The sequence below is a fragment of the Nymphaea colorata genome, chromosome 11 (assembly GCF_008831285.2).
Source record: "Nymphaea colorata isolate Beijing-Zhang1983 chromosome 11, ASM883128v2, whole genome shotgun sequence".
Taxonomy (NCBI): domain Eukaryota; kingdom Viridiplantae; phylum Streptophyta; class Magnoliopsida; order Nymphaeales; family Nymphaeaceae; genus Nymphaea; species Nymphaea colorata.
In genome coordinates, this window is record NC_045148.1 from 9,222,922 (window position 1) to 9,292,930 (window position 70,009).

General features: G+C 38.8%; 8 protein-coding genes across 18 annotated transcripts in view; 4 read left to right on the top strand and 4 right to left on the bottom strand.

The window, feature by feature from the left end:
* The window catches only part of LOC116264829 (isocitrate dehydrogenase [NADP]-like), a 6,547-nt gene extending 5,664 nt beyond the window's left edge, over positions 1–883 (top strand). The window contains exons 14-15 of the mRNA XM_031645242.2: positions 374–496; positions 569–883. Of these exons, the coding sequence (XP_031501102.1) occupies positions 374–496; positions 569–647 (202 nt within the window). The 3' untranslated portion in view covers positions 648–883. The remainder of the gene's footprint in view (positions 1–373; positions 497–568) is intronic.
* Positions 884–9,849: 8,966 nt separating this feature from the next.
* LOC116264164 (uncharacterized) lies at positions 9,850–19,364 on the top strand. Of its 9 annotated transcripts, none has more exons than XM_031644220.2 (14): positions 9,850–10,211; positions 10,332–10,553; positions 11,135–11,270; positions 11,905–12,041; positions 12,832–13,033; positions 13,419–13,657; positions 14,252–14,363; positions 15,044–15,188; positions 15,280–15,422; positions 15,741–15,910; positions 16,000–16,284; positions 16,367–16,422; positions 16,689–16,906; positions 17,598–19,364. In XM_031644220.2, the coding sequence occupies exons 2-14, from the start codon at positions 10,356–10,358 to the stop codon at positions 18,752–18,754; spliced, it is 3,198 nt and encodes a 1,065-aa protein (XP_031500080.1). In that variant the 5' UTR covers positions 9,850–10,211; positions 10,332–10,355; the 3' UTR covers positions 18,755–19,364. The 9 variants fall into 9 exon arrangements, with proteins under 9 accessions (XP_031500080.1, XP_031500079.1, XP_031500081.1 ...); XM_031644219.2 differs by having other exon boundaries at positions 9,850–10,165; XM_031644221.2 differs by having other exon boundaries at positions 9,850–10,138.
* Positions 19,365–21,615: 2,251 nt separating this feature from the next.
* LOC116264165 (anaphase-promoting complex subunit 11) lies at positions 21,616–24,792 on the top strand. Its single transcript, XM_050080355.1, has 3 exons — positions 21,616–21,620; positions 21,679–21,797; positions 23,068–24,792. The coding sequence occupies exons 1-3, from the start codon at positions 21,616–21,618 to the stop codon at positions 23,181–23,183; spliced, it is 240 nt and encodes a 79-aa protein (XP_049936312.1). The 3' UTR covers positions 23,184–24,792.
* A 2,728-nt stretch (positions 24,793–27,520) lies between these two features.
* LOC116263849 (F-box/kelch-repeat protein At1g23390) lies at positions 27,521–29,147 on the bottom strand. The gene has a single exon (XM_031643643.2). It carries the CDS (start codon positions 28,924–28,926, stop codon positions 27,808–27,810), a length of 1,119 nt encoding a protein of 372 aa, XP_031499503.1. The 5' UTR covers positions 28,927–29,147; the 3' UTR covers positions 27,521–27,807.
* Positions 29,148–38,873: 9,726 nt separating this feature from the next.
* On the bottom strand, positions 38,874–49,139 carry LOC116264532 (beclin-1-like protein). 2 transcript variants are annotated; one of them, XM_031644821.2, is made up of 10 exons: positions 48,749–49,139; positions 45,447–45,895; positions 44,746–44,916; positions 44,465–44,589; positions 43,096–43,144; positions 42,609–42,767; positions 41,854–41,939; positions 40,738–40,809; positions 39,844–39,993; positions 38,874–39,360 (listed from the first exon to the last, which is right to left on the bottom strand). In XM_031644821.2, the coding sequence occupies exons 1-10, from the start codon at positions 48,912–48,914 to the stop codon at positions 39,111–39,113; spliced, it is 1,677 nt and encodes a 558-aa protein (XP_031500681.1). In that variant the 5' UTR covers positions 48,915–49,139; the 3' UTR covers positions 38,874–39,110. The 2 variants fall into 2 exon arrangements, with proteins under 2 accessions (XP_031500681.1, XP_031500682.1); XM_031644822.2 differs by having other exon boundaries at positions 45,447–45,915; positions 48,749–48,887.
* A 2,265-nt stretch (positions 49,140–51,404) lies between these two features.
* LOC116264662 (M phase phosphoprotein 10) lies at positions 51,405–59,703 on the bottom strand. Its single transcript, XM_031645002.2, has 13 exons — positions 58,899–59,703; positions 58,280–58,341; positions 56,329–56,512; positions 55,850–55,960; positions 55,247–55,384; positions 54,564–54,632; positions 54,428–54,469; positions 54,232–54,300; positions 52,493–52,564; positions 52,356–52,409; positions 52,130–52,271; positions 51,954–52,004; positions 51,405–51,689 (listed from the first exon to the last, which is right to left on the bottom strand). Exons 1-13 carry the CDS (start codon positions 59,574–59,576, stop codon positions 51,673–51,675), a joined length of 1,689 nt encoding a protein of 562 aa, XP_031500862.1. The 5' UTR covers positions 59,577–59,703; the 3' UTR covers positions 51,405–51,672.
* Positions 59,704–60,949: 1,246 nt separating this feature from the next.
* LOC116264189 (uncharacterized) lies at positions 60,950–68,015 on the top strand. The gene is made up of 6 exons (XM_031644270.2): positions 60,950–61,183; positions 61,759–63,642; positions 64,718–65,743; positions 66,272–66,497; positions 67,274–67,416; positions 67,506–68,015. Exons 1-6 carry the CDS (start codon positions 61,070–61,072, stop codon positions 67,815–67,817), a joined length of 3,705 nt encoding a protein of 1,234 aa, XP_031500130.1. The 5' UTR covers positions 60,950–61,069; the 3' UTR covers positions 67,818–68,015.
* Positions 68,016–69,381: 1,366 nt separating this feature from the next.
* Positions 69,382–70,009, bottom strand: part of LOC116264889 (uncharacterized) — a 4,906-nt gene continuing 4,278 nt past the window's right edge. The window contains exons 6-8 of one of the 2 annotated variants that reach the window (XM_031645334.2): positions 69,977–70,009; positions 69,781–69,828; positions 69,382–69,696 (exon numbers count right to left, since the gene is read on the bottom strand). The exon at positions 69,977–70,009 is cut by the window's right edge and continues 59 nt beyond it. In XM_031645334.2, the coding sequence (XP_031501194.1) occupies positions 69,579–69,696; positions 69,781–69,828; positions 69,977–70,009 (199 nt within the window). In that variant the 3' untranslated portion in view covers positions 69,382–69,578. Of the gene's footprint in view, positions 69,697–69,780 lie in introns of both variants that reach the window. The other variant, XR_004174937.2, reaches the window with a different exon arrangement.

The window sequence follows — 70,009 nt, forward strand, 5'->3', positions numbered from 1 at the left end:
ATATATATATATATATATATAGTATAGCTATATGCATTTATTTATTTATAGTCAATTGGACTGAGTCTGACCGACTAGTTCAAACTAGTCCAAACAGTCCTTTTAGGTTCTTGAGCGTCTTGTGTTCAGCTTCCGGTTCCAGTTTGCATCACTTTCATGTGTTTGCACTCTGGGAAAACTTAGAATATGTATTCATGATTTTTAAGGGCATCCAAACTCATCTTGTAGAATGATTTTGCATCAATGAGGCTGCATTGTTCTGGTGTGCTTACTCCCAAAAAATGCCGTGTCTTATTAGAATTTTCCCAGATTTATAAAGCTGAAAATCTTAGTCCCACTGGGCTTTTCATCTGACTGTCAAAACTTCTGGCAGGGCAAAGCTCGATGAGGATGGCAAGCTGTTGGACTTTGTCCACAAGCTGGAAGCAGCATGCGTTGACACAGTAGAATCTGGAAAGATGACAAAGGATCTTGCCATACTAATTCATGGCCCTAAGTCGGTATTCCTTTCCTATACGTCCTTGTTCCTTACCAGGTCTTCCTGATTATCTGATACCACTATATGCAGGGTATCGAGGGACTTGTATTTGAGCACGGAAGAATTCATTGATGCAGTTGCATCTAATCTTCAGTCAAGGATACGGTAGTCATTTTTGGTACCTCAAAATGCAACCAAGGTTAAATTCAGCAGCAGCATAGGCCTCAAGCCTTTCCAGTTTTGGGATATAATGTCAAGTGTATGATTTATTTCCGCAATCTAGGCACAGAATGATGTGTCTCTTTTGCTGCCGAAGGCATACTTCCAATAAGTTTTGTGGATATTTGGTTCAGTTGACTCTAATCTTTGTTTTGCTTCTGGGCTCAGTTATTTGGTATTGAAGAAGTTTGGGCTCTAATCTTTGTGGATTCGGTTTATGCCTGCACATTTTTTTACCCTCGCTGTCATTTCGATTAGTTTATATCTAAGTGTCTACTTCCCATTCCTGCTCTTTTGAAAATTACAGTTTTGTATTTATCTTGTCTGGTATCTGAAATAATTGTAACCTATGACTATGGTTGACTAGAAACGATTCATCTCCAGATACAAAAACTAACCTTTTGATCATGCTAAAGATTTTAAATTGTGCTTGGGGCTAGGATTTGCTCCACTATTTTTTCATGGGGACACATTTTCTGTTGTCTTTGGAAACATTGTGGACATGCGGTCAGAAATTTACGTGTACGGCCAATAACTTTTGAGTTTTAATAATTCTGATGGTTTTAATAGCACTGGTGAAAATAGTTTTTGAAATGGTAGAATGCAATTTCTGTTTTGCGATTAAAGAATCAGGTCATCGAGTCCCATTTTCGGAAACATGGTAGGTTAATCCCGAGTGCCACGATGAGCGCATATTCAATGGATTATTGTGGATTTGAGGGATCAAATTTTCGAGGGTTACGAGTGATGAAATTTTCCGTTGCAGGTCTTGACCATTACAATGGAAGGGAAACCTAAGGCAGTACTTCGTAACAGTATCGGTAGAACGGTGTTTCTGTCTCAAACATTAGTTTAGCAACACAGTGTTTAATGAATGTGTCTCAAACATTAAGGTAGGTCTATTTCGTAACAGTATCAGTAGCACGGTGTTTCATGAATCTGTTTCAAACATTAGTTTAGCAAACACAGTGTTTCATGAATGTGTCTCAAACATTAAGGTATGTCTATGAAATACTATAATGAAATACTATAACGTAGTGTTTGATTCTGCCCAATTTTTTTGTAGAGACTTATAGAAACACCATATTAGTGTTCTTGTTGCCAAACACCCACAGAGCAATCTATGTCTCGTGATAGATATCTGAGATTCTCCATCAGCGGTTCATGTTGTTGCATCCCTGATAAGAGGTGAATCCTTAACCTTCTTCTAATGTCAGCTGTAGCCAAGTGGATCATTTAGGGAGATTGGTGTTAAGCACTTAAGCAACGCAAAATCTGTTTTAGCTTCTTTTACAAGGGAATATCAGTCAGATGGCACTTGAAAATGGGGACTTTCAGCGCAACCAATCTGAGGTCCATATGGTATTGGTGGTTGTGTAAGTGAAAACAAGCGTACCACGTTGGTCTAACAGTCAAAAAACATCGTGCAAGAGAGAGAGAGAGAGAGAGAGAGGAGGTGGGATGGGGATGGTTGAGCAGGCCTAATGCTCATAGGAATAGAACTGATGACAGATCTTCTACCTGCCCACCACCAACTTAACCAGCTATGTTAATTGGAATCACAAAAACTAATGTGGGAAGCGAAAATGGGGAACTAAGGAAGTAAATGCTTCAAAGGTTTATATTATCAGTAGTTGGTGGTGGGCAAGGAAGCATTAGAATGCGGGAAATGAAGCAGATGCGAGAAGAGAACTTTAAAAAATGAGGTCTGAGTTTCCTATTAATATGAGATGCTCTCCCGCCCAGATCTGGCTCGCAACTTTGGGGGCATACATATTGGTGGGCCAACAGTCAGAACTGAACCTTATCTTCAGCACTCAGCAGCGTCTTTGTCAAACTATGCAATCCAATCACATCTCACTTGCAGTTAAGGCCAAAGAACATGTAATCAAGTGCCTTGGCCTGCTTTTCAGATCCCATTTTGAAACGTTGTCTTTGTTCCAGCAAACGTCTGTTAGACCTGCACGTTGGCACATTCAAGTGAGAGATCTTCAAGGTTTCAAATGAGATCCAGCTATTCTCATCAGCGACCAATCTTTACTGGAGCACCCTTTAGATGCAGCTGCAAAAGATTTTCATTTTTCTTACCAATAATTGATCCATACACCTAGCTAAGTTGGGTTCACTCAAGTCCTCAAACTAAAAGAGATCTATTGTTTAATACTCCAGTTCTGGATCATTTGCGATGAGTCCCAAGTAGTGGAGAAACTTTTCTACTAATAGTAATAGCAAGAGAGGAGTATTGAGGAGTTTTACACCAAGGAATAACCACAAGAGGCCATGACATGCGTGCACCTTTTGAGTATGGATTCAATGGTTCCAACCAGTTTTGATCCACTGTTTACGAGGTCCAATCTGAACCATACTTCCCTTAATCAGATTCAGGCCCTGACCGTGACTTGGATTTTAATTTCTAATCCAAATCCAGATCTGGCCGATACGAAGTTGAGCATGTATGCGCAATCAAGTCGGGTCCTCGTTGGATCTTGGATTCGGTTTCAAATGCAGTCACCTAAATTTCATGCTGAGTCCGAGTTCGGTTAGCATTCAAATCCAGTTCCATTTACTGGATTCCTTACACCTGAGCTAGACAACTCAGACCCATCTAAAGATTAATACCTTTCCTCAAGCATTGAAAGGTAAACAACTTTTGCTTTCTTCCTATCAACTCTAGTATTCAGCTTCAGTTAAATTTACCTAACTTTTTAGGTAGGAGTCTAAAAATTATGTCGATATATATGATTCGTTTGTTCTCTTGCTCATGGGTCAAAAAGGCTGACGCACCGAGTGTCATCTTAGACATGGGGTGCCTCTAGGCTGTATTACAATTGAAAGGACTTTGCTTTATTTTTCTGCAAGTCGCCCGTCATGATCTTTTCTGGTTGACCTCCATGATCATTGTGGGGTCTGTGTTTCCTGCATGATTTGCGTGCCAGAAAAAGGTGAAGGAGGAAACACTGGGAAAAGTATGCACCAGAGACATTAAACTTCTGAAAAGATTTTTACAGTTCTCATCACTTTTCAAAAGCTAGCCTCCAGGCTATGCTGTCTATTACTGCTAGAAAGAAGCAAGAATTGCTCTGGCTCCTAATTGAAGCACATTACAAAACCAAGAATTGAAATCAATCAGATGGAAAAAGTTATGGCAGAACTCATAAGCCATTAGTTCTGCTTTGTGCTTGATCGGCAGTGAGACTCTTTCCTTGGTAGAGGGAAGAAGAAATTGTCCCTCCCCTGTTATGTCTGTCTGCTTTTCTGGATGTGGGCACCCAAGCACCTGTCGTGCCATGTTCAGATGCATTATTACCCATAAAGGTGGCATAACGGGGGATCAATAAATCGTGCAGAAAGTCTGATGAATTGAACTTTCCTTGATGTTGCTGGGCAATAATGTGGTCTTTCATATAGCCTTCCTTTTTGAACAGACACTGGACAAGGGTAAAGACAAGCAAAAGAAAGGGCAGTCTGCCATGAATTTCGGAGTAAAGCAGCAAACCGAAGTGCTTCTTTATCAAAACTTTCTTGTGTGGCCATGAATTTGTCTGCCTTTTGCAGATAAAGTGATGCAGAGGCCGCAGGCTTGGGATTTGAACTCCTTACTCAACTGTACTTCTCATGATGATGACATCAAGTTAACCAAGAGAATTAAAAGTCCATGCGTAACCGTAAAGTTAAAATTAACCTACTTGGCTACTTCATTGAGCCTTAGGCATAAAAGCTGGAAGCTAAAAGAGACAATCCTGCCGGTTCCGGAGGGTTTTCGTGCTTCACTCATTCTGATAGGGAGCTGAATGTAGCTCCAAGCTCATGCCGTCGACATTCAAGTTAAATGAACCAGTCTCGAACTACCTCATAAGATATAGTTTTTTAGCTGATAACAGTAGAATTTGGAGTTCTGTAACTGCAAGATGAATCTCGTGTATCATTTTCAAATAAATTACCTCATACATATTCAGATTTGCATTGTTTAACTTATTCCTAGAATCCAAATGCTTCAAGCATCTGACTGTACAGTAAAAGCCTGCCCTTAGTTAACAAAGCCCATACGGCTTCTTCTTGAAGCCCCAGTTCCCTCAGCCCATGTCATGTGCTTGGATGACCTTTTCCCGCCAGGCCGAGCCACAAGATGCATCGACCTGTTTCTCATGCTCCACAGAACTTCAATAATGGAGAGCTTATCATGAATGATAGAGGTCAGGACAGATCACGCATTGATTACTAGCCTCCTATTTTTCTCATCCGCGTGCACACCATTAGCCACTAACTGCTGAAATCACTTATTGAGATCCCTGTTTCGTGATTCTTCATAATTTGCAGAGCTCATCTCATCACTCCCCACCAAGATTGTCACCATTTTGAAAAGAGAAAAAGACGAGGTCTTCTGGGTAGCAGTCCCAGGTGTGGGTCAGCCCACTCTTCTGTGCTACAATTTCTATTAAAAGTGTAAAACAGGCGTGCAAAAAGTTTCATTCTTTGGTGGAAAAAAGAGAAACTTCTTACTCCCCTGATCGACCCAATCGTATTCTTTATTTGCAAACTCTTCACGGTAGCTGGCTGCTGCCATGTCCAGCCAATCTTCGTATTATCCAAGAGCTCTCCACTTTGTGATCTTTATCAAGATTGCCGTTGTGTATCAGAGGCCTGACAAAACGGAATGAGAAGGGGCTCCGAACAGCTCCTCCCAAATATGGGCTGATAAAAATAATGTGAGATGACCAATCGTTTAGAAAAAATGCTGAGGTCGCGAAATCGATATCTAGAATGATGGTTTTTCTGGAAACCTCATATATAAAGTTGTCTAGCATAATCTTCAGGTTGGCTCAACAATTTAACCAAAATCTAAGATGAATTTGGTAAGAACATTGTGTTAAATTCTTTCAGTACTGTTTTTTTGTTAAACCCTATATAATAGCAGAAAGGTAATCGCAAATGATAAAAGATATCATCTTTGCAATTTTTAACTCATACTTGTCAGATTAAAAATTTATGCAGAGGGGCCAACATGAGCATCATTCACCTAGACAGGGTAAGACCATATAGAAGAAAGTTGAGAGTTTCATATATACTACTTGAGGTTGTCACTGTTGGCATAGTTTTACAACGGTATGCTGAGTCCAACTTATGAACCTGGAAATTGCATTCAGAATACAAGACTAAAGACAGCACCTTCAGCAACAAAAAACCCTGTGTCTGTACTACACTCATCTACAAGACTTGTTTCCACTTGAGCTTCTGCAAATTAAAGGATGGTAACTCATAAGAGTTGCTGTTTGTTGACGGCTAAAGCCCATAAGTAATAAGTTGAGACTATGCATTATCACCACAAGTTTACTGACGTTTTCTAGGGCCAGTGAAACATCAATTCTTTCTTTATAGACAGCTGAGGTTAGGCAGACTATTCTAACTAATGTAGAGAAAAACAGTCTCCGAGCTGGTATTCATCTTTTAGCTTTTCTTTGTTTGATGGTCCAGCCAATAGTTGTTCTTGTTTAGAATGAGATGTCCAAGGTGTAAAAGTTAGGTGAACTTAACACTCACAACGTGTATTTTTTGCCACAAGGCCAACGCAGACGTCCTCTACTGAGTGAAGGTAAATAATCAATGACTAGAACTTGAATATTGTAATTTGCAGCTTCCATGTTCACAAATTTGGACCCAAGACCTCAGTTATTTCCGTCATATATAATTGAATTGAAAATTTTAAAAATGAAACTTGTACAAAAACAAGCACAACTCTTAGTTGTATGAAAAACATATTTAACTTTGCCCTTTTTTCCTTTAACTGTCACAACAACCAAAAATCTTTGACACAAGACTGTTATCAAGTCCACACATTTGCATGTGTTGTTTCTTAGGTGCAAGTATTGAACTTGGTTATGGCACCAACTTGACTCAAATAATTGGCTTGAGTTAACGGATGCTGGAAGCAAAATTTTAACTAATTTAGATATTGAGTTGCATGACATAGACTCAAGATTTTTTGGAAAATGCTCAGTATAAAACTATTCTTGACTCCTTTCTCACATTTGGACTCTTACGATCTCTCCGTGTAGAAAATTATAGTAATTTTGGACCAAAATCTGCTCTGAAGATTAACGTCAGTATCGTGGAGCCTGCTATGTTTGTCATTCACACGGAAGCTAAATTTGTCATGTTGCCCACTTGCCGCCAACATGAAATAATAGTCAATTCTCTGTTTTATGTGCAAGGTGCCTAGGATGCAGCTAGGGATTTCAGAAAATTCAGTTTGTTTAAGATTTCCAAGAAATTCGCTTTCGTTGTGTCTAAGTTTCCTCAACTACAGGTACAAGGGAGCCATTGACCAATTTTCGGTCGTTTTCCTGATTTTCCAGTCATTATTTCCTACTGTCCAAGACTATCCTAGTTTTAGTAGCTTATAACATGTAGTTTCTCGATGACCGATCAGGCTAGATAAGTAGGCCTGTGTAATTACTACCATTGTTAAAAATCTTAGCAGACCTTTCAAAGAGTTTTGTTAAAATGATTGGTTGTCCTGATTTTTAACCCTTTTGAGCTATAATAGAAGCTGTCAGGAGGCAGGTTGAGACTATCAATTGGACTGTCACAATTGCATTAGAGTTATTTCAACACTCGAACCAGAAGCCCCACACATAGATGTGTGTGTCTTAAGGGGATCGATTGTAATACCTCGTTAAAAAAATTAGTCTCATATCTAAGGTTGTTAGAAATCTTTCAGGACTTATAAAAAGAAGTTGTTAAATGACTAGTTGTCTTGGTTCTTACTCTTGTTAAAACTGAAGCCGTTAAGAGGCAAGATGAGATCGCCAGTCCAGTTGTTACAGCATGTATGGACCTATAGAAACAAACACAATTTTGGCTAGTCAAATGAAAATCTTACCAACCATTTATTGAGAAATTCTCAAATAGAAAGTGCGCACTTGCGCATTCATTAGGTTGCTCATATTAAGCTTCCATTCAATTTCAAAACGATCTTTATCAAGTCTGAGACAGCCCACATTCTGATGAATTCAGACCCGAGTTCAGCTTTTTGGTATGCAGTTTATATCTCCTGAATTAATTACGATCTGATGGATCACCAAGTAAGTCTAGAAAACATTACCCATCTTTCTAGCAGCTATCTTAAAATTTCATATACACAATTTAGTTTATCCTTTCATACATAGCTTAACCTTTAATAGTCCTCAGATTTTGTACCACAAATGTCAGAAGAAAAAATAATTCCAACAACAGAAAAATATAAGGTTCTCTTTCTACCAAATAACACGTAGGCTGCTATGAACTGAAGATCAGTTTGTTAGTCATTTCCCATCAAAAAACACATAGTTCCAAATTACTTAGACTGAGATTATGACAAGTTACTCTCATGCAGCAGTCAGCTATTAGCCGTAAACTAGGTTGGGCTTTTTAGCTGCTAACCAGTGGTGGAGCTAGAAATTTCTGGTCAGAGTGCACTAATAATTTAAAGTTCAAACACTATATATATATATATATATATATATATATATATATATATATATATATATATATATATATATATAAAAGCTGGTGCGGGTAATTGCCCACATCAGCCTACACATAGCCTCCACTATTGCGGCTAACTCATTATGGAAATTTAGTTTTTTGAGACTTCAATTTTAAAGGTAGGGAGATCCAATGAATTAATTAAATGCATTAAGAACCTGCAAGTTTCCCATATGAAACTATCATTAATTCGTCACTATTGATGGTTTGATCATATATGCTCTTAGAATACCAAGATTGTTTGTCAACATGTGCAGCCACATTAACTACAAGAACAAGGATCTTGATTTGAAAGGTGGGTAGGTGCGACATATCTAAATGTCACCAACCCTCCTTCAAGTTGCATTACATGATAGCTTTAGCCAGGTCCCTTCACTTCCATAATGTCTCCACATGTCTTAGAAATTAGGGCATAGTCCTGAACTAGAAAACTTTAAGAGCTTTCCATTTCCTTTTTCCTGTTGTTGGGTAGCCTTTATTTTTCTTCTTGGTCGTTGGGTCATTGAAGTGCGAGAATGACCCATTAATGCCCTGATGCATGCAGTTTCTGGTACATGTTCCATCAATTATTAACATATTAACATCATGCTAGTACACTTTCATTCATAGTTTTGGCAATAAATAGTTCTACTGAATTTTTTATAACAATAATTAGTCTCTTCTATAGCTGGCTAGTTTGGAGAGTATAACATCATGGATGCATTTAGTGGCATAAATTGGAAGGACCTCCATAGCAACCAATACTAAAAGAGAAGTGAGTGTAAAATTATGTTCCAAACTTCGTTTTAGAATCAAACTTATTTTTGGGTGAACATGAGGTTAATTCACCTACCAAATGAGACCCAAAGCTCTGTCCCTTTCCCTCGCCTCCAAAGTCCAGAGTTGCGTCGGTACCAGGTGGTTGGACAACTACACGATTCAACTTTGCATTGTAAAACCCACCCTCCTATCAAATTTATTTTAACATTTTGTTTAAAAAACTGGGAAACTAACATAGTTTTTGCGTTATGCAGGGTAAAACCAAAACTTCTAAACCTCTATTATAGATTTGGCACATTTGCAACCCCACCATATCAGCAAAACATTTCGTTTGTTTTGTGGTTATTCTGATTCTGATTACAAGATCTGTTTAGAATCAGATTGGAGAAATTATATATTGGGAAGAAAATTCTTCACCAGAGCCGGTAAAAATTTATGGTTGCAACTGTTAACATTCAAACGGACTGTCTGCGCATCAATTGGCTTGCCAACGGGAATGCACTTTTATTGTAAGGTACATGTTCTCAACATGCTTCCTATGCATTTATACCGCAACTTAGATCATCGGATCCATTTAGACTTCCTGAACAACAACCAAATACTTACTATGATGCGGACTCAGAATGAGCCTTGTGACAAGAAGTAGATCTTCCACGTGCTGGGGTTGTCTCTGGTCTAAGAATTTGAGAGATTCGATCAGATAATTAATGACGTTGGTATTGAAACTCTTTCCATTGTACCTCCGGCCTCCGTGTGGCGTCGTCATCCACTGGCATTTCCTGTATAGCTTGGATTCCTTTACCGCGATCTTCTTTCTTTATTTATCACCCTTTTAAATGCTGGGACTTCACTATGCTGGGACTTCACTGACAGTTTCTCATGTGCTGCACCGAACCTGCTTACCCATCTGCTACTCGTTTCTTTCTAAACCCCTGGCTTTCCTTCATGCTACTCAAGAGCTCATTTTTTAATGACACTGACATCCTTACTACCATCCTCATATTAATGCCCCTTATAGTCCTTGGTCCTTGCCCTTCATCCTGTTCTTGGTTTTCAAAATTCAATTCACTGACGATTTTGTTTGCTAAAACACAAGCTTCTTTTCCTCTATAAAACGCCATGCTTCTGCTCTGCTTGTCTCATCAAATCTAAACATTGGTAGGCGGCATGCTTCATTTTTTTTTGGTGGGTGTCTTTTGTTCCATCTAATTTCTGTGCAATACTCTAAGCAGTTGCATTTCTTCGCCAATGTTACTTTCATTTTTTTGTCGCTGTAGTTTCTTTTACTGTAAATAGTCTTAGGTTTCTTCATTCTCCTAACTCCATGTCTTCTTCTTCTTCTCTTTATCAGTGACCTGAGGTCTGACGCTCACGTATGGATTCGAGCAGAGTCTTGTCGATTCTTGTTTGCTTGTACTTTTGTACAGGTTGCCATGGAAGCAGTTCGGATATACTGGTTACATTTCAGAAGGCTCCTTCGGCCCTAACTTCTTCAACTTCAGCTACATTTGCTTTTGATGTTTCATGGGGGAATGGTGCAGGGTCTTGCGCCAATTGTAGCATCAAATGCAAGGTAGTAAAACTTTTCTGTTAGAAAATTTCATATGCCATATATAACCAAACCGCTGTTTGAAGTACAGCAGGTGTCTGCTTTTTCTTAACGAAATGCTTCCTCCTTTATATGTAGTTGCTTCATTCTCATGATTTAATGAATGTTGAAGCTAGTAAAAGCTCAATCTTTTATCATTATATCCAAGTTCCGTCTCTTGTGAAATTACATTGACCTACTTTCAGGGAAAAAAGCGCCCCATGTGAAAAAGCATGGAAAAAATGTCTTGCTCTTGACCCTTCCTGGTTTTCTTTCTCTAGCTTTAATTGCAAATGTGAATACATCCATATTGAAGTGTAAAGTTAGCAGCTACTTGCTGATTTGTTATGTGTTTGAACTTTAAAGTTGACTTAATAGGTCAGACTAAAGAATTCATGATGCATGTCTTATTTCGTTTTCATTAATGCTATCCCCTGTTCAGTCTTCCCCTTCCAAAAATATATGCGACTTCAAATGGTAAATATTGTGCTGTCAGTTTGATGCTGCAGGCATTTAAAATTTTATAACTTGCCTTGGCTGACTTTAAATGTGTGAAACCTTCTCAGATTGATGATCAAAGTACTACAGACTGCAAAGAGAAGATTGTCTCTTATTCTAATTTGGGACATGGAGAGCATAAATTTGAGATCTGCATCAATAGATCGGAGCAAGGCTCCTGTTCAAGCTACACATGGAGTGTTGGTGAAGCAGCTACTCTCATATTTCTGGTTGAATCAGTTCTTGCATGAACTTCTGTAATTGTTTTTCATATCTTTACAGCTTCCTAAACGTCCATATGAGGAATGATTTGTTCACTAGTATCCATTTCATTTATCTAGTCGCCCTCGAATCTGCTCCAGCCCAGACTTGGCCTGGAGACTTTATGACTAGATCATGAATGACTAGAACTAGTTTAGTCGGTTGTTACTACCAACAAAGAAGAAGAAGAAGATAAGGTTATGTCAGCAAGATTGCATATGTGAAGAATTTTTCCATAATTTTGCTCAAGTTGAATACGCCTTAAGACTCGAACTAATTTGAGTCATTTAAATCATCAAGTCTGGCACCCGATTGTACTATGCAAAGGGACGGGTTTTTTTCTTTCACCTGGAACAACAGGCTTTAAGATCAAGGCAGACTATTTTCCAAAGTCTGACATGCTTTGTCCAAGTTTCTAATGTGGTTTAGTTGGATGCCTTTTATATGTTGGTTCAACATGGTTGTCATGTTGTTGCAGTTACGTGACCAAACAATGTTTTCATGGTACTGTGAACCAGATTATTTTGTTAATGTTTTTGGCCTTCCTTTCCTGATGATAATCACTTTCTGTCTGCAGATACGGTTCACCCTACTGCATCAATTTCAGCTTCAACCTCCTTTACTAGTGCATTAAATTTACCAGTCGTGGTCACCTTCAATAAGCCATGCCTGGGAGGAGGTGGATTTACTTGCTCTTCGATTAATGCTTGTGACGTGAGTAGGCTACTTCTCTGTTTGTTTTCGATTTTTTCCTTTAATCTTAAGCACGATATACTCTTGAAGATTAATTGGTAGGTCCTCCAAAAAGGTGCATCTTCGCAAACAGATTCTTTTGAATCTTGTTCATTACGTGGTGTTTAATTCTTTAAAAGACCAATTTTTCAAATGCTGAACTCTGTAAGTTTTAGTTAAATGCTGTGTGTGCAATAAACAGTGAAATTTAGAAATTATTGTTTTCTCGAATTATCACGTTCCCTGTGAAAACAAAGGAGTCTTCTCCGTTTTCGCATCGACCATAGATCCCGGTGAGGGGAATATACACCTCCATGGTTTCAAGTTTCAATCTGTTGCTACTCGTTTATGGTACAACAGATATTTTGACAGAGTTTCAGAAGTAGTAAATGCTTGAAGATTAGAAGGTACCTTATTACTGGAACCCATTCTCAGAAACACATCCGTAGCCCTTAAAGCTGATCTATCTTCATCTCTCGTTTGACAATGAGGCAAAAAGCTTTTGAGATCTAGGAATTAGTGGCGTTTCTGGCTAGTAAAAGAATGTAAACATTTTCCATTTCACCATGTATAGCTGGTCCACTGAATTGAGCATCATCAACTTTTGCCATTTTTGCATACGTTCCCCAATAAGGTTGTTAACTAATCTACCAACGTATTATAGGAAAAACCGCTGAATATATATTTACTCGCCCCCATTGTTATATAGATTTACTTCAGCCTTCAGGTTAGTTATGATATTTTCTAATTTTCAGTTTCATTCATTTAACAGCTTCTAGTTTATGGTCCTGCACAAGTTATACCGACCACACTTGAGGTTCTCCAGACAGATACGAAGTTCTCAATTCTTGTGAGTTTTTACCCAAATGTTCAATATGGAAGGGTAATATTAGCAATGCGAAGAGGTTTTTGCACGGATGTTGCTGGCAATAGGTTCCTCAGAACATCAAATTCAACGTATCATCTGCATTTTGGTACGTCGTATATTGACCTGCACCATGTATATGACAGGCAATGTTTGTACTCATCAAAGAAAAGCTCATGTTTCAATGTTTTCAAATGTTTAAGCTTCATCTTCGATCACAGACTATCTTTGTTTCAATAGGTAATGTAAGTACGTCTTGTTTGAGATTTTTTGCAACTTGGGTGCGCATATAGGTTGTTGCAGTATGTTGGTTTTCTTCTATATCTTCTATACAGTAAATTGTCTATTTCACAAAAATTGGACACCGTTTAGTCTCAAAATGATTAGGGTTAGTTGTCCTCTTATGTGCTAGTGGAGAAACTAATGAACAATAAATAAACCCTTACAATTGTCTATCATTCGCTTATGGTTAACTAATAGTTGGGATTTGACAGACCGGAGAAAAGTATATGCTAATTTGACTGCACACGTCACTACAAAGCTGTTTCAATTGAACGCAAAGACGAGGATGGTAGATGTCTCCAACAATAGTAGCAACTTGAAGATCTATTTGAATTTCTCTGCGCCTGTTCTAAATTCATCTGCTGAAATTTTAAGTGCTCTACATATTAGTACCGGCGTCCTCGTCCCCATTTCGGGAAAATCCCATGGCGGCCGTCGTTTTCGTTTTAAGGTGAGTTCTTTGAAATCGTAGATAGTAATTTAGCAGCACTTCACGAGCAGATATATATATTCAATATTTTATCCCGAAGTTCTGAGAACTTCGTTTGTTAGTTATTTATATAGGTATTGTTTTATATCCAGCGTACTATTTCATCTAGATGGTCCTTAGGCTTGCACAGAAAGAATCTCTCTCTCTCTCTCTCTCTCTCTCTCTCTCTCTCTCTCTCTCTCTCGCACGCGTCGTTCTGCCATTAGTCAGAGATTGCTCTTATGTGAAACTTATTGGTCCAACAAATAATTCTCTTGCCGATTTTTACAACTTTGGTATAATTGATGAGCCCGATGACAACGCTTAGTCGCGTACCGCCCGGTACTAAAAAAAACCATTATGCAGCATCCACATGTTCTACCTGGCCAGTTGCTCCGTTCTTTGCTCAGCTTAACAGCCATGCAAAATTGGCAGCTGTGAGGTGTTGCATGGTCATACAGGATTCAAGGCAATTGGTTCTTGTCATGTATCATGCATGTTCTTTAAGTGCAGCAAGTTTCATACACATTCATGCAAGTTCTTATTGTTTCTTTTTGGGTTTTCTTGTCTCTGCAGGTCAATAATATATCAGCCATTGCTGTTGTTACCATAACTCTGCAAAGACATGCTATAGTTAGTCGACAGGGGACTTCGGTTTCTCCAACTGAGCCCTTCACATTTTTGTGTGGTATTTCCTGTGCTTTGGGTAAAAGGTCAAATGCTGTTAAGGGTGCTTTCCTGATAGAATAAGAACTATATGAAATCTTCACTATCACAATTATTTGATACCAAAATAAAAAGCATTTTTATAGGTGCTCCTTTGAGCAAATTTTCTCAATTTCTTTCCATCAACCAAATATTTAACTGTCCTGAATTCTCTTTTCTACTGCATGAAATAATTAAATTTGCAGTATCCAGAGATCCATGGACAGCCCAAAATTCTCCAATCACATGGATAATATCTCTTCCTAGGCTTAGCGTCCTTATAGTTCCTAATACAAAGCCCTGCTAACTAAAGCATGTGTGTGTTTGTGATCGTGTGTGTGCATGTGTTCATGCACATCTGCCAGTGACTTTTTTGCTCGGAAATGAAAACAGTCCGTGTAGTGCACATACGCACAGTTTTCTGTGTAGATGTATGCATGTAGAAATTTTACAGTATCAGACATTTTTTATTCCCTTGAAGGTGTCAGAGATTAATTGGAAGGCAATGATTTATCAAATCTGAACAGCTCCAACACTAGCAATTTTTCAAAAGATATTAAATATGCCTGTACCTTCTTCTGCTGGAGACTGTCATTTCTTTCTGCTTATAGTCAACGTTGGAATGATGAATCAGATAATAATCTGCAATTACCCAATTGACAGATTCTCAAAGGCCAACAGTGAGATTAACCACTGCATCCAATGCAAGAACCAAAGACAAACGTTTGCCAGTTTTGATAAAATTCTCGGAGCCAGTTTTTGACTTTAATGCTTCTGCTGTTTCAGTTTCAGGAGGGCATTTGCTAAGGCAAGTAATAGTGATCCTGAATGAAGCTTTCAAAAATTTTCCTGCATTTTAAGCCTTGCTCCTTGCTCTAACTTTTTCACATTTCTTATAGATTTAATATAATCAGCTGGAGCTTGTACAGTATAGACATACATGCAGATGCATCCATCATGAGAGTGGAGATTCCTGAAAGTATAACTGGGGATGTAGCAGGAAACAAGAATCTAGCATCAAATCTTCTGCAGGTCATGCATTGTAAGGAGTTTCAACCTTACTAAGCTGTTCTCGCTAGGGTAGATTGCAGAATAAATTGATATATATGCTATTTTTTGTTTATGTATCTTTCAAGTTCAGAATGTTGCGTGGAGAAAATTTCTGTCAACTTGCTCTCAGAGACTTGTTCAACATGACTTGGTACTTCATGAAACTTAAGATGAACAAAGTAGGGAAACTAACACCAATAGTTCTTTCAGTGTATGTTTGATAGATCTGGTTTTGTTTGTCCTCTTATAATCAGGTGGGCAGCCATTATAGTATGATTGGCTGACCATGAGTGTGGCATACTCGTTGCAGATTCAGTTCCTAGGGCATCAGTGGCGTTGAGTACAATCACCACTGCTGCTTTTGCTTTGACATCTTTAGCTGCTGGGTTGCTTACAGCTTCAACTGCAGGCCTTTATTCTTTTGGAGCATTTTCAAAACCTTTGCCACCACATATTTCAGATCCATCAAGAAATTTAATAGTATGTCTTATGTAAAATTTTGTCATGCTTATGGTTCAGAATACAAAACTCTACGTCTTGAAAGTTCTCCTGTTATGTGTTTCCTGCAGAGAACTGCTTGCCACATTCAGGTGTTTGCACTATCAAAATTTCTACCAGTTAGCTTACCTGTCGAATATTATGAATTAGTTAGAGGTTTACAATGGAGTATTCCATACCTTATTCTACCCTGGGAAACAGAACACAACAACAGTGAGCTAACCTCTGTTGTTATGCCACTTACAAAACTTTGTGAAAGAAGACTACAGAGTTTGCCCAACATAAAAAGTAATTCAATGAAAGCAGGAGCATTGGCAAAGAGACTTTCACCAATGGAATATGCATCACTTTTTGAGGTTTGAGGCCTTTATAGTTGTCCACATTTGTCCATAAGTTTTGCTTTCATTTCTATGGTACCTTATTTTTGCATATTTTCAGAGGCAGAACATGATACCTGAAGCAGAGTATTTCATGGGTGGAAGGACTTCCTTAGGGTAAGATGGCTTAAATTTGCATGCATTTCAAGTTTTCAAACAAAACAAAATTAACTGAACCCTTTTTTTGAAGGTATTTTTATCTCTAAAAGTAATTATCTATGTGTTCAATCGAAAAAGTTACTTCTCAGTTTGTAAACTTATAAATTTGTTTATTTTCAAAAGTCATGGTTTTTTTCCAAGGAAATGCCCTAAAATTTTGAGATCTGGAAGTAATTCTAGCTCCTATAACAACATGCATTCCTTGAAAAATTTGCATCTCTCAGGTGGAAGGAATTCAGGAGGAATATGTTCTGGTTGGCTGTAATAGGAGGCTGCTTAATGTTACTCCATGCGTCAATGCTTTTTATTCTTAAGTTGAAGAGGAGAAACTTAAAGGTTAAGTTTAAGAGTTACGGAGCAGTTGTGCCACCGAGGTTTGAGTTCTTCTTGATAATTCTCTCATTGCCTTGTATCTGTCAGGCTGCTGTCTCCCTTATAAAAGGTAACTGCCTTCAAATGATAAAGCTAGTATCTATAAAAATTTGGGCTGGGAACAACGTGCCTATCATACTTTTGTTGAGGCTTTCGCTTCTGGAGGATGAATATCATGTGATCCTTCAGTCGATTCTTTACCATTAAGTTTATAAGATTATGTTATCTTCTCTTTAACATCATTCACATATGCACACAAATATTTATCTTAACAGATTTAAACCCGCAAATTAACTTCGTTGGCCGGTCTGAACAATTTGTCCATTCTCCAAACAGTGTGGATGGAACCTTCAAGCCTACGTTATATAAGGTGGCCCATTATGTGAAAATTCAAATTGACTAGTTACTTTTGGATGTGGTCTTCCTGTCCTATACTGGAAGGTTGAGACTCATAGGTTTAGAGCCTGCTGAATGTAAGACTCTAAGAAAATTGATGCGTAGAGCATTAACTAGGAGTTGAATCAGTAGACTGCAATCAAACTTAGCCCAGATTTTCTTGGCTCATGATAGAGCAGCAGCTACACTGACTATCGCCAGAAAGCTTGTGACAATCACAAAACCATGGGACAAGTTGTTTTCCTTTTTCTTTCTTTCCTTGTAAAAGTCTAAATTTTTCCTTGTCACTATTTCCTACTGTTAATTGTTTTACGTTCATTATTTGCTCATGCAAACTCCCTGTGACATGCTTATGTGGGTTGCAGGGGGATCAGCTCTGGGTACCATTGTTAGCGCTCTGCTGCTTGGTTTCTCATCACTTTGTGCACTATCCATGCTATTATTCGTCACAGTAGGAATTACCATGGGTAAGCTACTTCAATATAAGGAAATCCATCAAGAAGATGAAAATCTCCATTGGCTTCAAAAACCTTTAAGGGCTGTCCTGGGCCCTTCTAAACATGGACAATGGACGTGGAAGAACAAACCAGACTCGGTGCAACTAGCAATGCTTGGTCCTTTCTTTGAAGATATGAGGGGCCCACCCAGATACATGATTTCTCAGATTGGAAGAGAAACCTCAAGTCAGGGAGAGCAGATTATTGCTTCTGATGATGAGACTGAAGAAGTAGAAGCGCCTTTTACACAAAAACTCTTTGGAATCCTCAGAACGTACTACCTTTTGCTTGAATCAATTCGACGGATTTCGTTTGGCATAATTGCTGGTGCTTATTCTAGTCATACTGCATGTAAATTTCCTGTTTTCTTCATCTTCTGCATTACAATCTTTCAGCTTCTTTTCATAGTTCTGAAGAAGCCTTTTATCCAAAAAATGGTGCAGTTTGTAGAGGTTGTCACTGTCACCACTGAAGCAGGAGTTTTTGCAGCATGCATTATTCTCTTAGACAGAAATTCTACTGTTGCAAATGACGGGCTTCTTGGTACCTTTATGATAGTCACGTTTGCAATTGGTTTCATCTCACAGATGATCAACGAGTGGCATGCTTTGAGAAAGCAGGTCTTAGGGTTGAGCGTTGATGGTCGCTCTTTCTCGAATGGACTAAAGGCAGTTTACACTGGGTGGCTGCTGATTCTCATTCCATGGAAGCTGTTAGCAAAATGGGATAGTACATTATTTACCAATCACAGGAATGGTGAAAATGAAGGTGCTGGTTCTTGTCATCAGATGAAGATTCCCGAAATCGCTGTCTCTGGAGGGACCCCAGTGAGAGAATCAGGAAGCCCAAGTTCATTGGAGCAGCCATGGATGAAGCAACTGAGGGAGATGGCAAGAGCCAGCTTTAGTAGAGAAGGAAATGCACAAGCTAGTCCTTCTACCAGTGGATATCGGAGAAACTTGAGAAGTCATTGTAGCACAGAAGCATACAGGGACCTTGAAGCTGTTTTCTCTACGTCTAGGTGATGAGCAGTCTAAGAGTGCTTTGCAAGCCAAGCTGTGGGAATCTGAGAGACTTCATAAGTCAACTCTAACACAGGATTATACATGCTGTTTTCTCTTCTACATTTAGGTGACATACAGTCCATGTACGCTATCATGGATATATGCAATCCTGACCGATTCAACCTTCAATTCAGCATATAGGGATGCACTGCAAGCTAGTTCTATGAGTGGGAATCAGAGAAACTTGAGAAGCCACTGTAACACAGGATTATACAGGGACGTAACTTGAGAAGTCACTGTAACACAGGATTATTTTGGGACATTGCTTTTTTGTCTTTGACATCTAGGTGTTGCACGGTCTTACTCAAAGATGTCATGCAATCCTGACAGATTGAACGTTTGTCTCAGCATCTTGGAGTTAGAATCTGAAAGAGTTTTGCTGGAATTCTGATATGAATGGAAAGGATAGCAACTGTTTTGGATGATTAGGTGCCTGTATACTGCTTCATGTTGTGGTTCATATCGACAAAATGAAGCCTTCCTCAAGAAAAATGGAACGATTGTTTTTCTTTGATGCATTCATAATGGAAAATGCCATTTTTAATGACAAGGACGGTTGAGTTTATGTTGATGGTGTTTGCTTATTTTCTTCTTTCTTGATAATTGTCAAGGCAATGTGTACTGCACATGTCTTGGGCAAGGAAAAATGTAGTTGAGGTTTAGGTTGGGAAATCTGACAGAATCACAAGTACCAATCCAAAACAAGCGCTAATAAGCCAGTGCTATGACATCAAAAATCCACTAATTCAAATCTATGCAGCCACTATGTCAAAAGCGATACAGTTACCATATCAATTATTTTGAAACTCATAGCTTGTCCCTTCAATTTATTTTCCCTGATTCTAAAGATTTATCATGTTCTTGTCATTATATTTTTTGGATTTTTAAAAATTTAAACATTAAAGTTTCACACCAAAACCAATTAGAATCGATTCGGCCAATTTTTAAATCTTTTTGAAAATCTATGAAGAAACTGAATAGATAAGATTGGTTTAAATTGATCCCATCCGCTTCTTGTTTAAGCGTTCGTCGGTTCTGAATGCATGGGGCTTCAGAGGACCAATGCATACGCGACGTAGTCCTGAGCATCAGGTCGGGCCACAGCTTGTAACTGCAACCCAAGCCCGACCCGACACCCAAACCCAAACCCAAACCTGAGCGTGGGTTCGGCCTGGTTAAAATAAAAAACATATTTTTAAATATAAAATAATACATAAATATAATTAATCATAATAAAATATATATCATTATAAAATAAATAATATTTAAAACATAGCTGGTTGAATTGGGTCTTGACGGGTCAACTCGGACCGGCTCGAGAAGTTATCGGACCGGCTCGAGAAGTTATCGGACCGGCTCGGTTTGAATCCAAGAAAATATGGGAAGGGAAGTGGGAAAGTTCGTGGACGCTTCCCTCCCAAACTCAAACTCCTCCATTCACGCCACCAGGCAGAAACAGCTGCTAGTGGAGCCGAACGGCCGGCTTTTCTCCGGCGGCAACCCTCTCTTCCCGATCTATCAACGCCAACCCCCCCTTTTTTCCGTGCATAAAACGAGTAACAGCTCTCTCTCTCTCTCGTTCGTTCTCTCTCGGTGTGCTGCAAACGAGGGCCGGTTCGCTCTCTCGCACCTCCTTTCTCCGTGTATTTTTCTTTTCTGCGCTGGGGTTTTTTTTATGACATCTTATCGCCCATCTTCGTTATATATTTTCCATTTTAACGGCTGTCTCTGTCTATGTTTCTCTTTCCCCGTCGAGAAAGAGCAGTTTTTGCCCCTCTGCTGCAAATGAGGGCCGCCGGAGATTTATGTAGATAATGGACTAGTAGAAAATCGATCTTGTCCATGACTCCATTTTTAGTTAAACATTGATAGATTATCGAGATGGGATGAACATATTTTTGCAAGAAACTTATTCAATTGGTTGCATGAAACTCTTCATTCCCATTAGCATTTCTGTTCACGATGTACCAGACAATGCCGCATTGGCTAAAAACTGAAATTCCACGGCGTTGCTTGAGTATGTTTCTGTTGTGTATGCTTATGGCGTGCATTATTTCTGAAGGCGTCAGGAGTTTAATTTGAGTTCCTTATAGGAATTCGTTTCATTCAAGTCAATGCTCCTTTGTTTTTTTACCACAGCATTGGTCAGTTCAATAATGCCATTATTCTATTAAGCTGTATTTTATCTTTGCTGCTGTTTGGTGATTCTTCAATTTTCATTTCTGGACGTTAAAGTGTTCTACGTTCTGTTAATAGTTTTCTGTTTTCTCCTTTACTTTTTCTTGTTTATGGTTGATTTTTGATTTAATTGGATGATACTAATAGTGGACATGTATCTGCGGTGCTATGTTTGGTGCAGGTCCGAGAATGAAAGTCAAAATCCTCCGTATCCTTGTCACTGATTATCTTGTTGTTAAGGCTTAGAGTTAGATTCGATTTGAACCTCCTACCCAGTTGATGCTCTTTCCTCTTTCTTCGTTTTTTTGGTTCCCGATGTATTACGTATCTTATATGGTTACCGCGGAACGTGACAAAGTTGTGCCTGTCCATGAGTCCATCTCTATATGTGCAATAGTTACAGAACAGGGCGTTCTATTTTTTTTTTCCCATAATCTTTCTTTATGTTCATTCTCTTTGTTTTGTGTGTGCCTGCCTCTTAACTCAACTCCTTCATGGCGGATGGATATGCATCTTGAATAGAGTATGCTTTCTTTCCCTTAAAGCCTTCCATTTTAATTTCTTGTGGTGGAAAAAAGGGGAAGGACTGGATTTTCTTCTGAATTTTTTTAAATTTGAAGTACGTAGCTAGGCTGAGTAAGAAAATGGGGTTCTGCCAATTATGGTTTCTCATAATATTAATATGATGTTATTTTTTTTAAATTTAGGTGGCATGCTGTAGCATCATGGACTTGGGATGCCCAAGATGAAACATGTGGGATATGTAGGATGGCCTTTGATGGCTGTTGCCCAGATTGTAAATTTCCTGGCGATGATTGTCCCTTAAGTAAGCCTATTTTAGTACTTCTCTCAGTTTTTGTTTTCCATGTAGGTGTGGCTCCCATTATTTCTCTTCTTGCTTGATATGATGTTGAAAGTTAAAATTGAGACCGGTATTTTCTTAGTCTTAGACAATATATTTTACATGGCTAAGGGAATATTCTACATCATGGGATTTTTGCGATCTTTCAAAGGGACTGCTAGAAACCCGAAAAGAGAAAAGAAAAAAAAAAGGAAAAGAAGAAAGAAAACTGAAATCCATGAAGAGTGCTAGACCTAGAAAGCTAGTATGTGAATATAAAGGCTAACGGAAACCCTCAGAATGAAGATAGAGAAGCTTCCTCAATATGCATTAGCTTGAAAGAAGAACCTAATGTTGTTACTCCTGTCCTCTGGTCAGTTGATCTGTGTAATACGTATGTCTCTTTTGTCTTCCTTGGTGATATAATCTCAGTTTTTTTGTTCTACATTTGCCTATGCTTGTGCAGAACTAGGGTGTAAATGAGCAGTGAATAGCTACTTTTATTTTTCTTTTCAGCCTTAGTTTGTCATGGAATGTGAAGCCCATTATGATGTTTGAGCTTGAGCCAAGTTGTCCCTGTTCAAGTTTGGTGTAACATAATTGATGAGTTCTATATGAATCTCAATTTCCAGTACAACATGGGGTGCTGTACAACTTCCGTAACCTTAGTTTCAAGAGATGGCTAGGCAAAAACCAGAGCTTTGGGAGAAGGAAAAAATTGTCAAACCAAGATTAAAAAAAGGCATGTTTGATTCTCATGAATGTATCCGGTTTTTATAGCTTAGCCTACATAATAAGCAGAGAAATGACAATCAAATGCCACTAACAATTTAAAAGTTGTATCGGTTTTATGTTTTTCCCAAATTGTAAATAAGATAGCCGTTCAAGTCCATAAAAAAGAAAAAAAAATAATGTGTTGATTATGTCTGTAACTTCATAAGACCCACAGGCAATCTGGTGCTGCAGAATATATCAAAGGGACTCATAGAAGATGCCAAATATGTGTGTGACCTGAAATGGGATGGTAGATGCATTTAAGAATGTTCATATGGTCGTTTCAACTTTTTAAGGCATGTAATGTTGGGCCACTTCCACGAAGGCCTGTTTTGCAAAACTTGGAAAATTAAAGTTCTCCAATTGTTTATCAGTGCTGTTTATTTGCATGGCATGGTTTAGATGGCAAGAATCTATTTCATGCACCATGATCCATGTGATTTTATAAATTTGACTTGCTTTTCTGTTTTTGGATTCACAGTGTGGGGTGCTTGTAACCATGTGTTTCACCTACATTGCATCTTGAAATGGGTGCATTCACAGACTTCTCAGCCGCATTGCCCCATGTGTCGTAGAGAGTGGCAGTTCAAGGCATAAATGATTGTCGACCTCTCTTTTCCTGGATTTTGGATGTAATTTTGCACACTGGGCATAGAATTCCTTTTCTTGCAAAACTATGATATTGTCTCCAGTTGCATCTCTGACTATGAGTGACTAGTCCTTTGCTTTGCTTCTCTATAATCGAGTCTTTATCAGTTTGCAGATGCTTCTTGTCTCCATTTTGTTTAAATTGGGTTTGTGTAAAGTATAAACTACGTATTTCTCAGTTCTAAACAGAATTACGCTGTTGTATTTGACATAGATTCATTTAAATTGGGTTAGTAAAAGAATGTATTGCTCAGTTCTAAACAGGATTGCACTGTTGTATTTGTCCCAGATTGTGTTTGATATCAATCAATGAGGCTTCCTTTCATGAAACAAGTGTAGCAAATTAAGACCATCTGAAATGTTTGATCTTGTGCCCTAAGGTGATAAATCACAACAATCATATAATAAATCACAACAATCAGATACCAGTTGTAAACGCTTATTCTACTTTGATTCTTTCCAAAATTAGTTGCCAAGTTGTAAACTCATTCATTTTGTTGATTAGTCCCGTGGTCCTTCCTGGTGGCATGAATAATGTGTTGGGCCCCGATGTATCCACTTTGGGGGAGGGGTTGGTAGGGGACAATGATCTTGACGACTGTGATTAAATGGTGTTATCTCACCTTGCTTCTCCTGCACCTGAACCAATAAGAATCCATTCTTCTTAAGCTGAAAAAAAGAATTTCTTCATTCACTGGTTAAGGAAAGCAACATCTAGGAACAAGGGCTGGGTATTTTACCTATTTCTTCCATCTTTCAGGCAGAAATGAGATAACAGAAAACCGAATGGTTGTGTTTGAGAATGGATAATGTATCACATCTAGGATGAATTTCAAGCCTTTACCATATTAAATCTGATTATCCCGGTGTGTTTATCTGATCTCGATGCAGCATGTTGGCACCCCATTTGCGTTCAGAAGGAACGACTTTAATGAAGTGAATCCACAAATAGCACTTTAAGTGTTACTTCCCTCTAACAGGTAAACAACATCTGAGTCTCTGTCTTAAACATGACACTCTAAACTGAAGGTTTCATGTTTTAGTTATATTTTTTCTTTTACACTTGATATAGAAGATAACTAACATTCCATGTAGGCAGATCTATTAGTGCTCAACCTTCTAACAAGTAAACCCTGTGGTTGAGTTGCCAACACCCAAGCCCTTCTTGAGGTGACCTAAAAATGCACCAGAACTGCCATTTGGACGTTTGGCAGCAACGTCTGTGACTAGTGGAAATTGTGATGTCACTGCCCTCCACCTGCCACTTGAGTTGATTTAAGCATTGCAGGAAGGACTATAAAACAAGTGCTGTTGTGAATCACTCTCTTGCTTGCTACCAACGTCGGGCTACCAACGCTTGTGAATCACTTTCTTTTCACAAGCCAATGCCAGCGTAGGCCCTGGGGTGATGGTCCCAGAGTTTTAAAATTGTTGATTTACGATCTGTTTGTTGTTCTCTTTTTGTTGCTAAATTTAGAAGAGACTTGCGATACTGCTTATTATAAGATGCCTTGTTCTATGAGGTTCAGTTCACTGTTTGGTTGACCTATTCCATGAACTTAACTTTCTTGTTTTTTAGCAGTATGGGGTTACGCAGATATCCACAAAGATATTTATCCTGAGTATTGTACTTCTGAACAGTTCTTTCAACTTCAACAGCATCCAACCCTGTATCCAGGAAGGGAAAGCCTTAGTGACAGTAAGCTTGTCTTGGTAACCGTAGACTTGAATTCAATTAGTTGTGGTCAGCGATTTTTGCACCTCAATCTTTTTTTAAGAAAAAGTGGAAAACTTTTGCTTGTTTGTGCAATGTAGGTGCAATGAAGATAGCACAGTTTTTTATATCTGACAAACTTTACTTATGAAAATTGGTAAGTATCAACCTCATTTCTTCTGTTGTCAAACAAAGACATACCCCTTTTCTTTTCAAGCTCATGTCTCATCTGTGGCGTTATCCACCAATATGACGTGCTTACATATTCGGTTGGTATGTTTATAATTATATCTCACTTATTTATGTCATTCTACATGATTGAATTTTTCCTTTAAACTATCCTTTTATGTTTCTGATATATATAATTATATGTCATGCCGTTTGACTTTTCCTTTTTTTTTTTGGGGTCTAACATTAATAGACCACAATCATTAGATTGGATTTTGTTGCATCTCTGGCAGTTTAAAACCCTTTGATCAATACTAGTCTCTGTAAGAGCATATATTGTATAGGGTTGTTTCGAGATCTAAGTGGATTCATAGTACACCCGACGACTAAAATGTTGCATTAGTGTTTTTTGAATGACTTGTGCAGTGCAAAGAGCTTTGGCAACCCATCGGTATGTCTAAATCTTCTCCCTTGTATTCAAATTTTATTCAAGTTTCATTGTAGAATCTTATTTTGTTTCATCACACTAAAAAATAATGTGACATGATTCATATAGGGGTTGGTGGCTCTCATTTTAAAATAGTCGTAAAAGCCATCATCTGCAGATCAACAGTAACAAGAAAGGATTACAAAATACATTAAACGTTGAATTAAAATTGGATCTGATACCTTGAAAATGACGGTTCTCAAACCATATCCTGACCTCTTGCAATCCTTAACGGGAATGAGCTGGCGGATTGTTCTTAGCAAGGTCGGACTTCAAACTTCCAAGGCACAACCGAGACGTCCATTATGGTAAATCCTATCAACTTTATATTCATTTTATAGGTTGTCATATGAACGGTAAATCCAGCAGCTTTTTTTATTCATTTTATAACGCTATGTTCGAAATCCTGTGGTGTAGAGACCACCATAACTTGTAAAAACTATACATCTTAAAGCCATGGTCAAACGACTCAAACCCATCTCCCCTCAATTACAAATCCATGGGTTTTTTTTAAGGTACCGCAGATTTGAAATCTCCGGTTGAGAAATCTATTGTTTGTTTGAGTTGTGGATTTAACCTAACATGAATTTTAAAATCAGATATCCGTGGCAATCAAACATAGGTTAAGAGGCCTTTTGATGGCCTTACATTTGATATCCTTAGTATTTAAGAACCATAAATTTAAAATCAGACATTCCCTCATATGTTATTAAATCCGACTTTTTCTTAATAAAAATAAAATAAAATAAGAATTGTAACTGTGGATCTTAGGTTTGATTTAAGATTCTTAGTTTGATAAACCATGATTTTATCATGGACCTTTTACTACATCAGTAAAAGTATGTCACATCAAATCCACATAAGACCCTTCAGGTATTTAGCACACACACACATGTATATAGAGAAAAACTAAATAATAACTCTATTTAAAAAAAAAAAACATCTGGACATCAAATCCAGACCCTAAATCTTTCCTCTCCCCCTTCTTTCCTTTCTCTCCTCATGAACTATTTCTCACTCTCTCTCTCTCCATTTCTCATGTTCTTAGAGGGGAGCCTCGTGGCTACCCCTGCCATAGCCGGCGAGGCAGGTGTCTAAGATCTTCCCATCACCGTCCGGCAGGCATGCAGGGGATGGTAGGGGTAGAGCTGCCGGTGGTCCCTTTGCAAGAAGAGGGAGTGGGGAAGAGATTAATGGAGAGAGGGAGAAGGAGAAAGGGGAGAACTTGGCTCGGATTTGATGTCCCTTAATAAAAAAATAGAGTCATCATTTAGGGACTTTCATATATATATATATATATATATATATATTATATAAGGGAGAGAGGGGTCCCACCATATACTCTTTGACTCAAAAAGTCTCAATTGCCAAAGACTTTTAGTAGTTGAGAATAATGGTTTTTGTTACCCAAGTTTTTTAATATATGCACATGCTTTTGCATAATGTAAAAGTGTGCATGACACCTTTAAGAGTGGGTTGAAGACAAAAGAAGTGGGTGAGGAAGTGGGCGAAGGTGACAGATGTTGTACAGTAAGACAAGGCACACCCATGCATATAACCATGTACCTTTTGGCACCAAGTCCAATACTTATTTATCTCTTTCTTACAATATCCGTTTAATTTTTATAAGCTTACATACATTCTAAACGGGCAATTTTTATATAGTATATAGAAAGCATCGATAGTAATGATTTGGACGAAGGAACACGTTTATTGGGGCTTTTCAATTTCCTACATTTAAAGTCATTTTTGTTGCATTTTCTTTTAATTTACTGTTTCTTTAAAATTAAAACACTTGCTTTCTCACTACCTATATTAACAAGCATTTGCACATTGACTTTTAGAAATTGAAGCAGCAATTGGCTAATTCTCTGTAGTGATTACGTTCTAGCAATAAAGAGAGAGAGAGAGAAGCACTTAAAAAACATTTAATATAAAGTACATTGAACGTCTTTTTGTAAAATCGATAAGGATATCCATTCCACAATATGACTCACTTGATTCTCTTGCCAACAACACGAGTGGCCGCATTCCTCGCGGAAGAAGCAAATGGCCACCATCCATTTCGAGATGGACGGCCACAGTGCTCACGCTTACCGGTAAACCACGATTCTCCAGCGGGAAACCGCCAACCACCTCTTTCACGGCCCTTTGTAGATGTCTAGTCTTCCTGGCAAACCGCCCTTGGTCATCGAAGCCTTCAACTATGCGCGGAATGCAGTTAACTCTGGCCGGAAAACCCTCCTAACATCGTCGAGCTTCACCTGGGAGCATGTGAGCGCAACCCTACTCATCCTTTCCACGTCGCCTGTTGCTGGATTCTTTATGATCTCCCAGTCGCACCGGCCGGCAGAGATATCGACGGCGTAGATATTCTCCGGCCTGTTGCTGTTGTACATATAAATGAAGTCCCTCTGGCCCAGGCACGAGACCGTCGGAAACTGGTCTCCGATAAACCCTTCGGCCATCTCCGCCGGCATCTGGCCTATCAACTCGCACTTCGAGCTCTCGTAATCGGCCTCCCAGAGCCTCACGCCCTCAGTGGACACGCCAACGAGCACGATCCGGTCACCGGAAACCACCACCGACGAGTGGAAAACCGCACGGTCCTGGCGGAGCTCCACCGCAGGGCCCCACTTCCCGGCATCCACGTCGAAGCGGCAGAGGCCCCCAGAACCGCGCTCTACCACGTAGACGTATCGCCCGCTGACGGCCGTCTGCCACGTGGTGCCGGAAACGCCCTTGAGGCGCTCCGGGAGGCTCTCGCACCTCTCCCACCGCCCGGCGGTGACGTCGTAGACCTCCACCGCGAGGGCGTCTTCCTCAAACTCCCAAGTGCCACCCATGACGACGACGCGCGGGGAGGGGCCCTCCGGCGCGACGACCGCGACTGCCGGATCCCGGCGCCAGACCTGGAGGCCGGCCTCCTCGGACGTGCGAACCCACCGGGCCTTGACCGGGTCCGAGGAGAAGCAGAGGGAGGTGGGGGTGAGGGTGTAGAGGAGACTCGGCTGGGAGGCGCAGATGGTCTCGTCGGCGGCGAGGGGACCGGACGGCACGTGAGGGAGGAGGACCCAAGTGCCGGAGTTCGGGTCGTAGGCGTGGGTGGAGAGTCGGGAAGGTCCAAGGACGCGCTGGTGGTGGAGGAAGAGCCAGGGCCTTGGGCGGGCGGAGGGGCGGGCGAGGGCCGAGGCGACTCCGTCCCGCCACGCCCTGTTGACGACCGATGCTGGAACCAAGTCCAGCATCGGCACCTTCGACAGCACGGCCTCTAGCACGTCGCCCTCCAACTGCGATTCGTAGCTCACCATTCCTTCCGCCATCTCTCTCTCTCTCTCTCTTGCTAATGTTTGGTGATGCTTCGATTGATAAGAGTTGAGGTCTGTGGGAGGCGGAGGTGCTCTGCCTTTTTAATGGTGGGAAACCAGGGGAAGGAGCCGTGAAGTCCAGACGTTTTCAGGTGGGTCCATGAAAAGGACTCCATCGATCGACACGCTACACGTGGTGCTTCTCCTCCCTCTGCAAGATCGAGTAAGAATTTGAATCCTCACTTTCATCTCATCTTACGCAAAAGCCGAGTTTCTAGCGGGGTTTTTTAATTGCAGATGGAGACCAAGCCTCTACCACTATTTCAAAGTCAGCCAACCAAGCTGTTAATGGTTGATCGCAGACCTGTTCTGTTAACTTACAAAGATCAACAGGTTTCACATTAACTAACACGTTATCTACTCGAGAGGAGAAGAGACAAGATCAGGTGATCCGAAAATGAGTAATTTAAAAGAGAAAGAGACGGAACTGCACAATCCATCTACCGTATGCCACAGTAGGTGGGGGGCCGAGCATCCGAATCTTAAAAAAATCTGAAGAAGCTTGTTGATCATTTGGTCTCCAATTCAAAATAATTGAGAATCTATCCGAGTATGTTTGGGCCTTCTAGAAGTAGGTGCTGTTGCAGCCTGCTGTTTCGCTCCTGCGCTGGTTTTGGTATGTTTTTTCCTGGTTGCGTCCCCTGATAAACCGCCTGAACCCACCAAGAGTTCGTGGGATCAGTAAACCAGAATCGAGAAATTGAAAAGAACAAAACTGATTAATGAAACCGACTCTGCCCCACCATGGTTTCATGATCTCTCCCTCTCTCAATGAATCCGAATGAAGCTTTTACAAAAGCATGCTGATTGGTAAAACATTTCTTTTCATTTAATTGCTTCAACTACTTACTAAACAAATGGTTAAATGTAAGAAATCCCAAAAGTTGCGATTTTTATTATTTCTCTATTTCCTTACAGCAACAGAGAAACTGCTCTTATGGTGAACTAAAGGAGTTGGTTGGCCTGATTTAACCTGCGCCTCAAACAGTGTAAAATTTGGAGGTAAAGGCCTCGTGAGCTCATTGAACTTTCATCCAGGCAAGATTTACTGATGAAGGTTCTTTAGTATTATTTCTTTCTAGTTCTTCCTCTCGTCTGCACTTTCTCACAAGCCTCCATTTGACTTGTGTTAGATAGAAAATCTTATAGCCAAAAGAAAACCAGTTAGTAATGAAATTTACTGATGAAGTGAGATGCCCACCTCTTGACATCCGTAACCAAGTGGGGCAGGTGATGTTAACTCTTTAGGGATTCTACTTTCACTGAAGCTCTCATCCAGCCCTTCATTTTTTATACAAGGTTTGTTTTTAGTGGCTCAGAGGTGCTACCACCAACATGGTTCAACTTGTGTATCAGGTGACCTGAAGTTTTAAAATTTCAAAACAAAAAGAGACCACCTACCAACCCTTGCTCTGATCCTTATGTCAACCCTCTCAAGGAGGATCCTTATGTCGACCCTCTCAAGGAGATCTGTTGTTCATAGTTACTGCGCCAATGAAGTAGCAAGTGTGAACTACTTATATTTTTTCAAATGAATATCATGCAAAATCTCCATAACCTGATCCCTCTTCGGAGCAGCAGTAAAACTTGCTGCATGTATAACTGCTAGCTCAATGAAATTTGGTGAAGAACCTCCCTAACGCTAGAAGGTAGAGAAACAGATTTTTGCAACAAGTGGCGCTCCACGAAAGTAAACCTGTAAGCGCCAAACCCGTGGGGGTTGCACTTACCTTTGATCAACCTTTTTTTTTTAAGATCTGATGAATTTGAGAACCACAGATTGAAGATCAGATCACCTTAGGTTAGGCTTTCTTTCTGAAGATATTTAGAAAGATATATTCTTTTTCATCTTTTAACTTTTTTTGGTTTTTTTTTTTCTTACAAAAAGTTTTTTTTTGTAACCAGGGGCATTTTATCATTAACTATACTAGCGCACGAAAATTCCATGGACCAATGTCTGAATTGCTACGGAAGCAATGTTTTTTTTTTTTTTTTCCATTGGCATCCTGTTATAATCTAAGTCTGTTGCTCTATTCTTTCGACTATTTCAAAAGTCATAAGCCAAAATTTTCTGTAGCTGTAAAGGTCACTGTTCTTGACCCAGGTAAGGGGCATCTGGAACAGAATTCTCTTGCAGGAGCATGATTTCTTAATTGCCTTCTCTCTTTGACGTCAAGGTCTAGGGCTACATTAATGTCTATGTTAAACCACAAATTTAGCAGACATATGATTCAAACCAATGACTGCCCACCTATCGACCACTAGCCCAAGCAGTGGCACCACCTGAAAGATTGAGAACATGCATCATTATTCTTCTTTCATTAAAAAACCCATGAAACTTTCCTATCATATAGATCTTAGTGCTCAACTCTAGACTTTATATCCAAGGGCCGGGGTTGGTGCAATAGATCGGTTGGGGGTTAGTAAGTGGCCAGTTTTTATTTCAAGCTCTCGTGGCAGCAACTTTCCGTAAAAAAAAGATGAAGACTTGGGTTATTAGTGGGCAATAAGATAAAATACTCATTCTCACTCGAAACTCTTTTAAGACTTTAACTTCATTATACTTGACCAGTCTTTGCCGACACCCAAAAGAGTGCGCTGCTTTCGCTTGTGTACAAAATTTCAAATTAGGGTGATGAAGCTGCTGCTCACGAAGATTCAGCTCTATTATTTCTACCTATTTGTCCGCCACATGCCTGACGTCTTCCTCATGACCCACACACTAAAATTTTTGGGTTTAAAAACCATGGCAGTTCATGTTACAAAACCTTGCTGTAAGCAAGGGGCGGAGCTCAGGGGCCCGTAGGAGCGCTGGCCCCCACTAAAAAAATAAAAAAACTTACATGCAAATTTTAAAAAATTTCAGTTGTCTTCATGAAAATTTTTGACTTCATTTCAACCGTTAAAATTTAAAAACTTTAATTCGGCCCCCTTCATAAAAAAAATTTTTACTCTGCCCCTAACTGGAAGTTCTTTTAAAAGAACTGGTGAACGAGTTTAAAACTTGAAAGACACCCGCGTGAACCCTTTTTGGAACAGTAATAATACCTCTTAGCTACACGGGCACCTAGGGATGTCAACGGATCGGATTCGGATCGGATACATCTTCAACCATATCCGTTTTTTCGGATAGTCATATATTCGGATTCGGATTCGAATTCGGACAAAACAAAGTCATATCCGAATCTGAATCCGAAATCCGATTTTACAATCCGAATCTGATCCGAATCCGATTTTTATATTTATATCCGAATCCGAATCCGAATTTTGAACCGAATTTTGCCATTTTTCAAGCATTAGATAGAGGATATTTGTCTAAAACTGAATCCGATCCGAATCCGATCCGATATTCATGTATATCCGAATCTGAATCTGAATCCGATCGGATGTCATTTATTAAATCCGAATCCGATCCGATTTCTTAATCGGATATTAAATTTTTATCCATATCCGTTTTTTCGGATCGGATCAGTCGGATATCCGATTCAAATCGAATATATTGACATCCCCTACGGGCACCTAATTGAAAAGTTACTTTTTAGATCTCAAGAACCCAAGAAAATTAAGAATACACAGGCGATAGTAAGGAAGATTATGAAGTTGGTAGTCATTCTTTTTTCTAATTGTCATATATAAACATTGATAAAAACCTTCAATAGTCATTAAAAGATCAAAATAAGCCTAAAACACCTTAAGATATGCTAAAGAATATTCCTTTTAGCGAAAATCAGAAACATTCCTTTTTTTTTTTTAAAACCATTTTCCCCCTTTTTCACTACCTTTTTCCTTTGATATTTTAACCACGAAAAACATCACCAACCATGAAAAGTTAGTGGGACCGTTTCATGTACACCATTACAAAATTAGGTGATACAGACCCGCTAGTTCCCGTGTTATATATATATACATATATATATATATATATATATATATCATCTCTCTGCAGGTTTGCCGGCTAAAGCTTAGTTTACAGATTGACAGAAGGGGACTCGTGGGTCCAAATGCACCACCTACCTCGGGCCCTACAAAGAAGGGAGGAAGAAGAGATGAAGAACATTTGTGAGCAGAGGGTACTCAGCTGTGCCTGTCACGTTATCGCCAAGCGATAAGAAGGGAACACCAACCATCACCAACCATAAAATGGGCTCCTCTTTCATCAAATAATTTAAGGCAAAATTACTTTTTTTTTGTTGTGGATAAAACATTTTTATAAGGTGAGAGTTGCTTCATGTTTACTGTGTGGGCAACAATTGACTTGCTTTTAAAGATAAACATGCAAAGTCGGCGATAAGCAAGAACCTTTTATAGGTCGGTCAGATCCGGGAAGAGGTTTAGCATGGCTGCTGAAACCAGGAGCTGGTAAAAGGTCCGTCATTGATTTTATTTCTGTGGGCATCAATCTCTTATATAAGCAGAAAGTGGTGTAGGCCCTGAGCGTGTGGGGACGACCCTCAAGATTTTAATTTTTGAGTGGCGATCCGGTTATGGCCAAAGAAGATATATAAGGAATTGCAGCAAGATGATTGTAACAACTGGTTGGTTGGCCGACGGAATGCAATCTTTTGTTATTTCTTTGATGAAATAAGATTAAAAATAAACATCCAATAGTGTTTATATATATATATATATATATATATATATATATAAGCTGCCTAAAGTTGACATAGCCGGGGAGACCAAGACAGAAGTTAAAGAGGGGGGCACTTCCAAACTTCAAACAGTTGTCTGTACTTATACGTATAAAGATGTTGGCAAGTCAAAGGGGGTTATCTTCTCTTCCTGCGGCTCCGCCGCTGTTTTGAAACCAGCGTACAACAGTTTAATACAGCGGTGATGCAACATGGCAAACGCCTGCCACACGGTTTCATATAATTTAGTTTAATGTCCCACAATATTGCACTATCTATATGTATTTGAAGTTTCCAATGATATAAAATTTCCTTACTATATGTTCAACGGTGCCAAGGGAGGGCGGGGACTATGTCTCCCCTTCCTGATTCTTGTGAAAAATTTTCAAAAATTTTACTCGTCCACAGAAAGATAAAACCCTGGCTCTGCCTCTGTATATATTAGTAACCCTCAGTAAAAAAAAAATGTTGGCTCTGCTACTCAATACAAAAAAACCAAGGATTCACCAACAACTGAAAAACGTCAGTAAAACATGGCGACGGGTGCAGTACTATTCGCCGACAACTGAAGAACGTCGATAAAACATGGCGACAGGTGCAGTACTGCTTCAATGATATATAACTTGACTTAATGAGGTTGCTTGATCTCATGTGTTTGGAGCTGCATCTACGTGCATGATCATGACGTGAGCTCGTGTCCCTTCCAAGTTTGTTCCATAATATGCTTTGGCCACCCTGCTTCTGTTCACGCCATCTTGCACATAGTGACAGACCCAGAAATCTTAATCAGGACCGTCGGAGTGTCGCCATTAAGGGAAAAATCACATCAGTGTATTGTTATTTAGGATGAAGTTGGTGAATAACGTGGGCCTACAGCCTACTGGAAGAATATATACAGTCTCTTCTTTAGTTTCTTTTGGAGAAGCTCTTCTAAAAGCGAGCATGCGATATTAATAACAAGGTGCACCTAATTTAGTTTCAATAATTGTTCATAATGCACTTAAGATTTTCTGTGGCTGATAAAAGGAGCCAAAGATGGATGGATCATAAGAAATACTCTTAGATTTGCTCTTGAATCACAAATATACAAAAATAATTAAAGGTTTTAATTCGTGAACAGAAGAAAGTGATGACAGAGAACGTGTGTGTGTGATTTGAACTATAAATGAGGTGAGGATGGCAAGAGATGTTTAATTATTAGTACAAGCCAAAATTTGAGAGACAGGAGCCGTGGAAATCTAATGGTTAACATAAAGAAGAAAGTTTAACTTGATGACTTTATACTCCTGAAGTTTAAAATTTTAAAAAAGAAATTTGCAGAAACACCTATGAGCTTTGAGCATAGGAAATAATTGTGGGATGCACATGACTTGCTCCCCTAATGTTGTCGAGATGCATTTCAATGTTTCTAATTCTATCCCAAGCACCGATGCAAAACTGGACCTAAAAGGTATGGGAAACAAAAGGAGGCTTCCGCCCTCTAAAACAAAGAAGTAGGCACTTCTCCATACCACCATTAAAGTTGACCATAGTTAGACAAGTTACTAAAAGGGAGTTGAAATTGCCTGAGGGCCATTCTTCCTTATTCTCTCTCTCTCTCTCTCTCCCTAGGACCTCTCTCTGATTCTTCAAGTCCGGCTCATTCTGCTATCAGAGTGGCATGCACCTTTCTCTCTGTATGGGTTGTCATTTCTTTCGTGCAGCTGACTCTCTCTCTCTCCCTCATAAATGCATTAGCTGGTCTGGTTTGGTGGCATGTAGTAACCACGTCCTCAGCTCAATTCTTGAACTATCTTGATTGGTATTATAAAGTGTTGATCTTGGTTCTAGAGGTGCCATTATGGAGCCAAGCTGACCAGTTCTTGTCCCATTCTCCTCTCTTTCTTTCTCTCTCTCTCTCTCTCTCTCTCTAAATGAGTTTTTTTTTTTTTCTTTTCTCCCTTTGCTGTTTCTTACTTGGCATGGCTTGTAACTAGTTTCCTTGGTACACATTTTCTATTTTAACCCTTTCCCTCTCTCTCTCTCTCTTCTATTTTGTTATATATTCCCATTTTATCGTCTCTCTCTCTCTCTCTCTCTCTCTCTCTCTCTCTCTCTCTCTCTCTCTCTCTCTCTCTCTCTCTGGGCTACTTCATTTCTTTGAGCTCCACTTATCATCTTCCTCCTCTTCTTTTTCAACCACCATTAAGGAAATTTCTCCATCATCCCAACTACCAAAAACGGATACAATAAAAAAAATGGAAATTGATGAAAGCATTTAGAAAGAGTCGTTGCCCACACAGCGCCAATATCGACCAATCATAGCTTGAGTCTGATTTTGCAAATTTTTCTTTACACTAATTATAAATAAATTGAAATAATCGTGTTTTTATTAAAGGTAAAAAAACAGCTTAAATTTGATTTTCTTTTTCAATAACATTGAAACCTTAGTTACAAACAAGCCAAATCTTAAAAAACTTAAAAGCATGGCCTTCAGGGGTTTATACCAAAAGCGATTTCTCCTAGATAAATATTTTATAAAAAAAAATCCCGCTCTCCTTTCATGACTGGGTGATGGTCAAAGAAGGTTGGTGGAAGAAAGAACAAACTATTGTGGACTCGATTCAAGGAGTTAGCTTGCCAACCGCAATCCGTGATCTTCCTTTGGATATAGTTTTCGGTTCTTGGTGAAGGTCGACATCTGCATTCAATTGTTCTTTGAATATTGGTGCAGTTGACTCTTGAATGTTTCCTTATGATCTTCCATTGTCTCGTTCATACGATCAGCGGAGAGTTTGACACAACGATGACCGAGCCGTTCGTGGATTTAGAGACGTGAGGGACAATCTTTTTGGAAGTGAAGAATGTACGATGAATCAAACGACCCCTTTTAAGTCTTATGGGACCTTCACTTGCCTGTCTTATGTGATTGTATGATTATATAATTGAATCAGACCAGATTATATGATTCTATCAAATGAAAGTTCGATATACTTAAGTCTATTTGAACCATTTACATCCAGGACTGTCTTATAGTATGCTTAAATGTTGTTCAGTCTTTTGATGTGAAGTAATGTGCTAAGCCTATGGATGCATAATGATGCATAATTATTAGGACAGAAAACGTCAAATATATATTTCGAGGGGTGGTAGTGTATTGGGCAGCAATGTGGTTCGGTTCTTCTAATGACTCGTGTTCGAATCTTGGAGTGGTCACTGTCATGTCTCGACTGTAAAAGGTCCCGAAGCATGCTCTGTGAACCCAAAGGGATGGGTACAGGAAGAGGAGGCAGTGGCCTTTTTTAGGTGCAGTGGAATGAACCACTCACCCCTAAAAGAATATATATATATATATATATATATATATATATATATATATATATATATATATATATATATATAATATCCATAAAAGTAAGAAAGACACTCTTTGGAAACCATCTTCAGGTGAGTTATCGGACGTCCCCCTTCTTCTTGGAAGTTCCTGGATATTCTTGGAGTTGGGTACTTGGGAATCGAGATCTCCCAAGTGTTTGTTTTGTTTGCCGGGAACCTCCGGCATGGAGCTGAACTTCGAGAACTGCGGCTCGATGGGCTAGACCCTGCCGAGGTAATGGGTGGTTTTGTAATCCTCCTCCCACCCACCCCCAACCCAAAAAAATTATAAATTTAAGAAATTTGAAGCTTGTTTGTGAAATTGAACCAAAATTGGTTACTGAATAGAAACAGTTTGTCTGTTACAGTAAGTGATTTAATCTCTTTCACCAATTACAATAAGCTCCATTACTCAAAGTCTGTGAAAGTTTATTAAGTCCATCAAAAGAAAATTGGTTGCTCAACCGTCTGAGATCATTATCTTTGTATAACTTTATCCGGTGTTCATTTGGTAGGAGCCGCATGTAACTTTAAGTTTGTGCATCACACGCGTACATTATTTACCATGAGGTCCAAATGCAATAGGAATGCATTTTCTGCAGGCCTCATCATGATTCCACGGAAATGAGGTGTTCCGCACAATAAAAGAACTCAACCAAACAAAAAAAAAAAGTTTCTCATTTGCCATGTTTGGTTGTTTGAATACGAAAGTTTATCTTCACGGTAAAAGAACCTCCTTCGCTAGTGTACAGGTTTTTAGGCTTTGAAAGCTAGTGAAGAAAGGTGAAGAGAGCGGTCTAACTTCAGTCGACTTGGGAGTGAAAGTACATTCCTGTGGTTGTACGCCCGTAGAACACTATTCAAAGATGGCCTTAGGATAGGACACTTGTTGTGTTAGTTTATACTATTACACTGGTATAAAATTTCTAGGAAGAAAACTTTCAAAAACATTCATTTGAGAAAGCATGGTTAGACTCTGCTCCATAAGAGTGCATACACATACGTTTAATGCAAAATTGTATGCAGCCATAAGAAAGTGAGGGAAACTGCAGAAAAACAAAAGAATAAGACAAAAAATATCTCAGAAGAAAAGAATAAGTAAGAAATAAAATTATAAAAAAAAACAAAAACTCACGGTGTGTCTAGATGACAATCCAGTAATAGGTTTGGAGACAAAACCTCTAAAACCAGGTTTTTAAAATATTTGGTTGTCATCAAAATTGGGTTTGATGAAAACCCAATTTTGTCAAAACCTGGTTTTATGAAAAGGAGTCAAAGTCCGACCCTCCTCAGATTATTCATAAAGAACCAAGTTTGGGTGTGCTTCCCAGACAAATAAACCAAGTTCTCAAAACTTAACAACAAAACCTTGGTTTTCATAAAACTGAATTAGAGGAGGGTGCATCCAAACCCCTTAGGCCATTGAGCTCCTACGCCACCTACAGGGCATTTTCAGGTAACAAGCGCGTAAGAGCAGAAACAGTCGCACAATATAGAACAGCTAGCGCAAGCTACCAGGAGGGCCTAGACAAGCTTAGGCGCAGGCTGAAGCCAGCCTCTGACAACATTTGAAAATAAAATGAAGCAAACAAAAAATAAATTTTTGTGACCTTGTGGATTGTTACCCATTTAACAAAACCAAACTTGAATCAAGATCAAATTTAATATACATATGTGCAGTGGACTGAACTTGGCGAGGAGTAGCACCCAGTTCGGGCAAGACATGAATGAGGTAACCTCCTTGAGCAATCCACGCTACATAAGGCTAGTGTCAAATACTTGGAGCACTAGCAGATCTATATTCGATCTCACAAGAATAGAGTGACGCAAAAGCAAACATTAGAAACATCATAACCAGCATACCGATTTCAGCTTCCCTTCAGTTTCTGTAAGCTTCCACGCGCCATCCATAAATAACTCTGGAAAGTAGTTAAGTATGCATTGCCTAACAATCATGCACATTACTTGTATAATCAAAAGTGTTACAATGAAGTGTACATTTGCTTTACATCTGAGACAGGTTGAGGTGTTAGAGATCTCTATGTTACTTGGGAAACCCGCTAACAGAAACAAGAAGACTATATGCAGAGCAACACCAGGACATTGAACACTAAGATCAAAGTCCCCTTGTCTCCCTAAAAACTAGTAAAATCAGATCTAGCGAGTATACATGGTTCTGGACTGTGTCTTAGGATCACCTCCAATTTTTGACTGCTTGGGGTTCATGGTGGGCATATCAGCATGAGAAGGAACCATTGCAGAAAGAGGCTGAAAAGCTGTATTTCCAATAAACCAATATAAAGCCCATTTGAGATCACAAAGCATATATTTGAGAGCCTTTGTCCAGTTCTCCTGCTTGTTGAAACTCTGTGTGATGGTGAGGTTCTCAACTTTGTCATTCTCAATCCTGAAAATCCAATGCACGGTACCATTTGGTTAAATCTAAATGCTAACATATTGCATTTATGGATGAAAATAAGTTAATATATCCTGAACACCATCTCAAATGGGCACATCTAGGCACCTAAAAGAAATTGCCGCCTGCATAACAGCATCGGAGCACATAGCAGGCAAGCCCGAGCAAATATAGGAAATACAGTCAAACAGAAACTGGAGGGTTCACTCTGGGCAGGAATTGCATAACTATCACATTGGTATAGACCATGTAGGCCTAACCTATAAGCATTGAATCAATTATTGATCGACGAAACCTGAGAAGTGAAACCAACAAAACAAGCTCTAGGGTCAAACAACCCAACAAAATAAAATTGTCTCAAGGTGGAATATATGGAGATATTCAATTCTTTTGTATCGGTGAAGCATTTGTATTGAGAGGTAAAATTCCATCTAAATTTCATATATCAACCACAGGAAATAGAATGTAACTCACTTGTATGGAAGAGTGAAACATTTATCAGGTGGAACATTATTTTCTTGATCCTTGGCATTAGCAAAATCAGCAAAATCCTTCAAACACGCCAGGAAGAGTGTCATTGCTTTGTCGTAACGAGTGCTCCAAAACAAATTTACTGGACCAAATCTGAAAATAAATGAAAACAAAAGGCTTCAATCCCAACATAGACCAGAAAAGCACACACAAGAAAAAAGTGATTTTTGAAATGTATGCCATGAACAAGATTCAGAATTGAAGCAACTAGTGTCCAGACTTGCTTCAACTTTAATAGCTCCAAGGATTAACTCAAACTATGATTCGAAACCGATGTACAAATGTTTCATAATTGAACCAACTTTTGCTTAGACTTAAACTTTAGTAGGTTCAAAGGTTAAGAGAGGATATGAATCAAAAAACTAGATAACAAAGGTGCAGGTGCGAGTGACACTGCAAAGGGCATGACACATTTCAGTAATATAGATTCAAGGTTGAGGGCCATTTGGAAGAGATGGATCAGTGTGGTCGACATGCACCCACTCTTTTTCAAACTGCAAAGGGTGCAGGACATGCACCAATTTCTTGGTAAGTCTATGTGACAGTTCGAAGTTTTCCAGATGACAAAAGATAAGCCTTCTTTTAAAATGCCATGTCCTTATCTATGCCAGATGATATTAGAAAATTTAAACAAAGCTGGTAGTGAGTCTTAGAAATAGAACATAACTTCACAAGAATGCACCTATTATCATTTTCTATAAACATGAACCTTTATGAAAGAAAAAAAGTAGCTTTGAATGAATACTGTATGTAATGTTTCCTACCTTAAAAAAGGTCAAAAGAAGGTAATCACAGCCTAACAATGAGATAAACCATCACAAGCATTTTTTTACTCACAGTTCATATCTGTTGTTGCTGCTGTCCATGATTCGTGGGTAACTGCCCATTGGAAGAATCTTGATTCTATATCTGAAAGAATGTAGTTAAGGCAAATAACCACCATCCAATTGAAGACCAACTAAACATTACGGTTGATGGGGAACAAAGAAATTGCCTGTATAATTGCAGTTGCATCCATAAGTGACCATCATCAATAGATAATTTTGATGCAACACCTAAAATTCTCAGATTCTGAAGAGCTTGCACCTAAAACGTAGTTGATTGAAAAATTTGTATGCACAAATTTTTTGGTAGAGATACAAAACTAATCGAAGATGGAAACTGTTTTTTATTTTGCACTCATTTTGAGGAATGGATCAGACCTAGCCATTTATCAAGGACAACAGCTAGGGCTCTGATACTGTCACCTGGATATGGAACCTACATGATACCCACAATTTCAACAAGGAACAGCATTCAACCTAAATGGATTCAATTTCAGTCAACCTGTAATTGACACATCGGTCCCATATTTAGTTTCAGCTACAGTTGATCCTGATTCATCATTTCAGGAAAAGTAAATACTACGAAAACAATTGACTATCTTTTTTATCTTTTCTTATTATTGTTTTATTCTTTTAAAGCAAAGAATATCTTTGTGTGGTAAGTTTATTAATAGTAGTGGAGCTTGAGAACCGTTTCCAAATCAGCTGCCATCTCGTTGGTATGATCTCTGCTACTGAGCATATCTCAACACGTGTGAAAGAGCATGAGAATAATTGAGGCTGTAACCGATTTATGCTGCTGCATATCATCTTCATTCAGAAATATCAGAAGCAAAGATACATAAATATTGTTTATTCTATTCTTGATTGTAAAGGGCAAAAATAAGATTTCTCAAATTTTTCTTTGATTCTTCTAGCTGTTTCTACAGCATTTATAAATCATAAATGTGTTTATCCTCTCTGAAATAATTGAATGAGACCTTTTTCAGCCTGTGTCTTCCTCTTTGTGTTGCCATCGCAGCTCTGTTTTCTGTCTAGTGCTCTGTTCTTTTCATTCTGAAATACCACTTTTTTGCAGAACCCAAAATTCTAAAAATAAAGATGGTGTCTATGCTTGAAATAAGGATACGGAAACTTTGGACGAAAATATTGAGCCATTGTATGAAGTAAGAGGCATGCCTGCCCCCAAGCAGCATTTATCTCATCCCATTCAACCTACAAGAAATTGAGCAACGGAATGTCTCAAAATTGCACCTTGGACTGAAAATATACCAAATATATATGCCAAAAGTCGATCTGCAAGTAAAGCGGACTTGTGTTTAGTGCCAAAAAAGGTCACAGTAATCCAGATTCATCATATGATATTATGATGTATTGATGTAAATTCAGTTCAAATTACGACAGATGTGGACCACACCTTTTTTCATAATCAGTGTAGTAGACACTTAACTGGACTTCAAAGTAATCCCTTACCTTGTGCAGTCTAGTATAGTGGTCACAAGCTTTTTGATTGAAGATATTTGGCATGAGACTTTGCTAGAAAAATGGCAATGGAAATCTTACAAATAACATATCTTTTATGAAATCTTTGTTAAATATCATGCACACCAAAAATGCCATCACAATTTTGAACATAATTATGGTTGTATTTAACTCAAAAATAGGATCACCTACAATCCAATTGAAAACCAATCTACTGATAACCACACATCAAGGTTTGTGGCCCTCTGATGACCATAGGAATCCATGCCCATATTGTTTGACATATTTCGGAAGAATAATAGTGTCTAAATTTTATTTTTTTTAAGGGAAAAATAGCCAAAGATTCACATGATCAGCAATATACTATTGGAAAAAAATGACTTTTATAATTTTCTCCCTTACCGGCATCTTAGGAAGGCGTCCCAAACGAAAATTATTGATTGTTCCAAACTCCCCATCATGCCAGATATGAAAAGCATCATTCAGCACATTAGTGCGCTTCAACAGTTCTAAATGTGCTTGTGAAACTTCAATTTTTGCTAATATTGCATCCCTTTCTTCCTAGAAAGATGAATACCAATAAGGAGTCAACAACATTGAATATTCTCAAACAAATAAACTGATTAAGGCAGGAATTTATATGATTTGGGATCATTCAGTGAGAAGTTTCCTATAGATAAAGTATGACAAATCATTTTTTGCTTTTTCGTTCTTTCCCTCTAAATCAACATGAAATGTCAGCAAAGTGCATGCAGAGTGATAGCAGCTGAAGAATAACCTTCAAAGATATGGCATCACAAACCAAGAGCACTATCACAGGCTACCACATTACCAACAAGGCAAAATAAAGAAACAGATGGCAACCAATGGCATGAGCAACGCTGCAAACCTGATGTGTAATCAACTGAAACTGGAAGTCATTGAAGTCATGCCAGTATCTGTGCAAACATATAAGAATTGGATGTAAGTAAATGAAACAAAACAGATAAAATGAGTTATGAAACAAGACAGATAAATGAGTGGAAAAGGATGAAACTAATGGAGATTTAAAAATGAATACCATTATATGTACAGTAATTACACCATGTTCCTTGAAGCTGTGTCCCACCAAACATCATGCATATTTTGTATATACCACACTTTTTACACATGAAAAAAAAATAAACAAAAAGGAAAAATATAAAAACAGAAAAGGAAATAAGTGAAGCCAATACATCTAATAGTAGTGACTTAAATCAGTGTTGTAAAAAGTGTATCTTACAAAAGTGTATCGTAAGCCGTATCGGTCTGGCTTTAAGATACGTTGTATCATAAAATATCGTAATTGTATCGTACAATACGGTGCTTGCATCATAACTGTACAACACAGGTGGTGTATCGTATCGCATTTTTAAAACGCGACGATACGTATCGTACTATACGGCCTCGTATCGTACGATATGTACAACCTTAAATATTTCTATGCAACCACAAGCTCGCTTTGATGAAATAGCAAGGGATGGTTACATATTTTCATTGTTGGCTAAGAGAACCGAAGAAAGTAACAAACTTATAGCAGAAAAAAATATCAAAAGAAAAAAAATAGAACATGCGATTTTTAATAGTTATAGTTTTTCTGACATGTACATGCATGATTGAAGAAACAGCAAAATAGAACTATTAGTCTATTATTCGCACAAGTATAACACTCCAGTCTCCAATAACTTGAACTTATAATAAGCCTTCATGTGAAATAGCATATTGCTGCATAAGCCCAGCAAATATTATGCATGAAGTCAAAGGATCCAATGCAATAAAAAACTGCACATTAAATAGTCAATAGACTCCATACTACAACAAGAGTGGACCTTCTCATTATCAGCAGTATGAATCAAAAAGTGTCAGGTCCAAGTACCCCAATTTTGTACATAAAGAATTAAACAGCATTTGAAGACAGAGGAGACAAATGCTCCTACTGTTTTACAAACTTGTCAAACCAACCCAACTTGATATGATGAAGCTATAGGAAATTATCAGATGAATGCATTTTCTGGTGCCAGCTATAGGAAGAGAATAAGCTCCCCTGCTAATTGCTTGTTGTCTTATCCATTTATCAATGGTCCCCGATATCGAACTCCAGAGAACAATAAAAAAGTTCAAAAATATAGTTGGTTGGTCATGATCTCCTAAATTGGGAAAGGAAGCAGAGAGGAACAATTGTTCAGAAAAAGTAACAATAATCATTCAGACTAACAAAATGTGTGTCATCTAAAACTTACTTCTCCTCTAACTCTTTGAAGTGTTTCGATTTTGATTCTAAATCCATAAGCTCAAGATTTACTTCAGCATACTCTCTCTCGATCTCCTTTATTGCTGCTTCAAGGCGTTTTTCTTCCTCTTCAACCTTCAAGATCAGCACTTAACATTTGTTACTAATGGAGGTCACCTTATCAATAGTAGAGAGGTCATCAGAGCAACTTTCAGCCACATTCTCGCCAATGGCACACAAGCAGATATTACAAATCTAATTCTATGCTTGTATGCAAGTTTTAAGTGGTACCTTCATTTTCTCCTTTTCAAATTCAGACTCACTTAGTACATCAAATGACTGTCCTTCAAGTTGCTGAAGACAGGCTTCATAAGCCTTGATGTCCCTGTTAACATCATCAACCTCTTCATCAAGTTTCCCTGAGAGCACTCGCATGCACTCTAAACACAAAGGCTGATCAAGCTGTAACAAGGGAGAAGGAAAGGGAAAAAAAAGATGTGTGAGGAAGGCATATTGATGAAAAAACAGAAGCCTCCCTTGGAAAGGATAGAGACAATAACAGCAGTGAGAACTTGACTGTAAACGAGAATGAAAGATAGAAACTGGAAAACCAAGCTTTCATGCACAAATAAACAACAGAAACCTCCCTTGGAAGAGAACGGACACAACAACAGCCATGAGATCTGGACCATAAACCAGAACGTAAGATAGAAACTGGAAAACCAAGATGTCGTACAGACATAAACCAAGTTTTAAAACATATTAGGAAATAACCAGAAAATTTGGTGCCAGAAAGCAACAGAAATACTAGTCTTAAAGTCTGCAGTGAGTGGACAATCATCATAGTCTTCCATCGACATATAGAAATGAAAACGAGCAATCAGCACTACATGTTTAGAACTAACAATTAATAGTGTGCTTTCCTAGGATTTCTCTTGCAAATAGTATGTTTTTCCTACAATCCCTTTTCACATCAAATGACATCTCAGTACCTGTGTTTGTGTGGTGGCGATTTCAAATGCACGCTTTAGGACAGTGATGCTTGAGTGGAACCCCGCATTACTGGTATCCAATGGGCTCATAGGGATTGAACCGGATGATGGTGAATGCTGCCCACCAGCTTCAGATGTAGATTCACCCTTATACATGGATGCTGCGGCTGGTGGCAGCACCACATATGATTCATCCATAGCCTTCCCAGTTTCGCTCTCCACAGCAGAGCTTGGAGTGTCTGGAGAAGAACCTGCCTTTGGTGCAGCACATGGACTAGTAGGATTAGCAGGCCCTGAAACAGCGTTCTTAGACAAAGTTGTACCACTACGAGGACGAGGAGGAATTCCAACTGCCTGATTCTTTTGATTTGGTAGAATGACAAAAGAATGATCCATGCGCATTGAAGCCAACATGCTCCCTGCTCCTTGAGTCGAGGCTGCATGCAAGCCTGAAGGCATTTCCCAAAATCTACTATGATCAAGGAACAGGATAATAGAGTATGAGCAGCAGAAATGTATGTTTCAACTGTTTATGGTTCCATAAGGCAGAAATGTATGTTTACAATTGTTTATGGTTCCATAAGACGGTAAAATCGGCAGGATATTTAAGCAGCAGGACAATGCTACAAATAGGATGAAAGGGAAGTCCTGATCATAGAAATCAGTATGATGCCAAAGATAACTTAGAGATATAGCTAGGAACAAAAAAAAGCAAAATGTTCTCAATCTCATTTTCAAGAAATATAACTAGTGCAAATTTTTTGGGTAGAGCTTGGACCATGTTGATTGTGAGATTCAGATACCAATTATCAAGGCAGGAGATTAATAAGTACACTGTTTACACAGTCTGTGTGCACTTCAAAGTTTAAACTCAACAAGCTTGAATCATTTTGATTCTATAAATATCTGCAATGGTTTAGTGAACTCTGGTACACTTCAAGTCTCTTCAATAAGGGATATTGGTTATATGGCTTCCATACACTTGACATTCATTCATTTTTTTTTTTTTCAATTTATGGATTCCAATGTTGACCTGTAAGCTTAACATACTGCAGATCTCTTTCATCACTTGCAAGTAGTGAAAAATGTCAATAATGGCTAAAAATTGATGCAAGACATTAATGCTTTGTATAAGTCAAAAACAGAAGGCAGGGAGTTCATTATTTTGAGCAAGAAAGAGAGCCCACTAAACAACATCAAAATTCATAAAATAAAAAATATTCAAACATTTGCAGTGTGTGGAGAGCACAGAACATTCCTCATTGTCTAGAGTTAAAGTTTGCTGGGCTTTATCTCTTTTGTGTACTTGATATCCACACACAAGTGCTTCTTATTTCCAAGCAAGGTACTTGTTGATAACTTGTCAACTGTCTTACTGTTGCCAGTAAAGCTTCATCAGTGTAGTCCATGTGTGGCCCAAAACATCTAAGGGCAGCTAGTAAAGCTTCATAAAATTTATTGCCAATTCAAAAGATCCCAGAAATCAAGGTAAGCTATGTAACAAAAGCTCTTCAAGTAGGTTACCCCACCCATGTCGCACTCACACTGGTGCTTGTACTGTTCCCAGTCACCAAATTTAACTGCCAGCTGTGACAAGTGCAGCCTCCTACATATATGCACATTAGACTAGAGTACTAGAGTTCAACGTGAATTTGGTGTTTTTGTGTCATAAATTCATAGCTTCATTAGTTTAGTTATAAAAAATTAAATTTCTTGCTATAATCACTTCCTAACTAACTAATTAGTTGCTTTAGCATTTAGGTACTTACCACTATGTAATTCATTTAGCTCTCTCTCTCTCTCTCTCTCTCTCTCTCTCTCTCTCTCTCTCTCTATATATATATATATATATATATCCATGGGCACTACCCTCCAGTCGGAATTGGGAATGTAAAGGCTGAAGGATGTCCTGTGTCTGAGAGAGAGAGATAGAGAAGGAGATATAGAGAGTGGTTGTTAGCATCCAAACATTTGAGAGAGAGAGATAAAGAGAGTGGTTGTTAGCATCCAAACATCAAATCCAAGCACGTCAAAAAGCGTACTTGTATACATTTTTTTATTAAAACACATATTAACCCATGAAGTTTTTCATGGCATGTGAACCCTGGATTTTAAAATGGTCCAAAAAACATCTCTCTCTCTCTCTCTCTCTCTCTCTCTCTCTCTCTCTCTCTCTCAAATGAACACAAGGAGACACAACATACACACTCATACACATACACCACGTATACATACATACACATTTTTTAATTATCCGGTAAATAATAGTTGTGGTCTTATTGGCCAGCATTAGGAATAAAGCAATTTGTTCGCTCATCAGTAACTGCATAGTCGACTAATTCGTACACCAATAAACCCACCCACCCACCCTCTCTCAAACACTCTCTCCTTTCTTACAGTCTTCCTCTCCCAAGCTCTTCTTTTTCCCATTCTACTCCTTTCCTCTTCCTCTTTTCAGTGTTGAAGATGGAAGACGCAGTCTTCTTCCTTGGAGTTGGATAAATGCATTCAAGTTTTGTATCATTTCAACTTTATCAGATGTCTCTGAAGAGATGCATTCAAGTTCTGTAATTATTCATACCAAGAGTAACTACAGTTACTAGGCATGCATTAAGGAATAAAGCAATAATTTGTTGCTCACCCTTCAGTAAATGCATGCTTGATTAATTCTGATCAAACACAAGAAAGTCAACTTCATTTTAAACAAATAATCGTCAAAGGCAAAGAAAGTTTAATATGAAAAAGCAATAAGAAATTTGAAAATGGTTCAAATTTTTCTTAAGACCAGACAAATTCTGAAATATGACTCATTTGGCAACTCCCAGTTCCACTCAAGCCCAAGTCCGACCCACACTTATATGCGAATGAATTTGGGTGGACGGAAGACGGGAATACAGACACACGTAAACTAAAACTAACTAAAGAACTGCCACAACTGGCGAAACCCAGGTGAAAATAAAAAGGATCCTCCAGAAAAAAAGCTAAATAAATCTTTTGAAATCCAGCAAAGTGCCACAGACAAAACCCAAAAACCGGAACAGGAATAATATTGGGTTTTTTCAGCCTTAAATTGGCTGAAACCGTTCACAGTTGCGTGAGAACGTAAACCAAATAAAATACCAACTTATGACTCGTCAACAAGGTGATATCAGGGATAAATAGTTCGAAAATTGAAGCGTAAAAAGTGGATGTCCAAGATCAACGCCATCAACAGCATCTCAAGAAATAAGGAAATTAAAAACCAGAAGAAGAAGAAGAAGCAGGGAGCGTAATCATTAATGAGTTACAAAAGGAATCCTCACCAAAGCGCGAGGACTCGGTAAGCAACCTGTCGGGGTAGGACTCGACGCCAACGATATAGAGAGGGTGGCGGCAGCTTTGACAGGCCCATCTCGGCAGGGATGGATCGAGAGGGATGCCTCCCTTTTTATCGGCACCCCCGACCGATTGCTCTTCCTTTGTCATCATCTACTCGAATTCCCCACGCTTTCCCCTCTTCCTGCACCCAATTCTTCTCCTTCGAATCCCGCTTCGCTGCTTCTCCGTTTGGTGCCCAATCTTGCCCCCTTTGGCGCGCAATCTCTCTCTCCCTGCCTCGCTCTATCTCTCTCTCTTCTTTCTGTGGAAGTTTTACTTTGCCTTGTTTTCCCGTCTTTCCGTTACTCTGACGAACTCCGCAAGTCTTGTTCATGGAATGATATCGCAACATTTGAAAAGCAAACCGATTTTTATCTGAAATTCACCGAAAAATATCGGCTTGTGGACACTAGCACGTACGGGTTGAACTTTCAATTTATGTAACAGGAATTTAATATAATCCCACGAGGGACCTTCCAATTAAGAACTTACCCGTCAACTCCATGCTCAGGTTTGTTGTTGAGTGCTGCTTAATCCATCAGCCCTAACTTTCTGTTTCAAAATAATTTTAATCTGCCCATGCCGTATCTTTTAGAGTGTTTCTTTATTATATGAGCCCTTGAGGTGCACTAGGTGGATTTAATTAAAGGATCATGGGCCATTTGGCAATAGAAATAGTGGCATATTATTTTATGTATTTGTTCCTAGGGGCGAAGCTAGAAATTTTTTTTTATGAGAAGGGTGAAATTAAAGTTTCTAAATTTTGACTAGAGTTGAAATATCATTTTTCAAAATTTTTATATAAAACAAGTGAAATTTTTTAAAATTTACATGTAAATTTTAAAAAAAATTAAGGTGAGGTCAGAGCCCATGTGAGCCTTACCTTCTCTCTCTACTCTAAGATTGCTACAGATTTATAAAACATTGTAACAAAATGTTTTATGAAAACATTGTTCCTTTTATCCAATGACCAGGATAACAACTCACAAGGCCTATTCCCTAGAAGATCTTTTCTTGGGATTGTTCTAAAAGAGCCTAAAAGTATAATGCAGGTTGATTGTCATTTATACCTATAGAAAACCAATCAACTATGAGGTGAATTTAAGCCACTCATCCACAAAAGTATAGCAGGCTTGGGCTAGGGCAAGTTCCCTAGTAACTAGTTAATAAATCTCAATATTATGCTCCCTCTACAAAAAACTTTCATTATTATATGCAGTAACCAGCAGTTGTCGGTTATTTACAAACTAATACTCCAATACTAACTTGATTTAGTATGCGATTTTGACTGTGAGTTGGCAAAAAATAACATAAACCCTGTGAATCTCTAAAAGGCTTCTAGTTGTATCATCGTCCAAATGGTTCATATTCACATTGATTTATACAGATGTTATTTATGAAGCCTTCGGACCGCATTTTGGGCAGGTTGGACTCATTTGAAGCTGGTTGAGAAGGCAAACAAGGAGATCCTGTCTGCTTCTTCCAGCTTAGCTGAACAGTGCAAGAAGGATGGAATTACTACTGCAGCCATTTAGAGACTCCGAATTAAGTTAAACAAATGACAGCATTTTTTCTAGAAATAAAGAGCTTTGGTTTTTCCCTTAAAGGTGTGTGCCCACTCCCATATTGGGCTCGGGCTTCTAATTTGATAACCAGTCACTTAACAGCCTCTTTTATAAGTTTTCCAAGATTTTCCACAATCTTATACATAGAACTGAACTTTTCATTTGAGTTCATGGATGCAAAGTACATGGTTTCCTTATTTTGAAGTTTTCAAAAAGTTAACAGTCTATACGTAGTCGCTTGTTATCAATCTCACATATGCCTGATGACAAAGACTGTAATATAACCCGTGTCCTTCAGTTGTTCCAATCGCATGTCAGCTGTCCAAACAAGGAGCACAGTTGTTCCAGTCACATGTCAGCTGTCCAAACAAGCAGCAAGCATTTGCCTTGTGCTTATACCCACAGACACACACACACACATACACACCATGTCACTGTGTCCAAGACAAACAAGACATTGATGTTAGTAGAGCCGGAAGGGCATCTCCGTCCATTCTCAAATTCAGAATGTGAAAAATACGTTGATGAAGGTCAATTTAGTCCTTTATCAAATTCACAATCTGGAACCTTTTTTGTCACCTGCCAAAAATTTTATGTAGCATTCACACCTCAAACTTATCAAAATGTGGACCTTGTTCATGTATGCCATCATCCTATCAGGATCAAGATCAAAGTGGGAACATACGTCAGTTCTCTAGCCCTCAGATATGCATGATAGTTGATGTAAATATATCAGAGAGGCAAACGAACAACTTGCATATTTGGTATTTCCTTCAATTATGATTAATGGTGGCAGAACCAACAAGTTTGTCTTATGCCCTGGTGTTAAAATTTGACCTCCCCAATTCCACAAATCACTGCAAGTAAAGAATTCTGAATCCTAGATGACATGGTTTGCCGTCTGAAATAAGAGTCCCGGATTAATACCCAAGACATTTGGCAATCGAAGAAGAGAATTCTTGGTGCATGGCCCCGAACTGCAGAGGATGGTAAAGGTCCGACAATCTCTCAACACAGAACAAAGAAGCCACAGTAGTAACTCTCGAAACAAACGATTTATAAGAATAGCATTTCATTCTCTGAATTGACAAAATTTTCAGTTATTAATTTACAAAAACCATTATCACTTCATGATACAAGGAATTGCTGACATTGTTGAAAAAAATATAATAATAAACTGCATGTATCTTGTCTTCTCATCGTCAAAATCTGCACCCACGAAAACTTTAACCAGCAACTGGCTTCAAACAGTGGATCAGTAGCGTAAAACACTTTTGCCATTTTACCGCATCTATTGACTATAATCACGAACTGTCCTTCCCTGGAAGCAAGTTTGCAAAATGAAAGTCTTTATGCATAGACAGTTGTTAAAAACTTAAAAGCATTGAGAAACAAACCGCAATAATTCAGGATTCAGTTCAAATTCTTCAATAGAAAGACTCTAAAACAAGCCTTCTTTTTACATATAGCTTCAATTGTCTAATTAAATCCAATGTGGATGACTTCAAAACTTATCTAAGTCAAGCATGGACCGGACATCACTACCCAGCACCAAAAGACTGAAAAAGCCATTAAGAAAGTTTACCGTCTACACGAGGTAAAGGTGCTTTATTCACCATCTTTCTAGCAGACTCGGCTGCAAAGACATTCAGAGAAGTTGCCAAGTCAGTTGAATAACAATTTATACAACCAGTTGCAAAGCACACACACACACACACAGAAAGAGAGAGAGAGAGAGAGGAAGCTTCAAACAGAACACACCTTTGAATTTTCTCTTCTTCTTCGCTCTCCTCCTTTTTCTGTCAGCTTGAGTGAGCTCTCCCTCCTCTTTAATATCACCTTTACCAGCAAATACCTCTTCAGGAGCGAGCATAGCAGCATCTGATACTGCCAAGGGTGCGACCTGCAAGCAGAATATGAATTGAATCATTTCATACAAGATCCTAAAAAGAACACCAATATCAAACTCTCCCAAGTCACAACTAACCTCTTCCATTGCTAGAGCAGGTACATTTGTTTGTATTGACATGTCCTCAATAACCTGTTAAAGCATGTCACCTTAAGACACTCATGGGACAAAAAAGAATCACCGTAGAACACACAAAGATCATATTTTCTGCTTACTGGCTTTGGAGCAAAGTGAAAATGAGACAGAGCGTCCAACTTCAGACACAATTTCTTGAATAAGAGACTTGCCTGCTCAGACAGAAGGCAGTCAGTTTGGATGACCATAACTTCAGGCACAACCACTAAGCTAAAAGCACAGTACAGGAAGTAGAATAGATTCATTTATTATTTAGCTGTACATGAAATTTAAACGCAAACTTGCACGCCTTCCCCACGTCCACCTACTTTAAGTCTATGAGATAAGAAAGCCTTTTCAGTACGCACCAAAAATAAAATTCCTGAAATGCTCAAAAGGCAGTCACAGATAAAATTCATATAAATCATTCAGTGAATTGGTAAAGATCCACTAGGCTCAAAAAGAGGAAGAGAATAATATTCTCCATCACTTTAATCGAGTACAAACTACAAAGCATTACCAACCCACTGAAACCCCAGTCCCCCCATCCCCAGCTGGGAAGAAGCTCAAGTGTTTATCTGGATGCAGATTTGGACACACCACTTCTTGAATATTTATCAGCAGTTCCAGATGAACAACTAGAAAGAATTCAAGCACTAAACAATAACACAACCTTGAAAACCACTATCTTGCTGAAACATTGTTCAATATGTGCAATTTTCTACCAAAACCACCAATGCATGTCACAAATACAAGCATGTACACCAAGTGATCCAGCGGATTTTTAAGGGATGGATAATCAAGAAGAATTCGTTTTTTGGAAGCAAAAAGTAAATTTAGATCAAAAGATTCAGTTTCTGCACACAAAAGAACGTGTTGGCACACTGTGGGCCCATCTACAATTTAAAGGCATTTCAAGCTAGCAGTCCTCAATTTCCAAATGTGGGAGAAGAATGGAAGATGGCAAAGTTTCAAAAGAATACTTTGACAATGACACTCACTTAGATACAGGTGCGTGCACAGGACCTAGATCAGTTAGAGGATCATCGCATGCACATCCAAAAAATGTTTTAGTATAAAAAATGTTTTGGTATAAAATGTAGACTGTCCACTATGAACAAAAACTTAAAGCATGTAGTAGATACATATCTAACAAACAAAATTTTAAAAATATTGCTATAATAAAAAGTATGTTTTTCGTATATCAAGCAAAAATAACAAATACTTGGAAGAACAGATTATAAACTAGGTAGAAGTCGATTTAAAACCCAGACAACCCGTACTCAAGAAAACCCAGAACCAGAAGTGCAAAACATTTTGGTTGTGATTTTCATTTTCCTGATTTTAGCTATACTGACCCCACTACAAATCCCTTTTCCAATGTACTCAATTGATAACTGAAACAAATCCAACATGTTTGCACCCTCATCCTGCCATCCACCACCAGTGCAGGTATAAGACCAGCACAGAGACCCGGTACTAGCAAGCACCTTACATTGATAGAGTTCAGCAGGTATTAACTACTTTCATAGGGTAGTTTAAGTAAATTATAGTTACTCAGCCAGCTTAATTTAATTAGATACACAGAAACATACTTCAACCATGAAAAAATGAAAACAGCTCATCCTAGGTCCTTGATTATGAGTACAGCTCTATAAGATCATGAAACAACATCTAGTTTGCAACTGGTTCTTCTGGGGTTAATACTGATGGCCATTCATCCATATTCAAACCAGATAGTGCCATTAAGTGATCCACTATAAGATATATTAGGCACATGACCCATCACCAGAGGGAAGAGGGGCATGGTGGTTAGGGAGAGAGAGATCTGAAAGCTCACCTCTTTCTTCAGTTCATCCCTAAAAGGCAAAGGAGTAGGAGCAAGGCCAGTCTTTTGCATATACTCTTCCTGTCAAGGAGATGCAAAAGTATTACTGCCAAATTATACTAAAAATAGGTAACTTTAGCCAATTCTGGATAAGCATTTTCTGGAAAAAGGAATATCCACCACAAAAACAAGAGTGAAAAACATATACCTCATAAATTTCTGCGAGACCCTTCTGGCTTTTGTTTTCATCCTGCAAACCATAAAATAACTAAGACTTGATTCTGAATTGAAGTATTGGGTTAATTTTATGCTATCTAAACAAAACATAAATACATAATGCATACCAGCTCTTTCATCTCTTTTGGTTCCTTGGATCCCAAACTGGCAGTCCTTTGCACATCATCAAAATGTCCCTAAATCATGAGGAAAAAGTTCATCAACAATATATGCAAGAAAAGAACCAATATAATATCGCTCAGCTAGTGAGATTATCAAGAAGCAAGCAAACAAAAAATTTCTAGTGGAAAAACTACTATCGGATCATGATTGTGCAAAAGGAGGATCCACCAAACTTAGATACGACAATCACCGATTCACCATAACTTTATAATACATATTCCACTCTAATGCATATGTCAATATATGCATCCATAGCAACTCCACAAGGAAAGAAATTTTTCCAAGGTTTATCACTTGGCCACTCTTGAGTAAAATGAGGATATCATGCTCATGGTTGGACACAAAGCATGTTCCATCACTCTTAGGTGGGAAGCATAATGTCAACTAAAAATATGCTAAGATGAGCTCTCCATTTCTTTGTTCATCAAGGGTGAATATTGAATAATATATAAAGTATGAACACATAAGTATGAACACATACCAACAATATGCTACCCATGGTTAGACATCAAGCATGTTCATCACTTTTACGTGGGAAGCATGATGTCAGTGAAAAATACACAGAGGTGAGTTCTTCAACATATAATGTATCAGCATAGCACAGAAATTCACCCAGACAGATGTTTACCTCAACAATTCTTTGCTTAATCATATCTTCAAGAGATGCTGTAATCTCTTCAGTGATCACAGGTACTGGCCTCACATTGTGTTCAAAATCTAAATCTACCTCAAGTGCACTATTTTTTGGTCTTTTTGCAGCTGTAACCTGTACACAGAGACGCATAGCAGCATACATTATAATATAGAGTCATAGAGAAGCATATACAAGGAAGCTGTTGACCAAATCAACAGTGATGTACTTATTAGCAGAATCAACACTTGATCAGTCTAATTGGACTTGGAATAGCTGTTTTCTTGAGAGAACATCTTTTTTCAAATAGCAAACAGTATAAGCTATGAAATTTTGGTGCATGACACACTATGAAGTCTGAACCACAAAGCCTGCTCAAGCAAACACATATTTTCACTAAAAAAAACCCTGTAAATAAATATAAGTTGTGCTTGATTTGGAAAGAGAGAGAGAGAGAGAGAAGGGATATTTTCAAGAAATAAATAAATACCGATATATAAAGGAGCATAACATGCGTACACATACAGATACATTTACAACTTGTGAAGAGAAGAGAATAAAATTGAAACACATAAAACCAAATAGTTCTACATTCCACACCTCTCCCTGCATGGTCCAGATTTTGGGCTCCAAATTTGCTTTTTCCATTTCTTTTATTTTGGAGCGAACCTTCTCCAGTTGCTTTTCATGAGTTGAAAGGCTTCCTCTTTTCTGGAAAAAGGAAGACAAAAATAAGCATACTGCTTCTAATCAAGGTCACATTATTGTTCTTTATAACAAGAACACTGCTCAAACACCAATGCGGGAACTGGAAAGTAATTGTTAGCAAGTTCAGTAACTCAGATCATTTCCAGAATATCAAAAACTGCAACATTATCAAGCCTTATTCATTATATAATGCATGAGAAACAGATGAATAACAGACTTTGCCGACAAGACAATGTATGCAGGACAGTCTGGACGAAAACTTTTGGGTTATATGTTAGTAACTTAGTTTGGGAGCTTATACAAACAGATGCATCATAGATTTTAGCAACATTTAAGCACGCTATCCATAAATGCATGAAAAAGATTTCCACCTGCTTATGAGTGTCGGTATCATTTTCCAGATCACCATTAATCAGCAAGTCTTCTGGTTCACTCAATAACTGCTTATCTGCATCAGCATCTGTACCCTCCTCGTCTGTGCCTAAATCTTCTGACTCAGATAACTGTTTGTTTGCAACCTTTTTCCTCTTTTTATTACCAAAAAAGTCTTCATATCTGAATGGAATATGAAAATCAATATAAAGGGTGACCTAAAGGCACTGAACAAACAAAACCCCAAGCAATGTAAGCAAGCAAAGCTAACAGAGGAAAGATACCACAAAACAAGACAGGGGACATGATAACTAGAACAACATTAGCAGTTGCTGTTGTTTGGCGCTGCTGCCACTGTTGTTCACCACCCCACTAGAGTGGCATTGGAAGTATTGTGAACAAAATAGACCTAGGAAGGCTTGGACATAACTATCCATATTAAAGACCACTGAAAAACTTGAAAGGAAATGGCTGAAGGCAAGTCAAGGATTGTCAAACAACAGAAGCCATAACACCAGATACAAGGAAATGGAAAACTCAGATCTCACAAGGCCAATCTTACATGGTTAGAGTGAACAATAAAGATCAACATTTTAATAAAAGCATGCCAATACATGTCTGTTTGATGTACCAGGAGGCAACTTTAGGCTCAAAAGAAGCCAAAAATAAGTGCCAATGCATATAGTTACTCAAAAAACTGGGAAATGCTCAGTATTCTACAATAAAAGAAAATTAACAATTAAACATAGAAATATATGCATAACATATAGAAGGTGCAAAGAAACAAAAAATCACCAGAATAGATCAAGTGAAACCACAGTAACAAGCATTGAAAAGTTTCCTTAAAAAACAAAGTTAGAAGTTAGATATCACCTTACATTGACATTTGGTAGCATTCGGATGACACACTCAAAAAAATTGGTTTTGTTAAAATTAGTTTTTAAAAATTGGTCTTTTGACCAGTTTTGAAAAACTGGTTTTTGTGTTTGGGTAAGATGACCAAAACACATTTTCTAGTGAATAACTTGGGGGAAAACACATTTTCTAGTGAATAACTTGGGGGGTGCCAGGTCATTCACTCCTTTTTGAGATACAGTTTTTGAAAAAATGAGTTTTGGCAAAACTCATCTTTGCTGTCATCCATACGTGTCTGAAATGGTGTTTTGAAAGAAAACCATTTTTTACATCCGAAAATTGGTTTTGCAGTGTCATCAAATTAAGTTTTCTTCTTTTTTTAATTTCTATTTTGTAAAAAATATTAATTTTATGTGTTTTAAGTTAATTTCTTAAACTTTTTTAACCAACAGAAACTCAATAAAGTACATTCTTCCACTTTTTCACAAGAAGCACAACATTCAAAATTTCATCATTAGAGAGACCGGCTATGTGTAGAACTACCACCATCACAAATATGTTGATGAAACATGTTCATGCACAGACAGATATACAAGGAATGCCTTTTGCCGAAGGTCAATGTTTTTGCAAATAAAATGAGTTGTCAACTAATTCCTGAGCCTAATCTCCATACAACATGTTATCATGACTTCCATACCAGTTATAGTAAATTACACGTCCCATTTACAAACTCTACATATAAACTCTTCTGTGGTGTTCAACCAGGATTTTTGAAACAAAATAAGTGTAGTACAAAAAAGTGATCTAATTATATTCTTTAATCTTTACACATTATATACATCAAAATTGAAGCAGCAGGGACCTTTAGATAGGCTTCCTTGCATCAGCCAAACTCGTGAAAGTAATAAGATCTGACAGTTGATTCAAAATGCATGCTATGGCAATGGATCAAAATGATTGGGATGCAGCAGCCAACAAAACGTGATATAGGCACATGAAAGTAGTAAGTTTTTTTCAATGCCAACAATGACAACATAAGGTACTTCCAACAGTACATAATAAAAGCTTCAACGGGCAAAACCAAAATGGAACCACCTGGGATATGTGGTTGATTTCTCATGAAGATCAGCTTCACTTCCAATTCCACCAAGACCAATCTGCAAATAAGGAAACTATCAGAAATACTCTACCATAAATAGTCCCACTATTTGATATTTTTATGCAACAAAGTGGAAGTGATGTGCAGCTTTTACTTGCAGTACTAGTTTCTATAAGGTAGACTCTACACGAACACCAAAACTTCCAAAAGAGAGGATTGTGAAATATAGTTAATTAAAGACTCTCCACAAATAAGTAACCAAGATAGGAATATCTTTTTTATGATGATAATGACGACATATCAAAACTGTCTCTCACCCATCTTGATTGTTACGAGCCTTCTCAATTATATCTCTCCCTATTTATTTCATTGTTGGCAAGTGATGCATACAAGTTTACTTATGCGAAGGAATGTTAAATACCCCCAATCCAACTCTTCTCTCTCGAAAAGGAGACCATTTTCAGCCACCTTGTACGGATGCTAAACTGTGCTCAACAACAACGATATCAAGTATTTAGCTAGAACTAAGAACAACCAACATGAGAAGAAAAAGAACCAAGAAAATGTTCGCCAAAATTTTTTGAGAGAGATAAAGTTAACCACAAAAGCTATCACCTCTTCGTCGTCGTCATCATCATCTTCTTCTTCGCCGCGCATCTCATCTTCTTCTTCATCCTCGTCCTCGCCTTCCGCGTCATCCTCCAATGCCTTCTGTCCCCCGCCCCCGAACTCCCTCTTCTCCTCCTCTTCCAGAAACTTCTCCAAATCCTTAATCTTCAAAAACCCATCCTCAATCCCTCCACCTCCATCCTCTTCATCTTCTTCCTCTCCCTCATCATCCTCCATCTCGTCCTTTTCTTCTTCTTCCTCCTCCTCTTCCTCTTCTTTTTCTTCCTCCTCCTCTTCCTCTTCTCCAGGACTAACCTCACAATCTTTCTTCTCCACCGCCTCAATTGCGCCCTTCTGCTCCTCCGCTCCCACGCCCCCAACACTGCCCAGGGTGGGCGGATTCTTCTCCAACCGCCGAACCTCTCGGCGGAGCGCCGGGAGCACAGATATTGCCTGGAGGTCGATTTGCTGCCATATCTGCTCGGTATCGAAGCCTTCGACTAAGAGCTTTGTCAAGGGACACTTAGCGCAGTGCGGACTCAGCGCCGCGAAGAGATGCTCCGACGCGGCCCTGGCCGCTCCAGCGAGCTCCGGTGATGGCGTTAACCATGACGGCGGGTCCGCCTCCCTCAGGCGGCGAAGCGCCACTGCGCCCTCGGCGCCCGCTTCACCTGCAGCCGCCATGGACGCTCCCGCGCGATCCTTGAAGAGAGGATACTCCACAGCAAGGGCCCTGCCGCCGTCTTCCCTCCTAATGTTTGAGACAATGCCAGTGAGTAGGGAGGAGGGCGAATTCGCGTGATAATGGATCGCTTATGATTTCCCACTGACCGGAGTCGAACCTATGGATCGAGTTCGCAGCGTAATTTGGTTGGCATGTGGATGAGAACCAGACTCGGATCCGACTTAAAAACGGCCCTCATCTCCTTTCTCCTTTGCTATGTTATAATTTATATATATATATATATATTATAGAGCTGTTTTGAGACCCATCCCTTACATCTCCTTTGTTATGTTATAATTTATATTTATATATATATATATATATATATATATTATAGAGCTGTTTTGGACCTAGGTGAAAAACAAACACACGATCTATCTATGTGCAAAGATGGTTTAATAAGAAAAATTAACATTGTATAAATGTATCCTAAAATTTAAAATCTCGATGCATAATAAATTTAAAGCCTTGCTCATTTGTCTCTCTTGCTTGCTAGTGAAAATAATATGGTTGAAACTGATGATAATATCATTAGTACCAATAACACCATACTGCTGATAATACCAATAACGATGTCACTAGTGCTGCTCATAATATCATTAATATAATTCATTGGCAATTGTTTTCTCAAAAAAGAAAAGAAGGGACTCAACTAAGAAGAGGCTGAGGCTTGGGTTGAGTTGAGTCTACACAACACTGAGTATGACCAAGGGAAGTACTCCAACAGCTTCAAATGGCAATCCCAAGACCCAATTCCAAATGGCAATGAAACTCCATTATCTTCACCCAAACAATGATTGGCAACACTGATCTTAGTGTGTTACGATAATGTGAGGATGTTTGATGGGGTGGAGAAAAAACGAAAGAAATTTTTTCAAGTATACGGTAGTCGAAAGATTTTAGAAAGGATGAAAAGTTTCAAGAAAACAATAAAGAAACTCCACTAATCTCACAAGAGTCCAATTCCTTTAACTGTATAACTATTAGATGAACATGGTTGAAAGATTGGAACAGAATCATGGAACAAGTCAAAAAGTGTTGTATGTATCTATCTTAAAATTGAAGCATGAAACCATAACAAACTATTGAATTTGCCAAATGGATAATGCATCGTTGCTCCCAAGAAAAATTTAGTCAGCAAATTAGACGTTTAAATCTTGTTCTTGTGCTTTCGTTGAACGCTATTGCCACACCAAATCTTTTTAGTGCGACAAATTTGTGGAGGATAAAAAGGGGGAAGAAAGAGGGGAAACCATTTATTGGGAACTTAATTATCATGGAATTTCAAGTCCCACAGTCGCATCCCAACGCTTGTAATCTTCGGCTCCGAACGTCATCGGCTTTTGGGAGATCGGCGAAGACTGCTTGTTTTGACTCACCGCTGTAGCTGATCACGTGATCGGCGCGGCACGTGTGAAGCGGATGTACACGTGCGACGGAGCACAAGAAAACCATGGAAGCCACGCAACAAAGAACAAAGCCCCTGAGAATTGAGATCCCATTCTATGAGCAATCGGTATCAGCAGAACCACGGATAGTCCCAAACATCTTCCGAACGATCGACGAGGTAAGCTTCGAAATCCTCCTCCCTCTCTTACTTATTCTCATCTGTCTCTCCCCCCGCCAATGTTGGATGGTCTCTCACCTTCGTCATCGCCATTCAATGGCTTGATCTGAATAAGAGGGGAATTGACTATCTTGATCAAGATTGAAGACATAGAATTCGACAAAGGTTTTCATTTATTTTTCACGCTCCCAATTTGGTAATTCATTGTTTTCGTTGTATTTTGGTTTTGCGAGCGATTCAGGATAAGGTCTCACTAGTTGTGGTCTGAACTTTGAACGAGGTTACTGGTTGGATTTCGTATGATGGACTGGTTCTGTGTTTACGTTCGTGTGCGTGGTGTGTGCAACTGGGTTACTTGAAGCAAAAAAGAAGTTGCGTATGAACATAAATGATCTCCGCACAGATTTACTTGTTCTCGAGTGACAATTGATTGGTTTTTGAAACATTTATCGTTTTTACTCTGGGGTACACCATTCATGATCTTGAATTAAGATTGCATTTATGGAATTGTTCCACCAAACAAGATAGTTATCATATTTTGTTTTGGCAATTTTTTTCCTTTTCCCCCTTGTTAGATGCCTGGTCGTGACGATGCACCTGAACTAGCCTCTTTGGATCCATTTGAAACTGATGATGCACAGTCCCCGCCGTCAGATTATTCATCATGCAATGAATCCGAGTTTGAAAAGTACTGCAGTGCGAATTCGGTCATGGGAACCCCGTCAGTCTGTAGTTCTTTTGGGGACTGTAATGAATTTTTGGATCTTGAATCAGATTCTTTGAGGCATTCTCTTGATGCGGAAGATAAAACTAAAGAGAAATTGCTCTTTAGTGGATATGCACGTGATGGGAAGAGTGGCAGGTTACATGGAAGAGTTGACACTAGGAACTTCAGGGTTTCTGGAAATAGGGACTTCACTCGAGGTGTTTCAAGCGTGTCCAATGTTCTCTATGGTGGACAAGCGGGCAGTTTCCGTATGGCTACCCAGAGTCAGGTCACAGCAAAGATGGACTTCATGGAAGAACTGAAGGTGCCCTTAAGAACTGTGGAGAGACATGATTCATCAGTTAGCTTCTCAGACAAATCTCCTTCACCTAGTGATTCATACGATGGGGATTTTGATGAAATAAAGGAGACCTCAAATTGTGCTTCACCTGAGAAGGAAAGCAATTGTATAAGCACTCACTCTGGAAGCAACCTTTCAAGGTCTACTTTGTTAAAGTTAAAGCAAGATGATGGCAGCCATGACACTATAGTTGCTGGTCTCTTGTCAGGAGAAGGGATGGAAGGACTAAAGATGGATAGCGAGCACTCATCTGAATATGGAAGTTCAGATGCAGAAGATTCTAACCTTGATCCTGGGACAGATGATGAGAAGAGAGTTTTTGTATATGCAAGGGAGGATTTGCAACGTCATGAGGAAAACACAAACCCATTGCTTATGAATTCTATAGTAGCTTTTGGATCTGATGATTGGAATCAATTTGTGCTGGAGACAGGGGATTCTGATCCATTTTCTATAAGTGGAATGGACCCTTTACAAATGATAGAGTCTGGCTTTGATGTTCTATCTAAAGAATGCAAACAAAGTGATCCTTCACGACCCCAGTTTGGGGTTTCTAGGATGAATGAATCTAGACAATTTGGTGCTTCTATGGAACAGCTTCATGTTATACCATTCATCAACTCTACCGACCATTGTATTGATGATGATCCTTGCAGCCATCAAGGCACAAATGCGACAACTAGCACAACTAAGAATAAGACTGATGCTACTTTACAGATGGATTTACAAAGTTGCATAGATGGAAGAGTTTCCACTGAATTGGACTCACAATGGTGCAAGCCTCTATCGAAAGTGAATAATAGGGAGGAATCGGTTGCTGTAAACAGTGCAATTCTGCCAGCAAATTGTCACTTTGATTCTGTTGAGGCATCTAAGAAGGTGCTTCAGTACAATTTAGATGAGAAACTTGGAAGTTATAATGAGAGTTCAGCGAAGCACTTCTCTGGTTCTACAATTTTCTTGGATAGTCTCCCAGATGTTAGACTTTCTGAACCTACAATAAATGGAAGAGTTTCTACTGGATTAGACTCACAGCAGTGCAAGCCTATACCCGAAGTAAATAACGAGGAAGAACCAGTTGCCATAAGAGATGGAATTCCACCAGAAAATTATCACCTTGATTCTGTTGAGGTATCTAAGAAGGTGCTTTGGTGCAATTTAGATGAGAAACTTGGAGGTTATGATGAGAGTTCAGCAAAGCACTTTTCTGGTTCTACAATTTCTTTGGGTACTCTCCCAGATGTTAGAGTTTCTGACCCTGCAATGAACAGAAGACAGAAGGGAAAAGAGTTGCCAGGGGCTCATGTATTCAGTGATTCCACAATCATTACAGGACAACTGAAGCAAAAATCTCAACAGTGCCTTCATGGTGATAGTCTTGATCCAAATGAGGTAGGTCATCATTCTCTTGTGGATATTATTTTCTCTACGTGGAGATTGTTGTTCTGATTTAAATCTGAAGGATTATCTTTTATGCCTTTGGCAGCTCTTTTTCTTTTCACGAGGAATTTGCTCAATTAAATTCTAGAAGCAAAAAGTTAACAAGGTCTCGTATGGATCCTTTCAATATTTTCTTCCATTAAATAAGACCTGTTAACATCCTAAAAAAGTGAACTTTTGAGCTCTTCTTATGCTTGGATTTTCTGTCTGGTGTAGAATTCATTCCATTGTCCCATTAGAACTCAAGAAGCTAATAAAAAACTTTTCTCTAGAATATTTAGGCTGTAAATGGATTTCTTTTCGATTTTGAAGATCGCCCCTTGTACCAGCAATACAGGAGAAAATCAGGAAATGCTGGAAAAAAATGTCATGGTCTTTGGACTTTGGATACTGTTTAATTGTTGCCTAGCATACGGCTAAAGCATTTTTCTTGAGTTTAGGTTGGTTTCAAATCATCACTGTTCTGTTGGGTTAGTTATAGTACAATTTTTGGCATCATCAGGATTGACCATGAAATATTACCAAGTGCAGAAGTTCATGACATCCTTAATTGCAGTTGGGTGTTTAGCCAGTCCACGTTTATTGTCAATTATAGAATTTGGGCACAAAGTTACTATCCTTGTGATGTCTTGGTCCACCCACGAGAGTTTTAGGCTGAATCCAACAGTTTAGGAAGCTATGGTCCATTCCCCTTAGTTACGTTTTATCCATGCTGGAAAAATAATTACAAATATTCTATTATTAACTGAATTAGTGCTGATTCTATTGTGCTCCTAGTTACTGTTTTCTTGTTTCTGCTTTTGCAGTTTAACTAACATATCTCCTCTTAGCCACTGAAATTATTGTAATTATTTTCTTTCCTTTTGTTTTTCAGCATATCACAGTGTTTGTGGCATCTTTTTTTCTATACCTCTGTTTCTCAAAGGCTTTGGATGCTTGATTATGTGCATGCGGCCATAATTATTGTTCTTAGTTCCTGCAAAGAGATTCCTAATTCAGATTGACACTTATATTCACTTCATTTCAGGTTGGTAAACTTGATGTGAACGAGTCCTATGATGATATGGTTCAGGACATGGAGTCAGTCTTATTAGAGTCAGTTGAGCCTCATGGGGCTATCTTTTCTCCGGTTGGCCAGGGGGGTTCATCTCATCCATCTCAAGTTCAACCTTGTAGAGATGGGAGTTCTACTGCTTCTACATCAGGTGTCATTGATGTATGCTCTTCAAAGCTATATATCAACAAGATTGACTGGATTGAAGTAGTAGGTGCCAAGCAGAAGAGGGGAGAAGTTTCATTTGGGGAGCGGTTGGTTGGTGTTAAGGAATATACTGTGTACATAATCAGAGTTTGGAGTGGCAAGAACCACTGGGAGGTTGAACACCGGTACCGTGATTTCTTTACACTTTATCGTCAATTGAAGATATTTTTCAAGGACCATGGGCTAACTCTTCCTTCTCCATGGGTCAATGTTGAGCGGGAATCTCGAAAGATATTTGGAAATGCTTCCCCTGATGTTATCAATGAAAGAAGTGCTTTAATCCAAGAGTGCCTAAGAAGCATTCTCTACACTGAAACTCATGTAGGAATACCTAATTCATTTGTTTGGTTTTTATCACAAGAAAATACTAATGCAGCTTCCTTGTTAAGTACTTTGACCTCTGTTTCTGCCCGTAATCTTGGAAACAATCAAGAAGCATCATTTTATGGTGATCCATATATAGGTGGAGTTTCCTCTTTAGGGAAAACCATATCTTTGGTTGTTGAAATTCACCCTAGTAAGTCCATGAAGCAGTTGCTGGAGGCACAACACTATAAATGTGCAGGTTGTTACAAACATTTGGATGTCAAGAAAAGCCTCATGTTAGAATTTGCACAATCACTTGGCTGGGGAAAGCTTCGTCTTTGTGAATATACTGGTCAATTGTTCTGCTCTGCCTGTCATTCAAATGATACTGCAGTTTTACCGGCTAGAGTATTGCAACATTGGGACTTCTCTTTGTGCCCTGTTTCTCAGTTGGCTAAGGCATATCTAGACTCCATTTATGATCAGGTAATCCAAAGGCAAACATCCTTTTCTTTGTTTTGTTATAATTAAGCATTTTCTCTTTTATGTTTTTTCTGCACCAAAGCTGTTTCTGTTTCCCATTACTGCATAAGAACATGGGTATGAATCAGACAAAGTTTGAATAGCGACCTTGACACTTGACAGATTTCAGATGATTCTTGCCAACATTTCAGTTCTCTTAGTTTCTTGCTATGCTCATTATTGGGTAGCTTCAGCAGATACATTCCATGACAGATGCATAGTTGAGAGTTCCTGTTATTGGCATTTGCATTTATGGCTATTTTGGTGGAATACAGTATTGAGTTGAGTCATCAGGTGTGAAATGCTATCTAGTGGCTCAAATTGATTGGTTTCTAGTATTTAGTTTCAGTGTATGTTCACTAGGAGCTGTTCTTCTCTTGCTTAGAGGAATTGTTCCTGTTCTCTTTTTTGGGAACCAAATCACAATTGAAGTATGACTTGACTATGAATGGCCTGTTTTTGTATTTTGACTTCCCTTTTTCTTTTTGGCAGCCAATGCTTTGTGTTAGTGCAGTTAATCCATACCTCTTTTCAAAGGTCCCACCTTTGCTCCATGTTATGGGAATCAGAAAAAAGGTAGCAGCAATGCTTCAATGTGTTCGCTGTCCCTTCCGTAGGTCCATTGAACGAAGTCTTGGGTCACGGAGATATCTTATTGAAAGCAATGATTTCTTTGCTCTTCGGGACCTTGTAGATCTTTCAAAAGGTGCCTTTGCAGGTATGTATCTTGATTTTTCATTTATCACCAAAGTGCATGAAGATCCCTAGCGATTAATTTTATATTGGTTATCCATCCTACAAAATTTTTTTTTTGTTACTTGAGATGAACCTCCATTTGCTAGGTCTGGACTCCATGAGAAATATTTAAAAACTGTGCATTTCCTTAAACTTTGATTCTAGAAATTATGCTGGATGGTCTTGGAGGTATACTGAGGACACTTTAGATGCTAAAAAACTCATCATACATAAAGAACATTCATGATTCTTCATTCATATGCCATAATATATCAACACCACATTCAAAAATGAAAAATCATAGATTCACATAATAAGCATTCATCACAAGTGTAAGGTGTGTTAGATTATATCATAAGTTCACAACATATGATTGTTCACTACGAAGTGCCAAATATCATGATTATCACCAATCAACGATAATCATCCTCATTTTCCTCTTTAATTGTTTTAATGCCTTCAAATGGAATATCTTCACCAACATATGGTCAATTTTTCTAGAAAACTAACAAAACCCCCCGCTTCTGCATCCCTTTGTTCGTTTTGTCCCTATATCGTATATATGGGGCATATCACCCCTATCGCACGATACAGGTGATATGCCTGTGATACATGGGTGTATCGTGTATCGTATGTAACACATACAATAAGTATCACATGATATAGGAGAGCCGAGATGAATAACACTGGTTCAAAGAATTCTTTTCCTACTATTAACTGTTCAGTGTAACTCCTTACCCTTGATTTTCCTTATCACAGCACTGCCAGTTATGATGGATACGCTATCAAGCAAGACTCTAGAGCACATCACACAACAATGTCTTCTGTGCTGTGATGTTGGTGAGCCATGTGGTGCTCGTTTGGCGTGTGATGATCCATCTTCACTTATATTTCCCTTTCAGGTTGGTACCCTGTTCTAAGCCTATTTGGCATCTTAAAGATATGTCATGTTACCATTACCAACATTGGCAATCCTGTTTACAACTTGCAGGAAAGTGACGTAGCTCATTGCAGCTCTTGTGGGTCAGTTTTTCATCATCACTGCTTTGAGAAGCTTCCAAGCTGCCCTTGTGGCATCGCTGCTGGTGGGCTGAAGCCAACAACTGACTCTTTACAAGATCAAAAGCATGGACCAGGCAATGAACTTGGTAACATTCCAGATTTGTCTCTGAAGAACAACAATTCAAGATCAGCTGCAAGTGTCTTGTCTAATTTATTTTCAAAAGTGAAGTTTGAAAGTCCATGGAAAGGTAGAAGTGACCCTGTTATTCTAATGGGCTCTTTGTCTAGTCTGCCCCCTTAATGGGGATGAAAGGAAAGAAGGTATATGCAAATTGTGCTGGATAATTGAGATTCATTGTAATGGGATTATATTTAGTTTGTTGTGATTGTACTATATCATATTTATTTTGTATCATTTGTATCATTATATGTAAAGTAATACCACATCTTGTTTGTAAGTATTGCACTTAATAAAGGTCAATGATCTCTAAGTCTTCAAGATTGTGCTGAAGCTCGAATTTCTTAGGTGACGTTCCACCCTTCGAGGTGCTATTCATGACCATGAATGATCTTTTTTTCATTTTTTGGGTGATGTCGAGGAACATGCCACATAATGAGTTTGTCTTCTGAGGGGAGACCTGCTGAACCCTCATCACCACGTGCTATGAGGACACACCATGACACCGGGGACAAGATAAGTCTTGTAACGAAATCTGATGGGAGGGGAAGTCTTCGTCTGAACGCCCTTCGAAATCCGCTTTACCACCCGCTCCTGCTCTCCAACTGCTGGCTTATGAGAGCGAGAAACTTATTAAGGTACAACAGATGCTATAAAGATATTGAATGCCCGTCCTGTTTTACATGTCTAACTTTAACTGGACAGAGCCAGAGGTAATTTGCGGCATTTTTGGAAACCCTGACCAACCCAGTTCACGCACATGCCCGTCACACACATGATTATTCTAAGTCTAGTCACTGAATGTGCTTCCGCGACAGGAGTTGTTCATTTGGTTCTTATTTTAGCTTGTTGGTAAAGGACTGCAGAGACCGGTGAAGGAGAAGGGAAACCAAGAAAGGTAGGAAAAAACTGGTTTAAACTTTAAAACCCAGATGGAATTTGCTCATCATTAGGAGCTTCTCTCAAGCAAAAGACTAAGATCCTTATGATTAATAACAAGAACCGTGTTGGTATTTAGTTTGAAGTTCTCCTTCTCATTAGTTTTTTCAGTGACAAAAAGAAAGCTCGAGAAACAGACGAATTAATAGGGTTGCTAAATGGCAACAGACCTCCTTAATGAAATTAGTTGTTAGATGCGCACTCGTTCGTTCCAGTTTCTACAAACAGTGAGCACAATTTGTGATCGTGACCAAGTTGTCAGGATGTCACAAGCATCGAACTCAGAGGGAGCATCTGCTACTACAAAGAATCAAAGATGAACGTTGAAACTGAGACTACTCTCCAGTAAATGGAGAGCATCAAGAGTTTTGCCAACTCAAGAGCAGCCAATTTTCGGTTGACAACTTGGAGTGGTAGGAGCAGCATTCTCGTAGATTAGAAAATAAGATGAAATAAAAAAATATATATGTCTGTAACACGCACACTCACAATGCATTTTGTATTTTCTCGATGACTTTGAAGGAATCCACACCCAAACTATTCGATTATACCTCTTTTATCCAGGTTGCACACCTACAGCTTCACCCGTACTGAATTTCCCATGTTCCATTTAGTAGTTGACAAAAACTGGAAATGATGCAATTAGCAGGTAGAATAAACCTCTTCAACCTTATTCACATAAAAGAGCACACACTAAGCCCCAACATTTACTCCAGAAGGCAAGGAAAGAGAACGCACTTGCAGCTGGGAAAAGAATGGCCAATAATTATGACAAGTATTTGCATCTTGCGAACTTCCATCTTATAATTTTTTTTCCTGAAACTTTTTTTTCACAGGATTTTTCCATGGACCATTTTCTGAAGCATTAATCAAAACCTTACAACGAGATATATCAACAAGGTAGATGACTGCTTTGACATTTGTTCGTTTCCCCATCCTGCAAAGTCACTTGTAGCATTCATATGACTGAGGAAACCACCTTGATAAGAAGAAATGTCTAGCCTTTATCATTAAAGCAAATACTGCGTAGCATGGGATATGCATCAGACCGACAAACAAGTACCTGATAATCAAATCAGTAGTAAGAGAGAGACAAAGTATAGAAAAAGGAAGTCACTGGAGAATTTCCGGAGAGAGATGGAGTTACCATAGAGGAGCCCACTGAGATGACAGGTCAAGAAATGGGTATGGCCACCTGTATTGAGAAAGGATCATTCAAATCTCCCCCCCTCTCTCTCACACACACACACACATGCACACGCACATGCACACACACACACACACACACAAAAACATGGATCCAATATCAATGAAGAACATAGATGTAAGAAAGAAACACTTACCCTGAAGAAGTACAAGCATGAAGTATCCACTGA

Excerpts from the sequence above, each read along its gene's own strand:
- LOC116264164 (XM_031644220.2), top strand. The coding sequence starts at position 10,356 with ATGGATTCGAGCAGAGTCTTGTCGATTCTTGTTTGCTTGTACTTTTGT. Across the intron at positions 15,423-15,740 it reads TCTTCTGCAGGTCATGCATT|ATTCAGTTCCTAGGGCATCA; the intron begins GTAAGGAGTTTC and ends TACTCGTTGCAG. Across the intron at positions 16,285-16,366 it reads AATATGCATCACTTTTTGAG|AGGCAGAACATGATACCTGA; the intron begins GTTTGAGGCCTT and ends GCATATTTTCAG.
- LOC116264165 (XM_050080355.1), top strand. Across the intron at positions 21,798-23,067 it reads TGGCGATGATTGTCCCTTAA|TGTGGGGTGCTTGTAACCAT; the intron begins GTAAGCCTATTT and ends TTGGATTCACAG.
- LOC116263849 (XM_031643643.2), bottom strand. The coding sequence starts at position 28,926 with ATGGCGGAAGGAATGGTGAGCTACGAATCGCAGTTGGAGGGCGACGTG.
- LOC116264532 (XM_031644821.2), bottom strand. The coding sequence starts at position 48,914 with ATGATGACAAAGGAAGAGCAATCGGTCGGGGGTGCCGATAAAAAGGGA. Across the intron at positions 44,590-44,745 it reads TTGAAAAGGAGAAAATGAAG|GTTGAAGAGGAAGAAAAACG; the intron begins GTACCACTTAAA and ends CTGATCTTGAAG. Across the intron at positions 43,145-44,464 it reads TTCAAAGAGTTAGAGGAGAA|ATACTGGCATGACTTCAATG; the intron begins GTAAGTTTTAGA and ends ATGTTTGCACAG.
- LOC116264662 (XM_031645002.2), bottom strand. The coding sequence starts at position 59,576 with ATGGCGGCTGCAGGTGAAGCGGGCGCCGAGGGCGCAGTGGCGCTTCGC. Across the intron at positions 56,513-58,279 it reads AAATCAACCACATATCCCAG|ATATGAAGACTTTTTTGGTA; the intron begins GTGGTTCCATTT and ends TATTCCATTCAG. Across the intron at positions 54,633-55,246 it reads TTAAGCAAAGAATTGTTGAG|GGACATTTTGATGATGTGCA; the intron begins GTAAACATCTGT and ends CTCATGATTTAG.
- LOC116264189 (XM_031644270.2), top strand. The coding sequence starts at position 61,070 with ATGGAAGCCACGCAACAAAGAACAAAGCCCCTGAGAATTGAGATCCCA. Across the intron at positions 61,184-61,758 it reads TCTTCCGAACGATCGACGAG|ATGCCTGGTCGTGACGATGC; the intron begins GTAAGCTTCGAA and ends CCCCCTTGTTAG. Across the intron at positions 67,417-67,505 it reads CACTTATATTTCCCTTTCAG|GAAAGTGACGTAGCTCATTG; the intron begins GTTGGTACCCTG and ends TACAACTTGCAG.